This window comes from Rhincodon typus, unplaced genomic scaffold, assembly GCF_021869965.1.
Source record: "Rhincodon typus isolate 14 unplaced genomic scaffold, sRhiTyp1.1 hic_rhity00000051, whole genome shotgun sequence".
Taxonomy (NCBI): Eukaryota; Metazoa; Chordata; class Chondrichthyes; order Orectolobiformes; family Rhincodontidae; genus Rhincodon; species Rhincodon typus.
Window position 1 is genome coordinate 1490375 of NW_025965689.1, and position 52475 is coordinate 1542849.

Below are 52475 nucleotides of genomic sequence, written 5' to 3' on the forward strand. Positions count from 1 at the left end.
ATAGAGGAGAGGACAGGTGGAGAGGAAACAGACAGGTCAAAGAGGCGTGGATGGAGCCAGCAAAGGTGAGTGTAGGTGGGGAGTTAGGGAGGGGATAGGTCAGTCCAGGAAGCACGGACAGGTCAAGGGGGCGGGATGAGGTTAGTAGGTAGGAGATGGGGGTGCGGCTTAAGGTGGGAGGAGGGGGTAGGTGGGAGGAAGAACAGGTTAGGGAGGCGGGGACGAGTTGGACTGGTTTTGGGATGCGGTGGGGGAGGGGAGATTTTGAAGCTTGTGAAATCCACATTGATACCATTGGGTTGCAGGGTTCCCAAGCGGAATATGAGTTGCTGTTCCTGCAACCTTCGGGTGGCATCGTTGTGGCACTGCAGGAGGCCCAGGATGGACATGTCGTCTGAGGAATGGGAGGCGGAGTTGAAATGGCTCGCGACTGGGAGGTGCAGTTGTTTATTGCGAACCGAGCGTAGGTGTTCTGCAAAGCGCTCCCCGAGCCTCCGCTTGGTTTCCCCGACGTAGAGGAGGCCACAACGGGTACAGCGGATGCAGTATACCACATTGGCAGATGTGCATCATGGGGGCATTCTGTTTTAGGATTTTCCTGCTGTCAATGTGACTCCCAGATATAAATCTCTCTCTCTCTCTCTCTCCAAGCACCACCCCACCCCACCATATATCTGTACCTATCTCTTCTTTTCCTGTGCTTATTGCAGCTATTTCAAGCTTGACTTTCCAACTCCTACTTCTTATCCACTTATGGGATATCTCGGCAGAGTTTGAGAATGTAAAAGCTGGATCACATCAATCACATCAAGCTGGACCCCTTCAATCCTTGTCCCAATCACAGGATTGTGGAAAACGAGGGAATTTTGCACAGGTTGGTCAAGGTGGTTGGTTAGTGAGGTTTTGAGCTCACGAGTCGTGACTGAAATGTATTTCTGGGTGTGTGCACTGCTGAAGGATAATGTTAAATGGGTCAAAACACCCCAGTCAGTAAAGCAAAGGTTGCAATGACAGTATAAAGGCAGAATGCTCTAGACATTAGAAACCACACAAAGTTCCAGACAGTCAAAAAAATAGCCAGGAAAATTCTGAGACACAGTAAGATTTTAAAAATATATACATGCTGATACCTAAAAATCACTCCCAGCTTCTCCAAAAGTGAGACTTTTGCAGCACAAAGCAGAATGCCTTTAACCGCAAAAACCACACTTGGCTGATGACTGCTGAACTTAAAAATAGATAACATATTAGTAAATGTCATAAAATGATTGGTGTATTGTGTCGCTGAGGCGGGACAATGAGGAAACATAATTTATGTATAAAAATGCAACTGTAACTGCCAACTTTAAACTCGTCTTGCAGGGTTACTAATAACCCTGTTTATTGACTCTCCTTGCATGCAAGCAATAAACCAGTTAATGTTTAACAAATTGCCGCCTGAATAGCCATTTCTACGACAGTATTTTCTTAGAGGTTACACTGAGATGGCAAACCCTCTGGTTCGAGGCATGGGCCGGGATACCGCGCCTCACCGGTACCCGAACCAGCCGCGGTATATAAAAGGTAGGGAATGTTATCCCTTTTGTGGCTTGTTTTACCAGTCAGGTTCGAGGTTATGTCCTCTGTTCAAGTACGAGGTAAGCCACAAACCGCTACGCGTTGGGGGCGGTGGTGTTGAAGTTATGACTGAGAATTAAGAAGGAACTCCAGTAAACAAAGTGAAGAGAAATAAGGAAAAAGAGGACTCACAGTTCAGAAGCTCTACTTCTGCAAAAGGATATGAGTCCCTCCTCCGTGAAGTTATGTGAGCAGTTACTTCCATAAACATGAGAGGAAAAGTCGTCCCCGGGAGGTAATTGTATCAGAGATAGGAGGAACTGCAGATGCTGGAGAATCTGAAATAACAAGGTGTAGAGCTGGATGGACACATCTGATGAAGGGTCTCGGCCCGAAACGTCAGCCTTCCTGCTCCTGTGATGCTGCTTGGTCTGCTGTGTTCATCCAGCTCTACACCTTGTTACCCCGGGAGGTAATGGCCGGTTTGCCTCTGCAAGAGGGTTGGAATCCTCTTGGTGAGGTGCTGCAAGGCCCAGGGACTGTTAGGGTTTAACATTTCCGAAAATCTGACTGGCTATAAATTTAATCTTACTTCGCGAAGTGATCACGATGGGGAACAGTGTCTCCAACGAGACAGACGCAAAAAAGCGGACACCATTGGCTTTTATGTGCGTTCGTTAGGGGCCCGAATCAGTCAAAATTTGTTGACAAATGGGTAAATTGGAGGCAGAAAACGGAAAAGCCGTTTCCCCCCCGAGGGCCCTTTTAATTGCAATCGCTTGAAACAATTAGGTGTGATTTTGAGTCAAAGAGAAAAACAAAAGAGGAAAGAAGGGTCTCGGCTTGAAACGTCAGCTTTCCTGCTCCTCTGATGCTGCTTGGCCTGCTGTGTTCATCCAGCTCTACACCTTGTTATCTAAGAAATTGAGTGGTCAGCTTTGGCAGACAGAATCTAACAAAAGGAGGGAAGAGTCAATTCGGAAAAGTAAACGAATTGAGGAAAATAAGAAAAAAAAACATAAATAAGGACGGCCTGGGATCAAATAAGAACTGTGATAAAACGATGATTTCGAGTAAGGCTGGGCTGAGAGCTGACAGTGATGAAGTACAGGCCCGTGACTGGGATGATTGTCAGACCTGGTCCAATCTAAAGACAAACAGGACGGACACGCCCATGATCCATCTGCCCCTCTCACAGATTCAAGTCCTCATTCCCAACTCCCCTCCACCATATTATTACGCCCCTCCGACGACAAGTCCTGTACCATGTAACCACCCCACTTCTACCACCGGTACCGGGGGCAACACCAAACCCCGTTATTTCGGGACTTAAAATGTTTCTAGTCCTATTTCAAATCATCGCCGTTCCCAAACTGGAAGCGGAGGTGCACCGACTCCCCAACTGCCCATGCGCGCATTCCCTGGTCCAGATGGCCAACCAGGCCAGGTCTATCGACCTTGGACCCCCTTCTGAACTCCGGGGTATTGTTGAAACTATGCCAAACCCCCCAAATAAAAACAAGATTGAGGAATTCCTACAAAAAAAAATATAAATTTTGCATAAGTACCACAAGCCAAAACGAGGGGATTTGGACCTTATGATGGACGCGTTGCCTTGGAACCAACAAACGGAGACAGATTAAAGCAAAGTGCAACTGGCCAGAGGACCCTTCCGTTGAAGCTCATTTGGGGCAACTTTGGGGAAAAAAATTAAAAAGGCACTTAGTTGAGAGTTTTCCATGAACTGTTGATTGGGCAGAAATTCATAATACTTTACAAAAGGTTGATGAAGATGGAGGTAATTATATTGAGCGGCTCCAAACTGTTTCTGAACAGTATTCCGGAATTGAAGGAAATGCGGGGACACCTGCCCTTGTCAGTATTATCGTAAACAGGCTGCAACTTGGTATGAAACAGATGTTTTATACTTTGTATTGGATGGGAAGCTAAAAATCTGAATGCGATCTTGAGCATCTTGCAACATGTTACAAAATACAACAGCAGAAAAATAAAGAGAAGCCTGATCGGCTCCTTACTGCTGATGACAGCCGACCACCCCACACACCTCCATGGGCTAATAAGGGTCGGGGTCGTTGCAAAAAAGATCCAAGAGAGTCAAATGGCCCTTGTTACACATGTGGCCGCATGGGATACCGGGCTCGGATGTGTAAAGGTGACCTGAAGTCCCTGGAGAATCCAGCACCTTTCTCCGTTTCCGATCCTTTCTCTGAATCCACAGCACATCAACAGCAGCCGGAAGGATGCCACTCCCAGATATAGGATACATCATTAATTTTGTCCTCCCAGTCCCTCTCAAACCCTCCATGCCTCCCCCCAGGGAATCCTTCGTCCCAGATGCCGTTAATGGGAAAATTATGGACTTTTTGGTTGACACTGGAGCGACATTTTCCACTTTGAAAGCTTCTGATTTCCCTGCCATACCAAAGACTGACAAATCAGTCCGAGCTCTGGGATTAACTGCTCGGCCGATTTCTAAACCTGTTTCAGCAGGTGTTATATGCGATGTTCAGGGTTGGACTGGGGAGCACCAGTTTTTACTCGCAGACCAAGTTCCTTGCAACTTCCCGGGCCCAGACCTACTGTGTAAGATGGGCTGTTTGCTCACTTGTACACCCAAGGGCATTGAGTTACAGGTCCCGACAGAACCATATGCCGATGTTCAAGTACTCCTCCAACAAGCCGTCAACATTTCAAGTCCCGTTGCCTGCTGATGGTATGTACCCAATAACTCCTTTTCTCAGTCGATGCCTCGGATGCTTGGAACTTCCTCAGGTACTGTCCCATTTACTATCCCACATCCTCGTTGTTACTAGATGGCATCAGTATCTGCATTGTACAGCATATTATGATGATGGTGAAGATCAGGATTGAGGCGAGAGCCACCAGCAAGATTGGTGAGTCCTTCTTATGATTGCTTCTGATCTATATATTGAAAAGGAAGACGTTGCTCTCTCTATCATCCTTTCCCCCCACTGCCCGGACACTGTATAATCAGCCTCCATTGGTACCACCTCACTGTACCCTCAATGTAGCACACAGATTCGAAGCGCGGGATCTGGGTTGTATGATTTATAGACTTCAATCGCAGGCTGCCACAAACTGTCTGCCGACTGATGATAATACAGTCAAAATCCTTACCCATCAATCACGACGACTGGTGTTCAATCCTCCTGACAAATCTATTTTGACAACTAGATTTGAGCATCAGACTGTCGCCTCCCTCCCTCACCGTCGTTCGCTGTTTGACCCCTCAATCTTGCTACCCTTCTGCCCACAGAGGATGACGGGGAACCCCACGGTTGCGAATTTGTCGTTCAGTCCACCCACCCTCCCAAGACCTGATTTACAAGATTATCCGCTTCTCACCCCTGCTGTTATATATTATGTGGACGGTTCCTGTTCGCCTTCTCCCACCGGGGGCCTTCAATCTTGATATGCCACCTGTAATCCTCACCAATCAGTCCAACTTCCCTCTCCATGTTTAGCCCAGGCTGCGGAACTGTTTGCCCTTTCCCGTGCATGTATCCTCGCTGAAGGGAGAACTGCCTCTATTTTTACGGACTCCCGTTATGCTTTTTGGGGGCTGCCCACGACTTTGGCAAGCTTTGGGAATCATGGGGTTTCCTCACTTCTTCAAGAGCCTCTGTCAAGCACGCACTGCTCATTCAAAACCTCCTGAAGGCTAGACAACTTCCCTCTGCCTTGGCCATTTTAAAATGATCTGCCCAAGTTAATTCCATTGATGATGTGCCCTCGGGTAACTCTCGAGACGATCTTGCAGCAGTGGGACGGTCTGGGATTATGGGACGCCTATGTGTCGCCCTCACTGCCCCTGCCACTTCCGCTCCTTCTCTTGCGGATATTATAACTTTACAGTCAGAATCCAGTTCCGCTGAAAAAATCATCTTGGCAAGTTGCAGGCTGCTGTCAAATGGCATGATGGCTTCTGGGTCTCCCATGACAGCCGCGCGGATGTGCCTTCTGCCTTGCTGCCCCGGCTTGCCCGCATTTGTCATCACTTTCCACATGCGGGCAAAGGCGGGGATGAACAGTATTATACTGCAGTCCTGGTATGCGCCAGGCTTTGCAATAAAAGCTGAAAGGATAAGTGCAAGATGCATGATCTGTCAAAAAATTAATGCAGGGAAAACACTTACTGTCAAGCTTGCATCACAGCCCCAGCCATGGGACTGTACACTTGCAAATGGATGTTATATACAAATGCCCAAATGCATGGGCTTAAGCTATGTGTTAGTTATTTTCGATGTGTTTTCCGGGTGGATAGAAGCTTATACCAATCGGAAAAATGATGCCAAAACAGTTGATAAGAAAATTTTACAGGACCCCAATTCGGAGTACCAGAGCAAATCTCAAGTGACAATGGTCCATAATTTAGCGGACAAGTAATTAAGGAACTACTTAAGGGATTGCAATTTAAACACCATCTGTCGTGTCCCTATCACCCTCAGCTTTAACAGGGGCGGTAGAAAGACACAATGGGGTACTAAAAAAATAAAATAGCAAAATTGTGTGCGGAAACTGGACTAAAGTGGCCTGAGCCACTGCAGATTGCTCTCATGTTATTGAGGTCCAGTCCTAGTCGGAGAACTGGACTGTCCCCTCATGAAATTATCATGGGAAGGCCGATGAGATTGCCAGAAAATCCTCCCCTTTCTGTCAGACAGGTGGACATCCATCGCATGGATGAAACCTTATTGAACTATTGCATATTCTTGACTAAATCTCTTAAAGCCTTCCATTCACAGTACGGGACATATTGTGTGGCATCTTAGAGACACAGGAAGAGACCCTTTGGTCCAATACGTTCATGACGACTAGATACCCTGAAGTAATCCAGTTCCATTTGTCAGTTTTTGGCCAGTATCCCTCTAAACTCTTCCTATTCATGCCTAACCCATCCAGATGCTTTCAACTGCTGTAATTTTACCAGCCTCCACCACGTCCTCTGGCAGCTCATTTTCAAACAAGCACCACCCTCTGCATGAAAAAGTTGCCCCTTAGGTCCCTTTTAAATCATTCCCCTATCACCTTAACCTATGCCCTCTAGTTTTGGTCTCCACTACTCTGGGGAAAATACCTTGACTATTCACCCTATCTATGCCCCTCATGATTTTATAAACCTCTATAATGTCACCCCTCAACCTCCGAAGCTTCAGGGAGATTAGTCCCAGCCTATCCAGCCTCTTTCCCTATAGCTCAAACCCTCCAAATCTGGCAACATCCTTGTAGATCTTTTCTGAACCCTTTGAAATTTCACCACATGCTTCCTATAGCAGCGAGACCAGAATTGAACACAGTATTGCAAAAGTGGCCTCACCAATGTCCTGTTTCGCTGCAATGTGACTTCCCAACTCCTGTCCTCAATCTACTGACTCAGAAAGGCAAGCATACCAAATGCCTTCTTCACTATCCTGTCTCCCTGCAACTCTACTTTCAACGAACTATGAACCTGCTTTGTTCACTTTGTTCAACAACACTCCCCAGGACCTTCCCATCAAGTGAATAAGTCCTGCCTTAATTTGTCTTTCCAAAAAGCAGCACCTCTCATTTATCTGAATTAAACTCCATCTGCCACTCCTCAGCCCATCTGACCAAGGTCCCGTTGTACTCTACGGTAACCTTCTTGGCTGTCTACCACACCACCAATGTTGGTGTCATCTGCAAAGTTACTAACCATATGTTCGCATCCAAACATTTTATATAAATGGCAAAAATGGACCCAGCACCAATTCTTGTGACACATCGCTGGTCACAGGCCTCCAGTCTGAAAAGCAACCCTCCACTGCCACCCTCTATCTCCTACCTTCGAGCCAGTTCTGTATCCAGATGGCTAGTATTCCCTGTATTCCATGTGATGTAACCTTGCTGACAAGTCTACCGTGCGGAACCTTGTCGAATGCCTCACAGAAATCCATATAGATCACATCCACTGCTCTGTCTTCTTTAATCCTCTTCGTTACTTCTTCAAAAGACTCAATTAAGTTCGTACAACATGATTTCCCAAGCACAAAGCCACATTGACTATCCCTAATCAGTCCTTGCCTTTCCAAATACATGTAAATCCTGTCCCTTAAGATCCCCTCCAACAACTTGCCCACCACTAATGTCAGGCTCACTGGTCAATAGTTCCCAGGCTTTTTTTTTCACCACTTTTCTTAAATGGTGGCACCACGTAATCCAAACTCCAGTCTTCTGGCACCTCACCTGTGGCTATCGATGATGCAAGTATCTCAGCAAGGGGTCCAACAATCACTTCCCTAGCTTCACACAAACTTCTCGGGTACGTGTGATCAGGTCCCGTTCTGGAGTATTGTGTGCAGTTCTGGTCGTCCTGTTATAGGAAGGATATTATTGAACTGGAAAGGGTGCAGAAAAGATTTGCAAGTGTGTTATGGGGAATGGAGGGTTTGAGTTATAAAGAGAGCATGTGCAACTGTTTGCATTAGAGCGCAGAAGATTGAGGAGTGACCTTATAGAGGTTTATAAAATTATGAAGTGTATAGATAAGTCATCTTTTACTCAGGGTGGGGGACCTTCAGACTGGGGGGCGTATTTTTAAGGTGAGAAGAGAAAGATATTAAAAAAGACATGAGGGCAACATTTTTTACAGAGTTATTCAAGTATGATTTGAACTTCCAGAGGAAGTGATGGATGCGGTTACAGTTACAAGTTTAAAGAGCATTTGGATAAGTTGATGAATAAGAAATGTTTGGAGGGATATGAGCGAAGTTGTTTCAGCGGCGGGAGTCCGGGAGGAAGCGCGAGGGCATCCTGGGAAGGTAAGCTTTTCGTCTATAAAAGTCTTACCTCGCGTGACTCCATTTTTGGAGTAAGTGAGGTCATATATTTGGGCAGTTGCTTTCCCCAAAACCCTACCTAGGTACTGTCTCCCACCCATCTTCCTCCTCTAACCAAAAAAAGAAGGTTCTGAGCGCTGATTTGGTAAGGCTACTCTTTTTTTTTTAATAGTCTGGGAATTCAGAACAGTGGGAATGGGTGTTAGGGCAGTTGTATGCTCCTCCTGTAGAATGTGGGAGGTAAGGATCACCACTCGCGTCCCCACTGACTTCACCTGCGGGAAGTGCACCCAACTCCAGCTACTTGGAAACCGCGTTAGGGAACTGGAGCTGGAGCTGGATGAAATTCGGATCATTCGGGAGGCTGAGGGGGTAATTGAGAGGAGTTACAGGGAGATAGTCACACCTCAGGTCCAGGAAAAAAATGTAGATGGATTACAGTCAGGGGACAGAAAGGGAACAGGCAGACAGTTCAGGGATCCCCTGTGGCCGTTCCCCTCAAAAGCAAGTATACCGTTTTGGATACTGTTGGGGGGGGGGACTTACCAGGGGTAAGCCATGGGGTACAGGTCTCTGGCACAGAGTCTGTCCCTGTTGCTCAGAAGGGAAGGGGGGAAGAGGAGGAGAGCATCAGTCATTGGGGACTCCATAGTTAGGGGGACAGCTAGGAGATTCTGTGGGAATGAGAGAGACTCGCGGTTGGTGTGTTGCCTCCCAGGTGTCGGGGTCCGTGATTTCTTGGATCGTGCTTTTGGGATCCTTAAGCGGGAGGAGGAGCAGCCCCAAGTCGTGGTCCACATAGGCACCAATGACATAGGTGGGAAAAGGGATGGGGATGCAAGGCAGAAATTCAAGTAGCTAGGGTGGAAGCTTAGAGCTAGAACAAACCGAGTTGTTATCTCTGGTTTGTTACCCGTGCCACGTGGTAGCGAGGCGAGGAATAGGGAGAGAGAGCAGTTGAACACGTGGCTACAGGGATGATGCAGGAGGGAGGGATTCAGATACCTGGATAATTGGGGCTCATTCTGGGGTAGGTGGGACCTCTACAAACGGGATGGTCTGCACCTGAACCAGAGGGGTACCAATATCCTGGGGGGGAAATTTGCGAATGCTCTTCAGGTGGGTTTAAACTAATTCAGCAGGGGGATGGGAACCTGAATTGTAGCTCCAGTGTACAGGAGGTTGAGAGTAGTGAGGTCATAAATAAGGTTTCAAGGTCGCAGGAGTGTACCGGCAGGCAGGAAGGTGGTTTGAACTGTGTCGACTTCAATGCCAGGAGAATCCGGAATAAGGTGGGTGAACTTGCAGCATGGGTTGGTTCCTGGGACTTTGATGTTGTGGCCATTTCGGAGACATGGATAGAGCAGGGACAGGAATGGTTGTTGCAGGTTCTGGGGTTTAGATGTTTCAGTAAGATCAGGGAAGGTGGTAAAAGAGGGGGAGGTGTGGCATTGTTAGTCAAGGACAGTATTACGGTGGCAGAAAGGACGTTTGATGAGGACTCGTCTACAGAGGTAGTATGGGCTGAGGTTAGAACCAGGAAAGGAGAGGTCACCCTGTTGGGAGTTTTCTATAGGCCTCCGAAAAGTTCCAGAGATGTAGAGGAAAAGATTGCAAAGATGATTCTGGATAGGAGCAAAAGTAACAGGGTAGTTGTTATGGGGGACTTTAACTTTCCAAATATTGACTGGAAACGCTATAGTTCGAGTACTTTAGATGGGTCAGTTTTTGTCCAATGTGTGCAGGAGGGTTTCCTGACACAGTATGTAGATAGGCCAACAAGAGGCGAGGCCACATTGGATTTGGTACTGGGTAATGAACCAGGCCAGGTGTTAGATTTGGAGGTAGGTCAGCACTTTGGTGATAGTGACCACAATTCGGTTACATTTACTTTAGTGATGGAAAGAGATAGGTATATACAACAGGGCAAGAGTTATAGCTGGGGGAAAGGCAATTATGAGGTGATGAGGCAAGATTTCGGATGCATTGGATGGAGAAGGAAACTGCAGGGGCTGGGCACAATTGAAATGTGGAGCTTGTTCAAGGAACAGCTACTGCGTGTCCTTGAGAAGTATGTACCTGTCAGGCAGGGAGGAAGTTGTCGAGCGAGGGAACCGTGGTTTACAAAAGAAGTTGAAGTATTGTCAAGAGGAAGAAGGAGGCTTATGTCGAGAAGAGGCGTGAAGGCTCAGTGAGGGCGCTTGAGAGTTACAAGTTAGCCAGGAAGGACCTAAAGAGAGAGCTAAGAAGAGCCAGGAGGGGACATGAGAAGTCTTTAGCAGGTAGGCTCAAGGAAAACCCTAAAGCTTTCTATAGGTATGTCAAGAATAAAAGAATGACTAAAGTAAGATTAGGGCCAATCAAGGACAGTAGTGGGAAGTTGTGCATGGAGTCCAAAGAGATAGGAGAGGCGCTAAATTAATATTTTTCGTCAGTATTCACACAGGAAAAAGATAATGTTGACGAGGAGAATACTGAGATACACGCTATTAGACTAGATGGGATTGAGGTTCATAAGGAGGAGGTGTTAGCAATTCTGGAAGGTGTGAAAATAGATAAGTCCCCGGGGCTGGATGGGATTTATCCTAGGATTCTCTGGGAAGCTAGAGAGGAGATTGCAGAGCCTTTGGCTTTGATCTTTATGTCGTCATTGTCTTCAGGAATAGTGCCAGAAGACTGGAGACTAGCAAATGTTGTCCCCTTGTTCAAGAAGGGGAGTAGAGACAACCCAGGTAATTATAGACCAGTGAGCCTTACTTCGGTTGTGGGTAAAGTGTTGGAAAGGATTATAAGAGATAGGATTTATAATCATCGAGAAAGGAATAATTTGATTAGGGATAGTCAACACGGTTTTGTGAATGGTAGGTCGTGCCTCACAAACCTTATTGAGTTCTTTGAGAAGATGACCAAACAGGTGGATGAGGGTAAAACGGTTGATGTGGTGTATATGGATTTCAGTAAAGCGTTTGATAAGTTTCCCCATGGTAGGCTACTGTAGAAAATACGGAGGCATGGGATTGAGGGTGATTTAACAGTTTGGATCAGAAATTGGCTAGCTGGAAGAAGACAGAGGGAGGTGGTTGATGGGAAATGTTCATTCTGGGGTTCAGTTACCAGTGGTGTACCTCAAGGATCTGTTTTGGGGCCACTGCTGTTTGTAATTTTTATAAATGATCTGGATGAGGGTACAGAAGGATGGGTTAGTAAATTTGCAGATGACACCAAAGTCGGTGAAGTTGTGGATAGTGCAGAAGGATGTTGCAGGTTACAGAGGGACATAGATAAGCTGCAGAGCTGGGCTGAGAGGCGGCAAATGGAGTTTAATGCAGAAAAGTGTTAGGTGATTCACTTTGGAAGGAGTAACAGGAATACGGAGTACTGGGCTAATGGTAAGATTCTTGGTAGTGTGGATGAGCAGAGAGATCTCGGTGTCCATGTGCATAGATCACTGAAAGTTGCCACCCAGGTTGATTACATTGTTAAGAAGGCGTACGGTATGTTAGGTTTTATTGGTAGAGGGATTGAGTTTCGGAGCCATGAAGTCATGTTGCAGCTGTACAAAACTCTGGTGCGGCCGCACTTAGAGTATTGTGTACAGTTCTGGTCACCGCATTATAGGAAGAATGTGGAAGCATTGGAAAGGGTGCAGAGGAGATTTACCGGGATGTTGCCTGGTATGGAGGGAAAGTCTTATGAGGAAAGGCTGAGGTACTTAAGGCTGTTTTCATTCGAGAGAAGAAGGTTAAGAGGTGACTTAATAGAGACATACAAGATGATCAGAGGATTAGATAGGGTGGACAGTGGGAGACTTTTTCCTCGGATGGTGATGGCTAGAACGAGGGGACATAGCTTTAAATTGAGGGGTGATAGATGTAGGACAGATGTCAGAGGGAGGTTCTTTACTCAGAGAGTAGTAAGGGCATGGAATGCCCTGCCTGCAACAGTAGTAGACTCGCCAACTTTAAGGGCATTTAAATGGTCATTGGATAAACATATGGATGATAATGGAATAGTTTAGGTTAGATGGGCTTCAGATTGGTTTCACAGGTTGGCGCAACATCGAGGGCCGAAGGGCCTGTCCTGCGCTGTAATGTTCTCTGTTCTAATCACAGGCAGGTGGGGTGAGTTCAGTTTGGGAAGTTTGGTCGGCATGGACAAGTTGGATCGAAGGGTCAGTTTCTGTGCTGCATGCCTCTATATGAGCCAGCAGTCCATTGTTACGTGGGTCCCAAACATGAGGATTTAGAATTGGGTGAAGATGTTAAACCATAGCTTTGGACAGAAGACATCCAGTTCATCTACAGCTGCTAAGGGTTAGGGATATGTGCACAGCATTTGGGGAACTAATTGCGTTCTAGAATGAGAGAAAAACCAGATACCATTTCTCTGATGTGATGTTCCCATGTTGATTTGGTCCATTCTTCAGTTGAAGATGACAAATGAACAGAGCCCTGCCCGCCACCAGAAGGAACTTCTCTTCTTCATCAGCAGGGGCAGCAGATCTCTGTCCCTACCTCCTCTGAAAGTTCTGGAAGATGGACAAGCCATTTTCTCCCTTCCCTCTGGCACTCGCCTCTCGGTCCCTTGTTACTTCAAGGTGCATTAATGATGCGAAAGTCACATGACTGTCACACTCCTGCTGCAAGGGAATAGATATTGTCTTGATCCAAGGTTTATTGCACTTGCTGACCATTTTTCTAATTTCCCTTGAACAAAGGGGCTGAAGGACAGAGCATGTAGGAGCAGGAGGGCATTCACCCCTTCCAGCCTGCTCTGTCCATTCAATGGGATTGTCCAATTCAGTCCCCTTTTCTCCACTTTCTTCCTTAGGCCCCGAAGAACTCTATTCAACTCCTCCTTAACAATATTCAGGGTTCAGGCCATGACCGCTTCTGTGGTAGAGAAATCCCCAGTCTCCCCACTCTCTGGGTGAAGACGTTTCTCCCCACCTCAGCCCTACCCATCTCCTTTAGACCGTGACCCCTTGGTTCAGGACACCTCCACCTCCACCCCCACCCCCATCCCCGCTCCGTCATTGGGAACATCCTCCTGGCTTTTCTGTCTTAGAATTGTACAGGTTTCTATGAGATCCCTCCACCCGACTCTTCTGAACTCCAGTGAATATAATTCTAATGGATTTAGTCTCTCCTCATTCATCAGTCTTGTTATTTCAGGAATCAGTCTTGGAAAGTGAAGAAGGAGGTCATTAAGTTTAAAAAAAAAAGATGAGCAAGAATGAACCATTCAGCCCAAAGATTACATTCTCATTTTGAGAGCGAACTACTCCATTATGAGCCTGGAATCCAATGGAAAACCAGATTGGGTACAGATTGCCTTCCGTCAAGGACATTAAATTTTTAAAAATATCTATTCATCGGATGTGGGTGCCACTCGCTAGGACAATTTTTGCCAATTCCTAATTGCCCAGAGGGCAGTTAAGAGTCAAACATATTGCTGTGGGGTATAGAGTCACATGTAGGCAAGACCAGGTAAAAATGACAGATTTCCTTCCCAAAAGGACATTGCTGACCCAGATGTGGTTCTCCTCTGGTGATGGTCATCATTCGACTCGAAATTCATGACTTTGATTATTTCAAATTCCACCCTTTGCCATGGCAGGATTTGAACCTGGGTCTCCAGATTAATAGTGATAATAACATTCAGCAATGACCACCATCCCAAGATGAGAGAGCTCGTTGGGTGTTTACGACATGGTTCATTTGATCAGACACGCTTATAATGATTAACCAATACATGACACAGTACCACATTGGTTAAATTGATATAATTACTTGTTATTTAAACAGAGAAAGACTATGGAAAGCTACGGGCCTGAGGGATTGGGATTCCTTGTCCATGAATCACAAAAATGCTAGCGTCCAAGTTCAGCGGGTATTTTGAAGGGAATGGAATATAAAAGATGGAAGGCTTTGTTAAAACTACACAAAGCACTAGTCAGACCCCAGCTGGAACACAGTTTTGGGGCCCCGTATCTGAGGAAAGATAGACTGGGCAGGGGGGCAGTTCAGAGAAGGTTCACTCCGCTGATCCTAGGTATGGAGGGACTGTCTGATGAGGGAGAGGTTGAGTAGTTCGAGCCTGTCTTCATTGGAGTTTAGAAGAACCAGAGGCAACCAATGAAGATTTCTGGATGATATGGGGAGTTGCAGAGAAAGGTTGTTTCCCCTTCTGTGGAAGATTCTGGGACCAGAGGGGCATCATCTCAGAATAAGGGAGGGGGGTGGAGTTGCTCATTGAAGATGGAGATGAGGAGGAATTTCTTCTTTTCCGAGAGGAGTGAATCTGTAGAATTCTTTACTGCAGGCGGTTGTCAATGCTGGGTTGTGAAGTATATTCAAGGCTGAGATTTTTAATTAGAAAGGGGAATTGAGGGTTATGGGGGAGAACGTGAAGTTGAGGATTATAAGATCAGCTGCGATCTCATTGAACAGACATTAAGTGCTAAATAACCTACGTCTGATAGTTTTAATGCACTTGGGGAGGGATAACAAGTCAAAGATGTAGACAAAAAGTCAGAGATCATAGAACATTACAGCGCAGGACAGGCCTTTCGGCCCTCGATGTTGCACCGACCTGTGAAACCAATCTGAAGCCCATCTAACCTACACTATTCCATTATCATCCTATAGTCGTGAAATTCTTGGGGTGTTATTCCAGATATCCAAGAAGATAGCAGGACAGGTTAGTAGTTAAGAAGGCATTCAGGATATTTGCCTTTATCAGTTTAGGCATAGATTATAACAGTGGGTAGGTGATGTTGGAGCTGGGCAGGACTTTGGTGAGGCCACAGCTGGAGCACCATTGGAAGGATGTGTTTGCATTGGTCAGGGTGCAGAGGAGACTAATCAGGATGTTGCCTGGGATGGAGCGTTTCAGCGATGACAAAAGGCTGGATAAACTCAGGTTTGAGCAGAGAAGGTTGAGGGGTGACCCAGTAGAGCTATATTAGACTGTGAGAGACATAGTTGCAAGGCATATTTCCAACAAACAGAGAGATCAGTAAGCAGGCATCATGGATTTAAAGCTAAAAATAAATTTGAGGAGAATATTGTTGGTCCAGAGGATGGTGGGAAATCTGGAACTCGCTTCTTGTAAAAGTGGGAGAGGCAGAAACCCTCATCACATCGAAGAAGTATTTAGATGTACAACTGCATTGCCGTAGCCTCCGGGGATAAGGTCAAAGCTAAGGGCAGTGTTCCTTTCAGATCTTTGCTGACTGGCACCCCTCCTTGTCCTGTAAAGGTCTCTGAAACAATGAAAACTTACTGGCTCTCTTCTTGTCCTGACGTAGCCTGGAAGGAATAACCAAAAAAATGTTTAAGTGCACAATATGGCTAGACGTTTCATTTACCATCTCTCTCAGCATTAACTGTGGTGTGTGTCGCTTAAGAAAAGGAGGTGCAGGAGCAGACGAGGCTGGGGGTGACAGGACAAGGGGACAGCGCAGTTACGAAAGCACACAGTGCCTTTGGCTTTATTAATAGAGGCGCAGAGTCCAGCAGCAGGGAGGGGAGGCTGAAGATTTACAAAACACTTAATAGGCATCAGCTGGAGCATTGCCTGCAGTCTGGGTGCCACATTACAGGAAAGATATGAATGCATCCGAGAGAGAGAGATAATGCGCACCAAAGAACTTTTTGATTTGATTTACTGTTGCCACATGTACTGAGGTGCAGTGAAAAGTGTCGTTTTATGTGCTCTTTAGGCAGATGGTACAGTACAAAGTGCTTCAGGGGCAGCAGAACAAAGTGCAGAATCTCGTGTAGAGATAACAAGGTGCAGAGCTCGATGAACACAGCAGGACAAGCAGCATCAGAGGAGCAGAAAGGCTGACGTTTCGGGCCTCGACCCCAAAACGTCAGCCTTCCTGCTCCTCTGATGCTGCTTGGCCTGCTGTGTTCATCCAGCTCTACACCTTGTTATCTGAGATTCTCCAGCATTTACAGTTACTACTATCGCAGAATCCAGTGTCAAAGCCACCGAACAGAAGCAGAGAAAGAGACAGACAACTTTAACATTTGAGAGGTCAGTTCAAAAGTCTGATAACAATGGGGAAGAAGCTGTTCTGGAATCTGGTACGTATTTTCAAACTTCTGTATCTTCTGCCCAACGGAAGAGGGTGAAAGTGAATATAACTGGTACAGGAGGGGTCTTTGATTATGTTGGCTGCTTTCCTGAGGCAGTGGGAAGTATAGATGGAGTCAGTGAATAAAAGGCTAGCTCGCGTGATTGATTCAGAAGAACCAGGTTCCAGGGATAAGAAACGCCAGCAATCGGGGACTGTTCTGCCTGGGAGAAGAGAAGGCAGAGAGAGAGGGAGGTTTTCAAAATCGTTAGCAGGGGCTGGACAGAGTTGAGAGGGAAAAGCTGTTCCCACGTGTAAAAGGAACAAAAACCGGGGGGAGAGGGGGAGGGTGCATAGATTTACAATGATGTGGAAACAGAGTGCAGAGGGGGACAAATGTGATGAATAAAGCTTTTGACACAGCTAGTAGTTAGGGTGTAGGGTGTACTGCCTGGGAATGTTGTGGAGGCAGGTTCAATGGAGAAGGAATAGTGGATGTGGAGTTGGATAGAAATGGGTGCACATGGATACAGGAGGAAAGGCACGAGGGGGATACATTTCCATGAAGCAGTGCAGATAGAAGTTGGTTTCAGTCAGTCCTGACATACCCACACCATCTGAAGACTGAGACATTCGATTCAATATATCCCTGTGGGAGTAGGGGGTAGTGGTTGAGAAAGCCCCTGTGCGAGGTGGAGAAGTGTCAGACTACGTTATCACACTGAAAGAATAGAGCACAGATTAAGGGAATGTTGAAGTTCAAGCTCGTTGGATGAGTGAGAGCGAGATGAAGGAAAACAAGACTAATTTGATCAAGGTTGGCTAAGGAATCCCATATCACATTGAATGGCAGAGCAGAATCAATGGGCTCAATGACCTGATTCTGCTTGGATGTGCACTAAGCCAATACTATTTTCCTTTCGTGGGACGTGGGCATCATGGACTGGACCCAACATTTATTACCTTCATCCCTAATTGTCCCAGAGGGCAGTCAGATGTCAACCACATCTTTGTGGGTCTGGAGTCATGTGTAGGGCCAGATTAGGTAAGAACAGCAGATTTCCCTCCCTGAAGGATGCTAGTGAACCCAAATGGGTTTTTGTTCTGAGGCACATTATCGTGGATTCACACTCATTGTTAGTAAGGCGATGCCAAGTTTGCAGGTGATGCAAAAACAGATGCGAAGCAAGTGGTGAGTGTGCCAAGAGGAGGGACATAGATGGGGTTCAGTGAATGTGCAAAAACTTAGCTGATGAATATAACTTGGGGAAATATGATGTGATACAAGAAAAACAGAGGAGTTAAAGATTATTTAAATCGAGAAAGACTGCAAAAGCTTTGGAACTGAAGGATTTGACAGTCCTCATGTGTAAATCACCAAAAGCTAGCATTTAAATTCAGCTGGTGAGACCAGAGACCATAAGATACAGGAGTAAAATTTGGCCCATAGGAGTCTGCTCTGTCATTCAATCATGGCTGATATCTTTCTCAACCACGTTCTGCTGCCATCTCCCCATAACCCTTGATCCCCTTATTAATCAGAACATATCGATCTCTGTATTAAAGACACTTAATGATTTGGCCTCCACGGCCCTCTGTGGCAGTGAGTTTCACAGATTCAATACCCTCTGGCTGAAGAAATTCTTCCTCATCTCAGTTCTAAAGGGTCGTCTCTTCACTCCAAGGCTGTGCCCATGGGTCCTACTCTCCTACTCGGGGAAACATCTTCTCCATGTCCACTCTATTCAGGCATCTCAGTATTCTTTAAGTTTTAAACAGATCATGCCTCATCCTTCTAAACTTCATCAAATACAGACCCAGAGTCCTCAACCGCTTCTCATATGACATGCCCTTTATCCCTGGGATCATTCTTGTAAACCTGCTCTGGACACCCTCTGAGGCCAGCACATTCTTCCTTGGATACAGAGCCCAAAACTGCTCACAATATTCCAAATGCAGTCTGACCAGTGCCTTATATGATATCAGCAGTGCATCTTTGCTCTTGTATTCTAGCCCTCTTGAAATGAATGCAAACATTGCATTTACCTTCCGAACTGCCAACAGAACCTGCCTGTTAACCTGAAGAGAATCCTGAACTAGAGTTCCCAAATCCCTTTGTGCTTCAGATTTCCACGGCCTTTCTCAGAAAATAGTCAATGCCTCAATTCTTCCCACGGATGTGCATAGGGAAGGCAAATGGAATGTTGGACTTTAATTCAAAGAGAGTGGAGTATAAAAGTGGGGATGTTTCTGCTAAAACTCTACAAGGCACGAGTCAGACAATAGCTGGGATATGGTTTTGGGGCCCCGTATCTGAGGAAAGATAAACTGGGCATCGGAGGCAGTTGAAGAAGATCTGATCTCAGGTATGGAGGGACAGTTTGATGAGGGTGAGGTTGAGTAGGTTGGGTCTGTACTCATTGGAGTTCAGAAGATTGAAGATTCTTGGAGGGACTTGGCAGGAGAAATGCAGAGGGAGGTTGTTTCCCTTTGTGTGGGAGAGTCTGGGACCAGAGGGGCATCGTCTCTGAATAAGGGAGGTCGCTCACTGAAGACAGAGATGAGGAGGAATTTCTTCACTCCAAGGGAAACAAATCTGTGGAATTCTTTACTACACAGGCCTGTCAAGGCTGAGTCATGAAGTATATTCAAGGCTGAGGTTTTTCATCGGAAAGTGGCATCAAGGGATACAGGGCATAAAGTGGAGTTTACGATGATGAGATCAGCTGCAATCTTGTTGACTGGTGCAACAGACGCGATGGGTTGAATGGCCTTGTTCGGCTCCTACAGTCACATGGACCTGTTCCCATAACATGTAATCACAGAGCATTGTTTTTCCTTTCTGACACAGTGATGCAAAGTTATTTAGAAACTTGTTACTTCCTTCTTTCCTCTTTGCTTGAACAACAGAGTACACAATTTCATCACGATTAGGGCTGCTGGTGTCTGAAACAAAGAACACACATTATAAGGCTCCAAAAGAGAGAGAGAGAGAGAGAGAGAGAGAGAGCGTTAACATTACAGGTTATAAACACAAAGTGCTGGAGAAATTCAACAGGTCTGGCAGAATCTGTGGAAACAGAAAGAGAGAGAGAGAAAAAAGAAACTGTTAATGTCACAGCTAATAAAGACAGAAAGTTCTGGAGAAACATAGCAGGTTCGACAGCATCTGTAGGGAGAGAGAGAGAGAGAGAAACAGTTAACATTTCAGATCCAGTGTGAATCGCCATCGGAACGAAGGAGGGAGAGGTGGAAAGGTATCAGAATCAGTTCTCTGAACAATGAAGGCAAGCATGCCAAACACCTCCTTAACCACCCTGTCTACCTGTGATGTAATTTTCACAAAACTATGTAACTGAACCCCTCGGTTCAACAACACTTCCCAGGGCCCAACCATTAAATGTATGAGCCCTGCCCTTGTTTGTTTTACCAGAATGCCATACCTCACATTTATCCAAATTAAACTCCATCTGCCACTCCTCAGTCCATTAACCCAATTGATCATGATCTTCTTATAATCTGAGATAATCTTCTTCACTCTTGACCATACTACCAATTTTGGTGCAAATGTATAAACTGTGCTTCCTAAATTCTCATCCAAATCGTTTATATAAATGCCAAACAGCGGACCAAACACGGATCCCTACTTTTACCAGCACCTGTACAAAGAAACACATCTTTCGTCCCTCACGCACCCAGTCACAAACTGACCTCTCCTGGGTTGGGAACTGGAGGTGTCCTGATGTCTCTCTTTTCGATGGAGTTTGCAGACAGTGAACAGAAGCAGGAAAACAATGAGGAGAATGGCAGCAATAGCAGAACCTCTGACCTGCAGAGCAAATTTCCCAGAGGGATCTGGAACACAGAATTGGGAAAACCAAAGATCACTCTGATTGTTGCAAAGTCACTAAATTTAATTCTTCAGGTGAGAAAGCAGGGAACCGATCCCATTGAATTGGTGGAGGATGCTAAGGCGGCCAGATACGTAAGGGCGAGGAGCAGGAGTAGGACATTCAAACCCTCTCATTCAATACAACTGTGACTGATCTCATCTCTGCTTCAACTCCACTTCGCTGTCCTCACTCCCTTTAACCTGTCACTGATTAAAAATCTGTCTCCACCTTAAATTTATTCAGTGTCCTGGCACCCACCACACACTTTCCGGGGGAGTGAATTCCTCCTCATTTGTTCTAAAACTGCACGGACAAATGTCCTTTGGCTTTCTGTGGTCGAGAATTCCACAGGTTCCCCACTCTCTGGGTGATGACCTTTCTCCTCATCTCAATCCTACCCCATCTCCTTTAGCCTGTGACACCCCTGGTTCTGGACTGTTCCCCCCAGTCATGAGGAACATCCTGCCTGCATTTAGGATACAAGCTTACCCCTGCTAACGGCGGGAATTTCTATTCTAAAGACAGTAAAAATATGGACTCGAAATTGACCAAATGGCAGGAAACCGAGAGTGATAGTCGATGGATATTTTTCGGGATGGAGAAAAGTTTCTCGTGGAACTCCCCAGGCTTTAGAGCTCTGACTTCACTCAATATGCGTTAACGAACTGGATCTTGCTGTCCTGGGGGGCTACTTCCAAGTTTGCAAATGACACAAAACATGGGAGAATTGTAAATGCGAGGCAGACAGTGTGAAACTCCGAAAGGGCATTGACAGGTTGGTGGAGTGGGCAGATTGGTGGCAGGTCCAGTTCCATGCAGTGTGAGGTGATGCACTTTGGTAAGAATGTTGAAAGACAATATAAAATAGCGGAGTACAACTGTAAACGGGGGTGTGGGAGCTGCGGGTATATCTGCACTGATCATTAAAGTGGTAGGACAGAGGGAGAGTGGTTAATAAAGCTCAGTGTCCTTGACTTTATGAAAAAGGGCATAAAATCAGAGAGCAGGGAAATTAAGTTGTACAAGACATTTGTCAGACCTCAGCTTCAGTATTGTGTATAGTTGTGGGCGCCACATTATAGGAAAGATGTGACTGCATTGCAGAGAGACAGTGAGTGCAGGAGCAGTTTACATGAATGGTTCCAGGCCTGAGAAACTTCAGTGACGAGAATTGAGCAAGAAGTTGCGAATTGTTCGAGATTTTCAAAATCATGAGACGGGGGAACTGGACAGAGTCGATAGGGAGAATCTGTTCCCACTCATAAAAGGAACAAGAACGAAACAGGGGGAGTGGGGACAGGGAAAAAGTTTCCTTGTTGATCAAATAAGGCAAGTGTCAGGTAGTCACCAAGATAGACCATAGTACCTTACACAGAACATGGAATATAGCTGTTTAACATTGGGAGTTTAATTTTTAATCATTGCTCAGACCACTGAGTATAGAGTTGAGACGTCATGTTGTGCATGTACAGGACATTGATGAGGCTACTTTTAGATTACTGTATACAATTCTGGCTGCCCTCCTATAGGAAGGATATTATTAAAATGGAAAGGATGCAGAAAAGATTTACATGGACATTACTGAAGCTGAAGGGTTTGAATTACAAGGAGAGGCTGGATAAGCTGGGACTGTTTTCCGTGGAGCATAGGAGGTTGAGGGGTGGCCCAATAAGAGGATTATAGACAGGGTGAAAAAGAAAGATCTTTACCCCAGAGTAACTAAACTACGGGGCACAGGTTTAAGCTGAGAGGGGAAAGATTTAAAAGGGACCTGAGGGACAACTTTTTGACACAAAGGGTGATTCGTGTATAGAATGCACTACCAGAGGAAGTGGTAAGTGCATGTACAGTTACAAGTTTTAAAAAATGTTTCAATAGGTACATGAATAGGACAGGCTTTGAGGGAGAAAGGCCAAATGCAGGCAAACAGGACTAGTTTAGTTTGGGAAACTGGCCAGCATGGACGAGTTGGGCCTCAGGGCCTGATTCCGTGCTCTATGACTCTGTGACTCAGTAAAACATTGATGGCTGGGATGAAGCAATGTGATCAGGGTTTAGTTAATTCATTGGCTGAGAGCCAGATAAGTTTCTGGAAGGAACTTTGAGATAAAGTGAGCAGAAAAAGGATTTTTCAGGGGGAGCTCTGGAGAACAACATTCGCAAAGTATGTGCCCTGAAGTGATCTTCGGAGAGGACAGAGAATCACGAGGCAAGATCTACACGAAGAGCAAATTTGACTACTTCACTTAAACCGAGCTAGTGTTCAATTCAAGTCAAATGAATAGTCAGGGTTAAATGTGAATTAAATCAAACAAAGTGAATCTAAATGAGGTGAGTTAAAGCTGAAGTTAGGTTAGATGAGGTAAGAAGTGAATGCATTCTTTTTATTGAGTGCTGGTATCTGAAGGGTTAAGTAAAAAAAAAAGGGTTTATTTAGGTACTGAGTAAGTTCCCCACCTTTGGTCCACAGGATATCATAGAATCATAGAATTCCTAAAGTGTCGAAGCATCCCACCCAGGCCCATTCCCATCCCCCTACCCTATCCCTACATTTCCTGCATCTAATGCACCTAACCAACATACCCCTGAACTCTATGGGCATTTTATCATGGCCAATCCACTTAACCTGCATATCTTTGGGCTGTGGGAGGAAACCAGAGCACCTGGCAGAAACCCCACAGATACAGGGAGAGCATCAAACTCAACACAGACAGTCGCCCCAGGTTGGATTCAAACCCAGGACTTTGGCACTGTGAGGCAGCAGTGCTAACCACTGAGGCACTGTGCTGCCCCTCGGATATCTGGGTAAAAGTTTTGAGTGTCCCCTCAGATAACATGGTAATCTACAACTGATGACTTCTTCCATTTTGATCCATACCTGACATAGTGAGGGCGAGCGGCTCACTACAGTTGATAACGTGGGCAACGGCATTTGCAGCACACAGGAGTACACAGCGCCCTCCCCCTCAGGTGGCACGGTGACATGGAATGTGGCTGTCCTGGAGTCAATGACTGTCGTGTTCCTCAGGAGGTGGTGGTAGTGACGATATAGCATGAGGTTTATAGGCAGTGTCCCACTTTCGGAGGTACACCAGATGGTAAAGTGGTCACCGATGGACACAGCGGACCCCTTCAGATCTGAGCTGATGGATGGGCAGCTCACGGGGACTGGGGAGGAGAGAGAAAATTCAGGCATCAATTAAATCCCAAGCAGCAAAATTAATGACCCCAACACATACTGCACACAGACATGACTTTTCAAGGACAGATCCCCAGTGGTGAAGGTGCAGAATTAGATATAGTTACTGAGTTTTCAGTGCAGAAACAGGCCCGTTGACCCATCATGGCTTACCAGTCAAAAACAAGCACCTTGCTTTTCTAATCCCATTTTCATCAGGGATAGTTCTTAAGGTTAAAGGGATCAAAGGGTATGGGGTGAAAGGGGAACCAGAGTACTGAGATGGATGATCAGCCATGATCGGATTGAATGGTGAAGCAGGCTTCAAAGGGCCGAATGTCCCCGACTCCTGCTCCTATTTTCTGTGATGCTATGATGGAAGGAATCATGTGCTGGTCACCTGTAACATCCATGATTTCCCACATATTAAAACATGCATTCCACATGACTGAGCTGTGTTGTCATACCTTAATTTATTTCATTTAGGTTGATAATATGTGACATTTATTTACTTATAACAATTTTGTTTTCTTTGACCTTACAATAATAAAGATAACAAATGTTGATCAACCTTACTCGGACTGAAAACTCCAACCAACAATTAACATACTTAACTGATTTCAAGTCAACCTCACTTGAACTCTTTGTCTCTTACTGCCTTTACTTTATTTTCTACTTATGGTGACATGGACATGACTGGCTGGGCCCTATATTAACCAACATTGTCCCTTGAGAAAGTAATAGTGAGCTGTCTTCTTGAACCGCTGCAGTCCATGTGCTATAGATTAGGCACAAATGCCATGAGGAAGGGAATTCCAGGATTTTGACACATTGACACTGAAGAAATGGCCGATATATTTCTAAGTCAGGATGGTGAGTGGCTTGGAGGGGAATGTGCAGGGGGTGGTCTTCCCCTATATCTGCCTCCCTTTCCTTCTGGATGGAAGTGATCATGGGTTTGGAAGGTGCTGTCTTAGGATCTTTGGTGAATTTTGCAGTAGTCTCATAGATGGTACACTCTGCTGCTACTGACCATCGATGGTGGAGGGAGTGGATGTGGTGCCAATCAAATGGCAGCTGCTTTGTCCTGGATAGTGTCGAGCCTCTCGAATGTTGTTGGAGTTGCACTCATCCAGGCAAGTGTGGAATATTGCATCACACTCCTGACTTACGCCTTGTCGATGGTGGACAGGCTTTGGCGGGAGTCAGGAGGTGAGTTACTCGCTGCAGTATTCCTAGCCTCTGGTCTGCTCTTGCAGCCACAGTTTTGAAATGATGAATCCAGTTCAGTTTTTGGTCAATGATAATCCCCAGGATGTTGGTAGTGGGGGAATTCAGTGATGTAATACCATTAAGTATTAAGAGGTGATAGGTAGATTCTCTCTCAATAGTAACCCCAGGATGTTGACAGTGGGGGGATTCAGTGATAGTAAGACCATTGAGCATCAAGGGGGCGATGGTTAGATTCTTTCTTATTTGTGTGGTGAAGATTTTACTTGCCACTTGTCAGCATAAGCCTGGATATCATCCAGATCTTCTTACATTTGCACACAGGTTGCTTCAGTATTTGAGGAGTAGCGAATGGAGCTGAAGGGTAGAGTCGTACAGATGTACAGCATGGAAACAGACCCGTCAGTCCAACTCATGCATGTCGACCAGATATTCTAAATTAATCTTGTCCTTTTTGCCAGAGTTTGGAATCATATCCCTCTGAGCCTTTCCTATTCATGTACCCATTCAGATGCCTTTTAAATGTTGTCATTGTACCCATCTCTATGACTTCCTCTGGCAGCTCATTCCATGCATGCACCACTCTCTGTGTGAAAAGTGTTGTCCCTTAGGTGCCCTTTAAACTTGTCCCCTCTCACCTTAAACCAATGCCATCCAGTTACGGACACCCTTATACTGGCGAAGACCTTGGCTATTCACCCGATCCATGCCCCATATGATTTTCTAAACTTCTATATTTTATGAACCTCAGCCTTCGACGCTCCAGGGAACATAGCCCCAGCCTATTCAGCCTCTCCCTCTTCCTCAAACCCTACAACCCCAGCAACATTCTTGTAAATCTTTTCAAAATCCTTTCTAGCTGAAGGACATCGTTCCTAGCAAGGAGTCCAGAATTGAATGCTGTATTCCAAAAATGGCTTTATCAATGTCTTCTACAGCCTCAATATGAAATCCCAACCCTGATACACATTGCACTGACCAATGAAGGCAAGTTTACTGAACACCTTCTTCAAAATCCTGTCTACCTGCGACTCAACTTTCAAGGAACTATGAACCTGCACCCTCTATGTCCCTTTATTCAACAATATGCCCCAAGATGCTAGCATTAAATATATAAGCCCTGCCCTGATTTTGCCTTACCAAAATACAACACTTCACTTTTATCTCGTATTTATCCAATTTGGACTACTGTGAACAGTTCTGGGTTCCCATCTCTGAAGAAAGATAGCCTGGGCAGTGGAGGCAGCCCAGAGAAGGTTCACTCGGCTGATCCCAGATATGGAGAGACTGTCTGATGAGGGAAAGGTTGAATAGGTACGGCCTGTCCAAATTGGTGTTTAGAAGAATTAGAGGTGACCTTATTGAAGATTATTAGAGGAACCTGACAGGGGAGATGCAGAGAGAAGTTGTTTCCCCTTGTGTGGGAGAGTGTACGACTAGAGGGGCATCATCTCAGAATAAGGGAGGCTTCCTATTGAAGTTGGGGATGAGGAAGAATTTATTTTCTCTGAGGGGAGCTAATCTGTGGAATTTTTTTTTACCACAGAGGGCTGTCAAGGCTGGGCCATTCAGTATATTCAAGCCGAGATGGGGATTTTTAATCAGGAAGGGGAATTGAGGGTGATGGGGGAGAGGTGGGGGCAAGGCAGGAAAGTGGAGTTGAGGATGATCAGATCGGACATGCTACTATTGAAGAGTGGAATTGTCTCGATGGGCTGAATGGCCTATTCCCGCTCCTACATTTAATGATCTTCACATTCTGAGGACAATCAGGTTACATGCATCATGCAGATGCAAAACACTTGCACAGAGTCAGGCCAAGTTACACAGTAAGAGGCCACTCACAACCAAATGAGCTCCGGTAAGAATCTGGTCTTGGGATCAGAGCAGAGATGAATGTTGGTGATCTACCAATTACAAAACCCCCCTCATGAAGTTAACCCTCCTCAGTCCCAGCAGCTCAATTTGGACAGAAAAACTGGGGCTATTCCAACAGCAATGCAAGATGACATGTGACATCTGTTAAACTGACAGATGCATTTCTGAGTAATTGTCATTGACTGGTGCATTCTCCATGACGACCAGAGTGCCAATCCATCTCCTCTTTTCCATTGCCAATGTTGATTTGCTCCTCCTTGAGTTGGCACTCTTACAAAATGTCCTGATCAATTTCAAGACGCCAACCGAAAGGCACCATTTTAATTTTTGGCCAGATCAGTGCAAGTGAAACTTCGTTTCCATCCTGCGTCAGCCTCCTCCCACATCCCCAACGCACACCCCACCCCCTCACCACAACCTGGCCCCTTGGTTGACTCACTCTGGACAGTGACTTCCACCCAGAGGGACAGGAACGTCGAAAGGTTCTGGAAAATCGCACAGCGGTACCATCCCGAATCCATTCGGGTTGCTCGGTGGATGAGATAGATGTTGCGAGGCCTGGAATCAGAGTTCAGGAGGGTCTCATTTCTGTAGAAGTAAATTTGTCCTCTCCCACACACATGGTCCTGGGTACACCGACAATTCAGTGTGATGGGATTACCATCTCTCTGCAGTCTGGGATCCACCAGCAATATCACTGGACTTTCTGATATTGACAGAACGGTTAAATTTTTTGTGACAAAAACCATATAATTTTAATTCATCATTTTCAATGTTTGTTGCTTGGGTATCTACTTTGCAGCTGTACTAAGTGTAACAAGGTCAGCCAGGTGGACCTCATAGGGGCTGTTTACCTTGTCTGAACAGAGTCCTGGCTGAAAGGCATAAAGGATTGTGTCAGAGTTTCTGCTCACTCTCGAAGCCAGCTCTGAGTTGCCTGGGTCAGTGTCATGTACTATACAAGTGTAATTAAAGGGTGACTTGGTGACTGGGTACTGGCCTCTGTGGAGTTATTTCAGGAGCAATTAACTAGTGCATTTTCATCTCTTCATGTGATGTTAATCATTAACTCGCAAGTATTTCTGACACCATTCCTTCTAAAAACAGTTTGGAAGCCTGGATGGAGACTGAATGGCTTTATGCATCAGCGAATGTTTGCTGCATTTAGATTTTTGTTGGAATGATTGCAAGTGCAGTTCTAAGAGACCCCTTGGGATGAGCAATCATAACATGAGTGAGTTTCTGGGACGAGATTCCTGAATCTTAATAAGGAAAACTGCAATGTTTGAAGCATGAGTTGACTATGATGGATTGGGAAATGCTACTGAAAGGAATGAGAGTGGGTAGGCAGTGCCAAACATTCGATGACAAATAGGTGAACTACAGAAATTATTTATTACAACCTGACTCAAGAGTGCAAAGAGAACACTGACCAAACCAGGCTTCCAAAGGAAGTTGAAGATAGTACTAACTGCAAAAAAAGGCATAAAAATTGGCAAGAAAAATAAATAATAGCCCTGAGAATTGGGAACAGTTTAGATGTCAGCAAGAGAGATCTAAAAGATGCATTGAGAAAGATAAACTAGAGTATGAGTGTAAGCTTGCAGGGAACAGAAGAACTGACTGTGAAAGCTTCTGCAGGTATGTCAAGATAAGAAGTTTGGTGAAAACTAATGTAAGCCTCTTGCAGTCAGAAACAGGGGACTTTATAATGGCGGATAAACAAAATTTATACTTCAATTATGTCTACACACAGGAGAGTATGAAAAATTTACTGGAAATGATGGCGAAAAAAGAGATCAGTGGATGGAAGAAGTAAAGAAATATTGCTGGGCAAATTGATGTGATTGAAGGTTGATAAATCCCCAGGAACTGACAACCTACATCCAAGAGTGTTTAAGTAACTGGCCTTAGAATTAATGGATGCATTGATGATCATGTTCCAGGATCCTACTGACTCTGAAACAGTTCCTACACATTACAGGGTAGCTGATGTAACCTTACTCTTTAAAAATGGTGGTGGAAACAAAACTGGGAATTATAGACCAGTCAGCCTGACATCAGTATTGGGAGTATCAGGGACTGGGAGATGTTGAGGGTTCAATATTAGCCATCGTTTCAAGTCAACATAGGGGCAGTTTAACCTGGGTGGTAGGGTAAAACCGGAAGCATTACAGCCAGCAACTGATATCAGATCCAGCACCATGCTGTTATCAGTTCTAATTAACTGCTCAATTACTGCCTTATTAATGCCAATCAATCAGTGTTATCCTTTTGGCTTCTGAAATTCATTTCCCTCTAGATTTCTTGAGAATTAAATCAATCAAATTCTAACTTCTAAAATCCCATCCACATCAAATTTAGGGTGCTACATTAGTTTGGATCGATGATTGACGAGCCAATAGACAACAGAGAATCAGGATAAATGGATCTGTTTTTTTGTTTGGCAAGCTATAATGAGTGGGACCCCACAGGTTTAAGTCCTTGTCCCTAGCTATTTGCAATGTATATTTATGACTTGTATGAAGGGACAGAAGATGACACTAAAATAGTTGGGAAACTAAACTACAATGAGTTAAGTGGCACAGTGGCTCAATGGTTAGCACTGCTACCTCACAGTGCCAGCGACCCAGGTTTGATTCCAGCCGTAGGTGACTGTCTGTGTGGAGTTTGCACAATCTCCCTGTGCCTGCGTGGGTTTCCTCCGGCTGCTCTGGTTTTCTCCCACAGTCCAAAGATGTGCAGGTTAGATGAATTGGCCATGCTAAATTGCCTGTAGTGTTCAGGGATGTGTAGATTCAGTGGGTTACAGGGGGACAGGTCTGGGTGGGATGCTCTGAGGTTCGGTGTGGACTTGTTGGGCTGAAAGGCCTGCTTCCACACTGTAGGGTTTCTGTAACTTCTATGAAGAAATAATAAATAGAAATGCATAGGTTCGGTGAAGGTGCCAACATTTGACATCAAAAAGTGTGAGGTTGCCCATTGTAGTCAAAGGAATAGAAAGGCACTTTATTATTCAAGTGGGAGAGAAGCTTCAGAGTGATCTGGTACAGAGGGGTCTGGATGTCCTTGTGCATGAATCTCAGAAAGCTGGCACACAGAGACAGCAGGCAATATGGAAGGGAACAGGCAATTGCTAAAGGAATGGCACATATAAGAATGTAAGTGTTGCTGCAACTGTGCAAGGCATTAGTGTTTCGGCATCCAGAGTACTGCGTAGAGTTTTGGTCCTCTTACTTGAGAAGGGGTGTAGTAGCATTGGAGGCAGTTCAGAGGAGAATCACGAAATTGATTCCAGAGTTGAGGAGTTTGTCTTATGAAGAGAGATTGAGCAGTTTTGCCCTGTATTGTCTGCTGTTTAAAAGAATGTGAGTAGACATAATTGAGGGATATAAGATAGTAAAGGTGGGATTGACAAAGGAAACGGAGAGGATATTTCCTCATGTGGGGCAATCTAGAACAAGATGTCAAGGTGGCTCAGTGGTTAGCACTGCTGCCTCACAGTGCCAGCGACTTGAGTTCAACTCCACCCTCAGGCAGCTGTCTGTGTAGATTTGCTCCAGGTGCTCTGGTTTCCTCCCATATCCAAAAACCTGCAAGTTAGGTGGATTGGCTATGTTAAATTACCTGTAGTGTTCAGGGAGGTATATGTAAGGTCAATTAGCCATAGAAAATGAAGGGTTATGGGGATGAGTCTGGGTGGGATGCGCTTTGAAGGGTCAGTGTAGACTCAATGGGCTGAATGGCCTGTTCCCACACTTTTTGAGGTTCTATGGATTTCAGGAGAATGGGAATGGGGCAGATTGAAAACAGAGATGAGGAGGAATGGCTTCTCTCAAAGTGGGGGAAGGGACGGTGCGTGAATCTGTAGGAATTCACCCACCCCGCAGAGCGAATGGGAGATGCTGGGATGCTGAATAAATCAGTGATGGGTTAAAGGGAATAGGGGCTGGAAAGTGGAGTTGAGGCCGAGATGTGATCAGCCACAATCGTATGGAATGGGGGAGCAGACTTTCAAGGGACTGAATGGATTCCTCCTGCTCCTAGCCCCTATGTTCTAAAGTGACACGTACCTCGCACATCCACACGTCTGTAAGCTGATGTGTACATGGGACCATCAGGATAATTAACAATCTGCACTTGGCATCGATACCATCCTGTATCCTCAAATGTAACCCGCTCCTTTTGAAAAGAAACACTTTTATTTCTTGTCCGGATCTCAGCAATAACAGAACCTTCCTGATAAAATGTGTAAATGAATTCATTGTGCATGGGGTATGTGCAGTGACAAATCAATCTCAATGTCTGTTCATACCACAGAGGTTCTGGCTCAGTCTCAATCCTCATAATCAATTCAGGACCTGTCAAAAAAGAAATGACTTGAATTAATAACTGGATGTAAGCACCAACCAGACCAATCAGCTACTTGCTGCTGGCCAAATCTCCACTCGTACACATCCCCTTCACTCCACCTCATCATCCAACGCGACTTTCTCGTCTGCTTCAGCAAGCAGCTGTGTAACCAATGCTTCCAATGAGGGTAAGAAAACTACTTTTCAAAACGGGCAGTGAGTTTTGCTTTCTCAGAGTCCTTTCCCCACTGCAGTCCACTGTCCAAACTACAGAAAAAAAATTGTGTAATTCCCAGGAGCAGTGTATCCCGTTGACAGAAAGAGTACAGGAACTGGATATTGTTTAAATGGAAAAAGACTGCATAAAGCTATGGGATGGAGGGATGTGGGGAGTCTTCGTCCATGAATCACAAAAAATTAGCAAGGATCCAAGTTCAGTCCGTCATAGGGAACATGACTTGTCATATTTTCAAAGGGAATGGAGTATAAAAGTTGGGAGGTTTTGCTAAAACTATACAAGGCATTAGTCAGACCACAGCTGGGATACAGTGTACAGTTTGGGCCTCATATCTAAAGGAGGTTCGACTGGCATTGGAGGCAGTCTAGAGAAGGTTCTCTCGGTTGATCTTGGGTATGGAGGGACCATCTGGTGAGGAGGAGGTTAAGTAGGTTGGGCCTGTCTTCATTGAAGTTTAGAAGGAGGAGAGGCAACCTTATTGAAAATCCTTAGAAGGACATGACAGGGTAGATGTGGACATAGGTTCTTTCTCCTTGTGTAGGAGAGTCTGGGACCAAAGGGGCATCAACTTAGAATACAGGGTGGAGGGTGGGGTGCCCACTGAAGATGAAGATGAGGAGGAATTTCTTCTCTCCAAGGGGAGCAAATCTGTGGAATTCTTCACTGCAGACGACTGTCGAGGCTGGGTCATTGAGTATATTCAAGGCTGAGATTTTTAATCTGAAAGGGGAATCGAGGGTTATATGGGGAAAGTAAATTATCAGATCAGCTGTGATCTCATTGTATGGTGGAGCAGACACAATGAGCTGAATGACCTCATTCTGATCCCATGTCTCCAGAATTTGAGAACATCAGTGTCACAAGTCACTGCTCTGCCGAGATACCAGTTAGCACTGGCTACATGCAGAATAAGATACTGCTGAGGTCTACAATTCTGTCTTTGATGCACCAAGTTAATGTTTGAAAAGGAGAACCAACCATTTTGTGATGTCCTGCATTCACTGTGGAAGAGAAACTGCGCAGTGGGAGGTGTTTAACAAAGGATGACAAGAAAGAATTAGACTTATGGTCACGGAGTCATACAGCGCGGGAACAGATTCTTCAGTCCAACTAATCTATATTGACCATAATCCCAAACTAAAGTAGTCCCACGTGCCTACACTTGGCCCATAGCCCTCCAAATATTTCCTATTTGTGCACTTAATCCAAATGTCTTTTAAATGTTGTATCTGTACCCACATCCACCACTTCCAGTGGAAGTTCATTCCAAACATAAACCACTCTCTACTTAAAAAAAAGAAAATGCCGCTCATTGCCTTTACAAATCACTCTCCTGTCACTTTAAAAATATGCCCCCTAGTCGTGAAATCCCTCACCAAGTTAAAAAAAAGACACTGCCATTCACCTTGTATATACTGCTCATGATATTATAAACCTTTGTAAGGTAACCCCTCAAACTCCTATGCTCCAGCCTATCTAACCTCTCTTCTTAACTCAAAACCTCCATTCCTGGCAACAACCTGATAAATCTTTTCTGAACCTTCTCCAGCTTAATAATATCTTTCCTATAACAGGGCAACCAGAACGGGGTGCAGTACTCCAGAAGAGGCCTCACCAATATCCTGCACAACCTCAACATGACGTCCCAACTCCTATACTCAAAGGTCTGAGCAATGAACGCAAACGTGTGAAATGCCTTCTTAACCATCCTGTCTGCTTCTGATGCAAAATTCAAAGAATTATGTACCTGAACCCCAGATCTCTCTATCAGCTACACTACCAAAGGCCCTTTTAATTGTATAAGCCCTGCCCTTGTTTGTTTACCAAAATGCAACACGTCACATTTACCCAAATTAATCTCCATCTGCCACTCCTCAGCCCACTGATCCAATCAATTTTCAGGGTCAGATGAATATTCGTAGTGGATATATAATTAATGATCTGGATCTTGCCGTGCAGGGGGACCATTTGCAAATTTGTAGATGGCAAGAAACCTGGGAGAATCGTAATCTGCAAAGAGAACAGTGCAGAAATCGGATCGGACATTGACAAGTTGGTGGAGTGGGCAGAGAGGTGGCAGATGCAGTTCAATGCAAAGAGAAGTGTGAGGTAATCCACATTGGTGGGAAGAATATTGAAAGATAATATAAAATAGGGGAGTACAATTCTAAAGGGTGGTATAAGAGCAGAGGAAGTTGGGGGTATATGTGCACAGATCATTGAAGGTGGCAGGACAGGGGGAGTGCACAGTTAATAAAGCTCACAGCGCGTTCAGCTTTATTAATAGAGGCATGGAGTCCGACAGCAGGGACGTCACGTTGAACTTATACAGGACACTTGTTAGACCTCAGCTGGAGTACTGTGTACAGTTGTGGGTGCCACATTACAAGAAAAGTTTGAAATGCATTGGGTGGGGTGGGGTGCGGGGATGGGGAGGGCAGAAGCAGTTTACAGGAAAGATTCCAGGGATGAGACACTTCAGCACTGAGGCTAGAATGGAAAATGATACTTTTCAGTCCATAGCAGGCACTGTGCGGACATTAAGTTTTGACTTAAGTTCAGAAATAACCAGGAGTTTGGTTTAAAAAGGGATCTGTTTTTCTCTTATTAAGAGATTGCTTCAGTTCAGACTTTGTCACTCTGTGAGTGCACCAGCAATGTGTTTTCTTTTTGTTGTTTTGTTTTAAATTTGTGAAGACTCCAAGCCAGGAAACTTTGATATAGCAACTTAAAATTCTCAGAAGTGAAATATTAAAAAAAAAACTCATGCCCTTAAAATCACAAGACAGTCACACATTCAAACACATGAATGAATCGTAACATTGAAAAGACAAAAACGGAAGGAAGGAGCCAGTTAAGTAGAAAGCTGAAGAGTTGGGTGAGGAGGATTAAAACATAGAAAATAGGATCAAGGAGTAGAGCTCTGTCATTCAATGAGATTGTCCAACTCAGTCCACTGTGTGTGAAGAACTATACATGATACAAGGGGTAGTGTTGGTGTACTGGTCCTATCACAAACTAGCAATTGAGCGAACGAGGGTGACAGACCACAAGGGTGGGTTCAAATCTCCTCTTCCCTATGGGAGTTGCTAGGGAACAGTCATCCAGTCTCAGTGAGATCTGGGATAGATGTTAGATCGAGGAGATAGTGTCCATCAAACCCATCAACCCCACCTTCAGAAGAGTCCCGCCTGGAATCTTTGCCGGATCTTTGCCCTTCCGGATCCAATTGCCACCAGTTCTCAAGTGAGCAAGCTGCCCAGTCCATGGGCACATGGCTCAGAACTTGACAGCAATGCTCGAGAAAGGATTGGGGCCGGGGAGGTTGGGGTGTGTGAAAAAAGTGGTGGGATGGACCGACAATCATAACAGTGAATTCCAGTGAAACTTTGCACATCGCAACTACAGTGGTGCTATCCCAAGAGAATCCCAATACCCTTGCTTTTCCCACCCCCGTCCATCCCTGGGAATTACTGTAACTCCCCTCAAATGCCTGAAGGGATGCTAATTGAGACAAAGAGTTTGACTTATCCAAGACCGGCGTGACTCACCGGATACTCTCACGAGAATGCTGTTACTGTAGGCTGTTGTTTGTGTCAAAGTTTGGCATCTGTATTCCCCATTATGCTCTATTCCAGCAGCCTCAATGGCGTAAATCTTCCCGCTGAACTCTTTGATAGTGTTGTTTACGATCCACTTATATCTCACAGAATGAAGCTCTCAACCGGCATCACAGCTAAGAACGATCCGGTCACCCGTTAAGAATCTCTCCCACATTGGCTCTATCATTAGCACAGGTGTTCCAGTCTCTGATGGGGAACCTAATCCACAGAGAAACACATTCACATGGGGAAGAACTGAAACTGTCTTGCTGCAGTCGGATGGTTAGCTTGCTGCTCCGACAACTTAAGCAGTCCAATATCCAGGCATGGGCTGACAAGTGGCAAGTAAAATTTGCACTACACAAATGCCAGGCAATGACCATCTCAAATAATAGAAAATCTAACTATCACCCCTTGACATTGAATGCTATTACCATCACTGAATTCCCCCACTATCAACATTCTGGGCATTACCACTGAGAGATAATCTAACTATCAGCCCCTTAACATTCAATGGTGTTACTAACACTGAATCCCCCACTGTCGACATCCTGGGGATAACTACCATCACTCTCTTAATGTTCACTGAACCACCACTGACCCCCTCCACTATCAACATCCAAGTGGTTACCACTGAGAGAGAATCTATCTACCATTCCTTGACTTTCAATTGTATTATCATCACTGAATCCCCTCACTATCAAAATCCTAGGGATTACCATTGACCAGAAACTGAGCTGGACTCGCCATGTAAGCTACAAGAGCAGGTCAGAGGCTGGGAATCCTGCAGCGAGTAACACACCTCCCGACTGCCCAAAGCCTGTCCACTATCGCCGAGGTACAAGGGATTGTCAACATGGTGTTCTGCATGGAAAACTGTGTCTCACTGACTTGATTGAATATTTTGAAGAAGTGACAAAGAAGATTGATGAAGGCAAAATGGTGGATGTTGTCTAAATGGACTTCAGCAAGGTGCTTGACAAGAATCCACATAGTAGACTGGTTGGCAAGGTTACATCACATGGAATACAGGGAGAGCTAGCCAATTGGATACAAAATTGGCTTATAGATAGGAGACAGAGGATGGTGGTGCAGGGTTGCTTTTCAGTCAGAAGACCTGTGATCAGCAGTGTGCCGCATGGATCGGTGCTGAATCCATTAGTTTTCATCAATTACATTTGGATGTGAATGTAAGAAACATGGTTACTAAGTTTGCAGTCAACACCAAAATTGGTGGTAAAATGTACAGTGAAAAGGTTTATCTCAGAGTACTGTGAGACCATGGATGGGCTGAGGAGTGCAGATGGAGTTTAATTTAAATAAAAGTGAAGTGTTGCATTTTAGTGAGGCAAATTAGGGCAAGACTTATACACTTGATGGTAGGGTCCTGGGAGTGCTGCCAAACAAAGAGACCTTGGGGTGAAGGTTCATAGTTCATTGAAGGTGGTGAAAGAAATGAAGAAGATGTTTGTAATGTTTGCCTTTATTGGTCAGTTCATTGAGTATACGAGTTGGGAGGTCATGCTGTGGCTGTAGAGGAGATTGGTTAGGCCACATTTGGAATACTGCTATGGGAAAGGTGTCGACAAACTTGAAAGGGTTCAGAAAAGATTAACGAGGATGTTGCCAGGGTTGGAGGGTTTGAGCTGTAGGGGCAGGTTGAATAGGCTGGTGTTATTTTACCTGTAGCGTTGGAGGCTGAGGGGTGACCTTTCTGAGGGGCATGAATAGAGTGAATAGCCAAGGTCTTTGCCCCAGGGTAGGGCAGTCCAAAACTAGATGGCATAGGTTTAACGTGAGAGGGGAAAGATTTAAAAGGGACCTAAAAGGCAACTTTTTAATGCAGAGGGTGGTGCATGCTTCGAAGCAGCTGCAAGTGGAGGTATTGGAGGCTGGTATAATTACAACATTTAAAAGGCATTTGGATGAGTACATGAATAGGAAGAGTATAAGCGGGAGATGTGCCAAATGCTGCCAAATAGGACTAGATTAATTTAGGCTATCTGGTTGGCATGGATGAGTTGGTCCAAGGTGTCTGTTTCCATTGTTGTACATCTCAAAGACTCCAAGTCAGGAGTGTGATGGACTCGAAATGTAACTCTGATTTTCTCACTCCCTCTCTCTCCACAGATGCTGCCAGACCTGTTGAGTTTTTCCAGCACTCTCAGTGTTTGTCTCAGATCTCCTGCACCCGCAATACTTTGCTTTCCATTGGCTGGAGTACTGACACTGTGGAGTTCATCAATATGTCATAAAACAAAACTGGAACTCAACTTACCTTCTCGTATTTGTAGAATCATCACTTGCCCTGAAAACACACAATTAGATACAATTGATAAGTTTTGTGGCCTTTATGTCGACATAGAGAAAACTATTCAGTGGTTACAGCTTTGAAAATTGCTCTACGTAAGTCATGCTTTAAAATACATCTATGTGATGCGTCCTATGTCCTGAAATGTTTATTAACAAAGTCCGGAGATGACTTTCCCATCGTCCAAAAGAAATGGGTTTAGAAAGTAGATTCAGGACTGAGCTGGAGAGACTTTTTTATTAGGAAGAGGAATCGAGGGTAAGAGGGACAAGTGGAGTTGGGGATAATCGGATCAGCCATGATCTCCTGGAATGGTGGAGCAGACTCAATGGAGTGAATGGCCTACTGCTGATCAAATGCCTTAACTTAATTTGTTCAGCGGTGATGCATTATGAGGCTCACTTGTTGAGGTCATGTGCATGTGACGGTGTGTGAGCAAACGTACACGTGCATGTGCATGTGCACATGAGAAAAATTGTGTGTGTGTGTGTGTGTGTGTGTTTGAGAAAAATGTGTGTGTGTGCATGAGAAATAGTGAGTGTGTGCATGAGTGTCTGTCAGAGAATATGTGAGAGAGAGAGAGAGAGAGAGAGACAGTGCATGTGTATGTGTGTGTGTGAGAGAGAGTGAGTGTGTGTTTGTGTGTAATAGAGTTTGTGCTTTGTGTATGTGCATTTAAGATAGAGTGTGCGTGAGAAAGTGTGCATGTGAGTGTTTGTGTGAGAGAAAGAATATGTGTGCGTGTGTCAGAGACAGTGAGAGAGACGAGTCTGTGACTGTGCATGTTTGTGAGACAGGGATGAGAGACATAGAGAAGTCTGTGTGTGTGTGTGTGTGTGTGTGTGTGAGAAAGGGGAGAGGAGTCAGTTTGACAGACAGGATTCTGTATCTGTGTGTATGTGTGTGAGAGAGAGGAGTCTTTGTGTATGTGTGTGTGTGTGTCAGAGACAGTGAGAGAGATGAGTCTGTGACTGTGTGTATGTTTGCGTGAGAGCGGAGTCTTTGGGTATGAGAGATAGAGAAGTGTATGTGTGTGTGTGTGTGTGAGAGAGAGAGAAAGAGAGAGAGAGAATGTGTGTGTCAGAAAGAGAGAGGGGGGAGAGAAGTCTGTTTGAGAGAGAGGATTCTGTGTCTGTGTGTATGTATGTGACAGAGAGAGGAGTCTTTGTGTGTGTGTGTGTCAGAGAAAGAGAGAGAGAGAGGAACAGTGAGAGAGAGAAGTGTCTGTGTGTACATGAGAGAGGAGTCTGTGTGTGTATGTGTGAGAGACAGTGAGCAAGAGGAGTCTGTGTGTGTATGTGAGAGAGTAGAATCTATGTGTGTGAGACAGAGATGTCTCTGTGTGTGTGAAAGAGCATGGGCATGCACGTATGTGTGTGTGTGCGTGTAGGCCTGAGAGAGAGACTGTGTGTACACATGTGAAAGAGTGTGGGCGTATGCATGTGAGGGGCAGAGATATGGACAGAGAGATGAAAGGGATACAGATTAAAGAAAGCAGAGAGTGAGGGAGAGAGAGACAGACAGACAGAGACTGAAGAGGGGTAAAAAAAGAGAGAGAAGGAGGGAGAGTGGTGGAGTGACACGGAGAGGGAGAGAGAGACAGAGGGAAAGAGAAATTGAAAGGAGGGTAGAGAGGGGGAGAAGGGGGACAGAGGGAGAGCGAGGAGGAGGGAGAGTAGGTGAGAGAGAGATTGGATAGAGAGATGGGAGAACGAGACATAATGTTGAGACGGGTGGAGAGTCTTGAGAAGGAGAGACAGTGTGAGAAAAAGGGAGAAGGGGATGTTTGATAGAGAGAACTGGAGAGAAAAGGACAGAATGAGGGAGATGGAGTGAGAGGGAGGGGAAGCGAGAGAGAGCATGACAAAGAGTGACACTGTGAGGGAAAGAGAGGGAGAGAGAAAGAAAAAGATGGGAGAAACAGAGACAGCAATAGGACGTTTAGAGACAGAAAGAGAGACACAGTGAGAAAAAGTGTGAGGCATAGGGAGAGACAGACGGAAGAAAGAAAGATAAAGAGAGAGAGTGCGTGGGAGCAAGAAAGAGAGAGGGAGAGAGAGTTGGGAGACGGAGAGAAAATGGGAGGGAAGACAGAGATAGGGAGATGGAGAAGGGAGATGGGTCAGAGAGAGAGAAAGAGAGAGCGAGGAACACAGGCAGATTCAGAGAGAGACAGGGAGAGAGTTTTTTCTAGGGAGATGGATTTAATTCCTGTCATAGGCAGACAATAAATGTTGAATTCTATAAAAATCTGGAATAAAAAGTGAAGGCAATTAATGCTGAGCCCAACCGGTGATGCCCACATCCTGTGAATGAATTTAAAAAACAAAAATGACACAATGAGTACTAATGAGATTGAGTTCAAAACATCCATTTGGCCCCTCAAGCCTGCTACATCATTCAATAGAATCATTCCCCTCTTTGTCTTCCTTCCAAATCGAGATAATTATCTCTCTCCTCGGATCCATTTATGACCTATGTTCCATATCCTTCTGTGGCATAGAATTTCATAGGCTCACTCACCCTGGAGATGGAAGATATTTCTCCTCATTTCAGTCCTACCCCGTCTCTTGTAGACATTCTTAACGAGGGGGAAACATGCTCTCGACATCTAGTATGAACAGAATTTTCAATCTGATCCCCTCTTCTCCTTCTAAACTCTCGCAAATGTAAATCCCAGTCGAACCAATGTCTCTTTATTGGACAGTCCTGCCATCCCTGGCACCAGCTGAGTGAACCTCTGCTTCATTCCCTCTCTGGAAAGGATAACCTTTCTGAGGTAGGGAGAACAAAACTGCACATAATACTCCAGGTGTTGTCTCAGGGAGACCCTGTATATCTGCAGCAAGACATCCCTACTTCCAAACTTCAATCCTCTTGCAATGAACGCCTATGTCCCATTTGCCTTCTTAATTACTGGCCGCACCTGAATGTCTACTTTTATTGACACTTGGATCCCTTTGTATATCCATACTTCCCAATATATCACCATTTCAATCATGTTCGCTTTCTGTTTCTCCACACCTGAGGTGTATAACTTCACATTTAGCCATGTTGTACTACATCTGCCGTGTGTTTGCCCCACTCAATGTGTCTAACTCACCTCCTTTGTGCCCTCCCCACAATCCTGCCCAGTTATGTGTCATGACCAAACTTGGAACCATTGAATTTGGCTCCCTCATCCAGGTCATTAATATACATTGAGAGTGGTTGGAGCTCAAGTGTTGATCCCTGCCGTGTTCCACTCGTCACTATTTGCCTCTCAGACAAAGAGCCATTTATTCCTGAGATAGCAGGAACTGCAGATGCTGGAGAATCTCAGATAACAAGGTGCAGAGCTGGATGAACACAGCAGGCCAAGCAGCATCAGAGGAGCAGGAAGGCTGACGTTTTGGGCCTAGACCCTTCTTCAGAAATGGGGGAGGGGAAGGGGGTTCTGAAATAAATAGGGAGAGAGGGGGAGGCGGATAGAAGATGGATAGAGGAGAAGATAGGTGGAGAGGAGACAGACAGGTCAAAGAGGCAGGGATGGAGCCAGTAGAGGTTAGTGTAGGTGGTGGGGTAGGGAGGGGATAGGTCAGTCCAGGGAGGACGGACAGGTCAAGTGGGCGGGATGAGGTTAGTAGGTAGGAGATGGGGTGGAGCTTGAGGTGGGAAGAAGGGATAGGTTGGAGGAAGGACAGGTTAGGGAGGCGGGGACGAGCTGGGCTGGTTTTGGGATGCGGTAGAGGGAGGGGAGATTTTGAGGCTTGTGAAGTCCACATTGATACCATTGGGCTGCAGGGTTCCCAAGCAGAATATGAGTTGCTGTTCCTGTAACCTTCGGGTAGCATCGTTGTGGCATTGCAGGAGGTTCATTGTGGCCTCCTCTACATCGGGGAAACCAAGCGGAGGCTTGGGGACCGCTTTGCAGAACACCTACACTCCGTTCACACTAAACAACTGCACCTCCCAATCGCAAACCATTTCAACTCCCCCTCCCATTCCTCAGACGACATGTCCATTCTGGGCCTCCTGCAGTGCCACAACGATGTTACCCGAAGGTTGCAGGAACAGCAACTCATATTCCGCTTGGGAACCCTGCAGCCCAATGTTATCAATGTGGACTTCACAAGCTTCAAAATCTCCCCTCCCGCTACCACATCCCAAAACCAGCCCAGCTCGTCCCCGCCTCCTTAACCTTTCCTTCCTCCCACCTATCCCCACCTCCCACCTCAAGCCCCACCCTCATCCCGCCACCTTGACCTGTCCGTCCTCCCTGGACTGACCTATCCCCTCCCTAACTCCCCACCTACACTCAGCTTTACTGGCTCCATCCCCGCCTCTTTGACCTGTCTGTCTTCTCTCCATCTGTCTTCTCCTCTATCCATCTTCTATCCGCCTCCCACTCTCTCCCTATTTATTTCAGAACCCACTTCCCGTCCCCCATTTCTGAAGAAGGGTCTAGGCCCGAAACGTCAGCCTTCCTGCTCCTCTGATGCTGCTTGGCCTGCCATTTATTCCCACTCTGTTTCCTGTCTGTCAACTAATTCTCAGCCCACATCAATATACTACCCTCATTCCCTTGTGCTTTCACTTTGCACAAGAACCTTCTATCAAAAGTCTTCTGAAAAACTGAAAATACTACACGTACTGGTTCTTGCTTATCTATCCTTTGACACTCAGAAAATGCCAGTTGATTTATTTAGGATCATTTGCCTTTCATAAGTCCTGATGTGGAGGTGCCAGTGTTGGACTGGGATGGAAAAGGTCAGAAATCACACGACACCAACTTATAGTCCAACAGGTTTATTTGAAAACACAAGCTTTTGGAGTCTCACTTCTTCTTCAGGTGTTAGTGAGAGGGGTGGTATCAGATACAGAATTTATAAGTAAAAGATCAAAGGGTCACACTACTGATGAGGATGTATTAAACAAACCTAAGATGCTGTTAAATCTTTAATCAGTTAGAAGGTTTTAATTGTTTAATATGTATATGTCAATCCCCAAATTTCTTTCAAGTCAACTGCCCTGAGAGAATTAAAGGCTTTATCAATGGAAAGAAGAGGTCAGACAATGTATGTTAGGTGTGAGGTCTTGTTTAAAATTCATTTCCTTTTCAGAAACACATCAGATTCAAGTGACTGAACGTAACATAGTGACTGGTCCCTGTGAGATTCCCCAGCATCTCTTTCTCCCTTTCATCCTCACTGGCCGCAAATCCCGAGTGCATGGCGTGGGCTGGAAAGCCTGGAGTGGGACTCTGTCAGCGGTATGCTGTCGCAGCGCAGAAGGAAAAGTTGGAACCTCTTTAAGTTATCTTTATTTTATTCTGTGAATGGCGCTTATGTATGAGCGACAGCACACACTTTTCACTGCATTTTATATTGAATGCATGCAACAATAAAGAATATTCAATTTTCAAAGGATATTTAATGTTCATTGTCTCCAAGAGGTCAGAATTGTTTGGAATCAATGAGAAAGCTGGCAAAGAAAAGCAAAGGGTCTTTCCACAGGCATCATTCTCTCTCACATTCTCTCTCTTTAGCACACTCTCTCTTTCACACACACATTCTCTCATAGTCTCTCTGTCGCACTCTTTCACACGTGTGCATTTCTGAAGACGGTGCTGATGCTGCTTGGCCTGCTGTGTTCATACAGCTCTACACCTTGTTATCTCTGTGCATGAAAGAGAGTGTGTGCATGAGAAAAAGTGTGTGAGAGATTGTGAGAGTGATTGCGAGAGAGAGACTTTATGAGACAGAGTGAGAGAGACTGTGAGAAAAAGTGTGCATACAAGAGAGAATATGAGAATAAGAGAGTACATGAAGGAGAGAGAGTGTGCATTTGTTAGACAATGTGGGAAATGCCAGCACACATATGGAATGCTGTGTGTCCACAGTCTGGATGGGAGTGTATCTGTTCACATTCTGGTTGTGCACTGAGCTGAGGGCAGGAGCCGAGTGATGGATTTATCCCTTGCGGCCACTCGGAAATGGTGATAAAAGCTGGAGGTATGTACCGAGCAGCAGGAGAGTGGTGAGGATCTCCATCGCTGTGCCCTGTCTGTTTGGGGCGTGTATTCAGTCAGAGACTTAGTCTGCTGTTTCCTGCTTCTCTGATCCTGCTGGTGGCAGGGGAGCACAGCCAGAGAGTCTGAGAGAGATCAAGGTCGGACACAGATGTCAGTCACCAGTACATTTCTCCCCCCACCCCCATTGACCCCCACCCCACCCCACCCCACCATTCCCCTTCCTGATTAAAAATCTCACCCCACAATACACTCAATGACCCAGCCCTCTGCGGTAAAAGAATTCCATAGATCGATTCCCTCCAGAGCGAAGAAATTCCTCTTCATCTCCATCTTCAATGGGCGACCTCTCTTATTCTGAGATGGTGCGTCGCTAGTCCCAGAGAAGGGGAAACAACCTCTCTCCTCATCTCCCCTGTAAAATAACTCTAATAACCTGCAATAAGAATGCATTCTTCTAAACTCCAACGAGGACAGACCTGACCTAATCAACGTCTCCCTCATCAGACAGTCCCCATCCCCGGGATCAGCTGAGTGAATCCTCTCTGGACCTGCCTGCCAAAGCAACGACGACAGCTCAAAACTTTCTAAACTTCCTCAAACTGAGTCCCTCTGAATCCAATCCATACATTGCCCCTCTCTTTCTCTCCCCGTCCCTCTGTACAAATTCTCTCTCTCTTATCTGAAACCACAGAAAGGGATGCCTGCGAGTCAGGAGTGAGACAGTACTGTGGCTTTAAAAGCCTTGTGTTCCCTGCTGTTTTTCTTGCAGGGAGGTGTTGCCAATTTAGTACCAAAATGTTTCATTCAGACAGGTGATTATTAAACAGGTAATTGAGTTATCCCTGAGTGTTTTGTTTAAACATGAGACAAAAGAGTCATGAGTGTGCAGGATCATGTTCACACAGACCCAGGAAGGTTTTTAAAAACCAAAAGAAGGAAAGTTTTTAGTTTTGCTTTTGGTTAGTTGAAGATTTCTGTTGGCTGGCTGCTGAGGTAAAAGCTTGAATTCACTGCTGTTCGAGTGAAGTGTTATACAGCGAGGCTCACTCTTAAAAATCAAAACAGGAAGATTGTTTCTTTCTTCTCGACGAGAGAGAACCAACACATGAGAAAATCATAACTGTGTTACTGCAGTGCATTTTAGCCAAAGCATGTGTGTATGGGATGCTGCCGATATCAGAACAGTTGCTGATTACTCAATTGAAATATTAACCACTAAAGTTATGCTAATTCTTCTTTTTGTTGTATTTTAATAGTGCTGTCAGAAAAGTGAGTTTTGATTCAAGCTTACCGGTGCACCAATCAATTACGGAGTCATAATGCACAGAAACAGATTCTTTGGCCCAACTTGTCCATGACCAGGTTTTCCAAACCAAGCTAATCTCATTTGCCTGTGTTTGGCCCATATCCTTATAAACCTTTCCGATCCACATACTTGTCTGAATGTCTTTTAAATGTTGTAACTGTACCCACCTCTATCACTTCCTCTGGCAGCTTGTTTCATATACACACCGCTCTCTATGTGAAAAAGTTGCCAGTTAGGTCCCTTTTAAATCTTTACCCACTCACCTTAAACCTATTCCCTCCAGTTTTGAACTCCCCACCCTGGGGAAAAAGACTTTAACTATTCACTTTATCTGTGCCCCTCATGATTTTATAAACCTCTAACATCACTCCTCAGCCTCCAAAACTTCAGGGAAAGTATCCCCAGCCTATCCAGCCTCTCCATATAACTGAGATCCCCCAGTCCAGGTAACAGCCTTGTAAATCTTTTCTGCACCTGTTCCAGTTTCATAACATCCTTCCTATAGCAGGGCAACTAGGACTATATGCAGTGCTCCAAATGTGGCCTCACCAATGTCCTGTACAACTGTAATACGATGTCCCAACTCCTGTACTCAATGCTCAGACTGATGAGGCAGGCGTATCTGGAACACAGCGCCTTACACTTGCCTTTTAAAAATATTTTTAAAAATTAGAATCTGGCTATCTCTGTAATACAATTTGGGGGATGTGGTCTGGTCTATAACAGAAGATAGCTTATAGCTCTGTGAATCATTGAGTAGAATGGGGAAGTGGACTTTCCTCAGGAAGTAACGATGGTTGGGGTTGGGGGTGGCAGGGGGAGGGGAACGATTCTGGTTGGCAAGCAAGTTTTAACAGAAGTTTTGGAAGGTAGGAACAATAGTTTCGCTCCCCTAATCAGCACGTTCATTTTCATTCAAACAGCAGTGAAGGTGGACATGGAGAGATTGGAGAATGGGTTCTGTCGGGGGTCCATATTCCCCCCACCTCTCTCTTTCTCCGCTGTCAAGATGGGAGGAAACCAATATCAAACTCTCCCACAAGTCAATAGGAGGTTAAAAAGAGCTTTGATTCCTTACCCCTCTAGGAGAGGTTTGTCAACTCTCTGAACCAGCCCAGGAGGCCGAATTATGGAGGCCCAGATGTGTCATGGGGATAGGAGAAGATCATTCAGTTCATTGCAGCCACTGTAACCCCCGGGGCTCAATTATCTTACGCCCAACCATCAGATCCCCGCATGGCCCACTCCTGTCCAATTCCCAGTCCAACACCCTTTCTCAAATTGAAACAGCCTTCGCCTCACATTTCCAGGCAGTGCACTCCAGACCCCAACTCATTTCTCGATGGAAACATTTCTTCCTCACTTCACCCCAACTTTCTCCATTTGTAGCTCACGTTAAACTTAGACCCTCCCTCCCACCACATTCTTGTTTGTTTTACGAGCAGGCTCAGCTACGCAACCCGCTGCCCCCGGCCCCCACCACGACCACCACCACCACCACCACCAAACATCACAAACCAGTCTGTCCAGCTTCAGTTCTTAGGGCAAATGGGATCGAAGCCACTCCTCCTCATCTCGATTTTCAATCTGCCCAACGTTTTCTCCTAAAACAATGACCTCTCATTCTAGGTTGTCCCACACGAGGAAACATCCTCTCTCTGTCTCCTTTGGTGATTTTTCTCTTCAGCGTTTTATATCCATCAGTTAGATTTCCTCTCATTCTTCTAAACTCCAGAGAGTATAGGCCTAAACTCTCTTCATAAGACAAACCCCTCATGTCTGTAAACAATCAAGCAAGTCTCCTCTGAACTGCCTCCAACTACATCCATTCCTCAAATAAGGAGATTGAAACTTTCTAATCCATTCATTCATATTAGAAAGGTCTAACTATGTATAGGCAAAATGCTGTTTTACAAACTTGGCAATCCCACATTGAATGATCAATGATTTAGTAGCAGGAAACTAGGAAGTTCAGAAGAACACAGAGATCTTGGGGAACTTGTCCATATATCCCTCAAGTTGAAAGGACAGGTTAATAGGGTGGTTAAGGAGGCATATGGGACACTCGCCTTTATAGCCAAGATATAGATTATAAGAACGGGGAGGTGATATTGGAGCTGGACAGGGCTTTGGTGAAGCCACAGCTGGAGCTCTGTGCAGTCTCCACACTATAGGAAGGATGTGACCGCACTGGAGAGAATGCAGAGGAGATTCCGCAGGATGTTGCCTGTGATGGAGCATTTCAGCGATGAAGAGAAGCTGGATAAGCTCGATTTGCTTTCTTGGAGCAGACAAGGCTGAGGCGAGACCTGATAGAGGTGAGCAATGTTATGAGGGGCATGGACAGTGCGGATAGGAAGCATCTGTTCCTTCTTGAAGAGTTAATAGCAAGGGTAAAATACCCAACAGAGGCCGGTATCCCATCACCAAGTCACCCTTTATTCACGCATGGAAAGCCCTGGACGCTGATCCAGCTCATTCAGCGCCAGATCTTAGATTGAAGATGTCTGATACTCCTGTTTATATCTGTCAGCCAGGATTCCCTGATTGGACCAGAATAACAGCCCCAATCAGGGAACTCATTCTCTGAGGTCCACCTGCCTGACATCATTACAATCACTGCATCCCTCCTCATTGTGTCCAAGGATATAGGCCAGTTCTTTTTATTGTAGCTCCTCTTGGGGCGTTTTAGCACCGGGTCAGGATCCTCCAACTCTGCCTCTGATACAGGCGGTGTGTAATACACAGCAGCTCACCTCTTGAACCCAGAGCATGTCAGAAAAAAATCATTCTCCTCTTCAGGCAACAAAGACATTGAGGCAGTGACATCTGTTGTATCCATCTCGGATTCTGAGGTGTCTTTAACCTCTGACAGAGAGGTTCTGGAACAGTTGGAAAAGCAATTGAGGAGGCAGGCACATTTTGCTCCTGCACCGTTTGCAAGTTTGCAGCTTTCATGAGGTCTATGTGCTTGTTCAGGAACGTCACACCTACCTGAACTTAATACATCACAGGACCTGATATCACATTAACCATGCGTCTTACCATGCAGGGCAATTCCTGTGGTTCCTACACCAAACTTCATCACCTGAAGTAAACTGTCTCTCTTTCTTAGAGGGGTCTTGTGTCTAGCATTGGCTTTCCTGATGCCATTTCACCCTCTCCACCAGGTCCGGGAAGATCAGGTTGAATCTGGTGTGGAGTGTTCTCCCAATTGGCAACTCTACTGGAGCTATCCCTGTAGTTGCATGAGGTGTGGCCCTATAATCAAATAGGAACCCGGACTGTTTGGTATCTAGTGAAGCTGTAAGTCTGTTTCTTTAAACCTGCCTTCAAAGTTGAGACTGTTCTTTCTGCTGGATCATTGGATAATGAATGGTATAGGGCTGTCATTGATGAATACCATACAATTTTAGGAAATACTCAATTTCCCTGCTGGTAAGCGATGGCCCATTATCAGTGATCAACACTTCTGGGAGTCTGTGCATTGCAAAAGATGCACAGTTTTTCTATCATTACCTCATGTTTGCCCAATGAACTCTATGCATGTCCAACCACTTTGCATGGGCATGTACAATGACTAAAAACATTGAGCCCATGAAAGGACCTATATTGTCAATGTGTAACTAAGTCCAGGGTTTACCTGACCATTCTCACGAATGTGAGGGAGCTACTCCAGTACGCTTTGTCCTTGTTGGCCCTCTGGGCACCCACCCCACTAATGCAGCTATGTTTACATCTAATCTGGTCACCATACATAACTTCTCACCAACATCTTCATTTTCAAAACTCCTGGATGACCCTGGTGGAATTCAGCCATATCTGGCAGTGACCTGTGCTCAGGACAATCACTCTTGCTCCCCATAATAATATTGGTATCCTCTATTGTGATCTGGTCTCTCTGGACCCAAGAAGTTTCTGAGGAAGGGTCACTGGACCCGAAACGTTAACTTGAGAAGGTGGTGGTGAACTGCGTTTTTGAAATGTGTGTGTTGGTGCATGTGTGTGAGACAGAAAAAAGAGTGAGATGGTTCTTCAGACCAATACCTTGAAGAACCATCTCACTCTTTCTCTCTCTCTCTCTCACACACAGACACACACATTTGAAGAACGCAGTTCACCACCGCTTTCTCAAGGGCAGCTAGGGATGGGCAATAAATGCTCATCAGCCAGCAAAGTCCACATTTTACAAATGAATACAAAACAAACACACACATACTCATGGAAATACAGCACCACTTTGTTTTATCCAACTTATATGTAAATGAAACATATGGTTACATTGTACCTTTCTTGCATAAGTCTCTGATGTCCTGCTTACTGCCTGAAATTGCTTATAGGAAAGCTGATGGAATGTTAGACTTAGTCTTATTTCAAATATATTGGACTTTGGTTATGTCGCACCTGTAGTACTGTGTGCAGTTTGGGTCTCCTTATCTCAGGAAAGATGTAATTTCCATACAGAGAGGGCCACAAAGATTCACTGGACTTGTCCCTGGGATGGTGGCAACATCCTATGAAGAGAGACTGGACAAACCGGGCTGGCATTATCCAGGAATTCAATGGATGACTGATGATATTATTAAAAATACTGTCACACAATCCTTAAAAGGCGGGGGGGGGGGGGGGGGGGGGGGGGGGGGGGACATGGTAGATAGAGGTTTAATATTTGCTGGCTGGGGGAAGACTAGAACCAGGCAAGATTTTAAAATAATTCGACTAAGGTCCAAGATGAAGGTTTGTTTTATTTTGCTCAGTGGATTGTAATCCTTCAGAATTCTGTCCCTGCAGGGAGCTACAGTTGCTCCATCTCTGCTGATTGCCAATCATTAACTGGGTTATGGGTATGGAGCGTGTAAAACGCATTGAAGTGCTTGATCAGGCATGATCATATTCAATGGGACGGCAGTATCAAGGGGCTGAAAAGCCCAGTCCAGTTCTCAAGTTTCTCAGTTGCAAAATTAACACTTCCTGTTTCTTTACTCTCCCAGAAATATACTCAAGTACTTCCCTTCCCTAATTAGGAAATTCTGCTTAGAAATGTGCAATTTATTGACTTGTCAGCAGAAGGACCTGTTCTCTGAATTAATGCAATGGCCATGAAAATACAGTGTGAGAGATTAGACATCAGCTGTGGTTTGTCTCAGGGAGGGACTGAAGATCAGCAAAAGCTGAGTCAAGCCTCATCGAAAAAGTATGTCCAGTAAAGACATCTGACAAACATATGCATATAAATGACAGCTTCAGCACTGGCCCAGACAAGCAGCATTAGCAACTTTTTCATTTCTTGTAAACTCTGACTACGTTGGATATGAAATAAAAACCGTAAGAACTGAGGATGCTGTAAATCAAAATTTGCTGGTGGAATCCTGAAGGCAAGCTTGAAACATGAGTTCTAATTATGAAATACATACATACTAATATGTATCCTGGCTAACTGATCTCTCAACACCTCCAGGAAAAGACAGATGATCTGATAATATCAAACTGAGAACCGTGGATGTTTTTTTTTTTAATCATAGAATCCCTACAGTGTGGAAACAGGCCCTCCAGCCCAACAAGTCCACAACGGCCCTTGGAGCATCCCACCCACACCCATCTCCCCATAACCCACGTAATCTAGACATCCCTGAACGCTACGGGCAATTTAGCATGGCCAATCCACGTAGCCTGCACATCTTTGGACTGTGGTAGGAAATCGGAACACCTGAAGAAAACCCACGCAGACGCGGGGAGAACATACAAACTCCACACAGATAGTCACCCGAGGGTGGAATCGAACCCGGGTTCTTAGCACTCTGAGGTAGCAGTGCTAACCACTGAGCCACCGTGCCTTAAAAATCTGAAACAAAGAAATTGCTGGAGAAACTGAGCAGCTCTGACAGTATCTGCGCAGGGAACAAGAGAAACAGATTTAACCTTACAGGTTATAAACGCAGAAGTACTGGAAAAACTCAGCAGGTCTGGCTGCATCTGTGGCAAGGGAGATACAAACAGCGTTAACATTTGAAGTCCAGTGAGGCTTCTATGGAACTGATGGCAGCTACCAGCTGTATATGTGCTGAGGGTAGTGGGCGGGGGAGGAGTGAGCAGGCAGTCAGAGACAGAGCCTGCACTTTTCCCTGCAACTGCATTGAAATGTGTTCCTCCATTCAGAATTCTGTCCCTCTTCGGTTTGCTGTACATTTCCAAATTGTGCATTCATTTCACTCGTTGTTTCTGTCCTTATCTTCAAAGCCCAGTTCATGGGAATGAAAGAGCATGGGATTTCAAAGACTAATCTTGAGGACCCAATTTAAATTTGTACGGTATGCATTGTACATTAGAAACAATTTCGTGTGATGTGTTTTTGTTAATGAAAATTGTAAGGTTGTAATGAATAAGTGCCTTGGTTTGCTCTCTGCAGAAGCATTCTGTCCAAACTCAGTGCGGCCATAGTGGGGAGAATGTGTATAACCCATCAATATGGAGTCCTGAAGGCTGCAGGTTCCCCAAGCGGGAGATGAGATGTTGTTCTCCAGCTTGCTCGGAGCTTTGCTGGAGCACTGCAGCAAGACCCCAAGATGAAAATGTTGCTTGGAGTGGAACATGGTGGGGTGTTAAAGGGACACAAGACTGGAAGATCGGGATCATTTTTACAGACAAAACGTCGGCATTCCTCAAAGCGGACATCCAGTCTGTGTTTCATCTCCCCAGTGTGGAGGAGACCCGGCTGTGAGCAGTGAATACAGTTGAAGTGAAGTGCAGGTAGATCACTGCTTCACCCGGCAGATGTGACTGAGCCCTTGGATAGTTAGTGGGGAGGAGGTAAGTGGGCAAGAGTTCCACAACATAATGTCCGGTTAGCGACAGCAGCTTTTGCTTTAAACCACAGGTGGAAGTTCAAGTGGCCCAGTAACACATTATTCCAATTTCCAAACCCATCACGATTCACCTTACTGTACAGAGCAGCCTGACTAACCTGCAAGATTATGTGGCCCATTTTGGATACACCATTCCCCCTCTGCCAGAACATTTCACTTCCCTACTCAAAGCAGTGGAGCTGTCCCAGAAGCACTTTTACACACAAGAACAGAAAACCGGGGAAATAGGGAAAGGAATAACAGAACTAACAGCACAGCTCAATCTGATAAGAGTTTGGTTTTACTTCCTGCCTTTGGTTGAGGTCAAACAGAGGAGCTGTACTCAATCATTGTGCAGAGTATAGTTTGTGGTTGTGGTGAGTCAGCGATTTTCTGAGATCTTCAAAACAAACGTCCTGCATCTGACACCTTCAAATGATTGACACTATTTGTCCCCGCTCTATTCACCCATCCATTCATCTATCGATCTATCTTCACATGGCTCATTTCTTCAGGTTACATTCCAAGAACTAGGTCACAAGAACTAAATAAGCTGCTAATGCTGCTTTTTCTGGACCAAGAGTTGAATAAATATGCATTGAAGCTGCCATTTATAGAAACACAAATCTGTCAGATATTCTTACTGGACATACTTGCTTAGATACAACATAGAACAGCATAGCATAAGAACAGGCTCTTTGGCCCACAATGTTGTGCCAAACATGATGCCAAATTGAATAATTCCTTCTGCCTGTGCATAGTCCATATCCCTTGCATATTCATGTATTTATCTAAAAGCCCCTTAAATGCCCCTATCGTATTTGCCTTCACAACCATCCTTGGCAGCACGTTCCAGGCACCTACCACTCTGTGTAAAAAAAAAAACTTGCCCCTCACATCTCCTTTGAACTTTCCCCCCTTACCTTAAATGTATGCCCTCTGGTATTAAACATTTAAACTCTGGGAAAAAAGATTCTGACTGTCAACCTACTGTATCTATGCCTCTCATAATTTTATAAAGCTCTGTGAGGTCTCCCGTCAGCCTCTGCCACTCCAGAGGAAACAACCCTATTCTGTCCATAGAGATAACAAGGTGTAGAACTGGATGAACACAGCAGGCCAAGCAACATCAGAGGAGCAGGAAGGCTGA

General features: G+C 45.2%; 1 protein-coding gene across 1 annotated transcript; it reads right to left on the reverse strand.

The window, feature by feature from the left end:
* Positions 1-12550: 12550 nt before the first annotated feature.
* Positions 12551-43196, reverse strand: LOC109926819 (high affinity immunoglobulin gamma Fc receptor I-like). The gene is given in 9 exon segments (XM_048620997.1): positions 12551-13035; positions 15684-15709; positions 19363-19428; positions 20194-20337; positions 27101-27367; positions 30735-31022; positions 34803-35072; positions 37132-37161; positions 43166-43196. Coding segments are annotated over 9 exon segments (1251 nt in total). The 3' UTR covers positions 12551-12906.
* Positions 43197-52475: the final 9279 nt, after the last annotated feature.